Consider the following 72,089-nt stretch of genomic DNA (forward strand, 5'->3'; position numbering starts at 1 on the left):
TGTGTGTGTTTATGTGAGTGTTGTGTGGCAAGTACCAGTAAATCAATCGACAGTAAACCATTCGTACTACATTCTGAATTTCTACAGTTAATAAAAGATTATGTGTTACTTCAGCGTGTCACACAAACAAAGATTGTTTCCATCTCTGCATCACCATGCTCCAATCTAGATTCCTTATGCCCTTATGGAGACAGACCTACACTGCTGTCATCTTCAGATTATCCTTGTTTCTCAAAAACTACAAAGACTTTTGAGTTCACATTAATTTGATGTCACTCTGCAGCAACAACAGACAAGTGAGCTTCATGTGACGCCCAGAGAACACTGTAACATGGAGAGGACAGGAAAGGGTCCTGGCAGCTGGTGGAAAGTCCAGGTATGATGATAAAAGAAGAAAGGGGTTACATTTAGAAGTAGCAGTGCATGCAGGCCCTCTGAAGTCACTGGTTAAGAGTATAGCAATCTCAGAACTCATAGGCTACCATATGTCGACGACATCTGCCTCTGGGAATGATGACAAATCCTTCATTTTTCCAGAGAGCAGTTGGCAATACATGACTTCCTGCCACAATTTCCTTATACATGCACTACACTGTTGACAGTCCAAATAGCTATTTGAGCAGCAAACATTTGTTCATATTGAATACTAGGCAACACTGGCCCATGTAGAAATGTCTACAAAATGAATGCTTTAAAAGCTTGGTTCATCGCATCCCCTGGAATGGTGCCTGCTCATCTGTGTCTGGTGAGTCTCAGTTTCACTGTAAATAATAAGTTACAGAGAGGCTACACTCTGGCTTATCTTATTCTCTTTAAATGCAAATTTTAAATTTAGTTTTAATATATTTGTAATTTTCTTTTTCTTTTCTATGTTTCATTATATTTGTCATTTTAATTATTGTGCTCTTTTATGCTTGTCTGAATGTTTCCAATGCTTTTAATGTTGTAATGTAAAGCACCTTAAGTTGCCCTTGTGTAGGAAATGCACTATACAAATAAACTTGCCTTGCCTTAACATTATGCCCCCCCCCCCCAAAAAAAATAAAAAAATAAAAATGTTATGCTTTCCTTTAAATCACCAGGTCTTAAGTTTGCTGAAATAACAGCATCATGATGCCAATTTCTAAAAATCAAAAGTATCAAGCCCTGTCTGGTCTGTTCCCAACAGGAAAACAACTTGGATTTCTACATATTCCAGGAAGTCAGGAGATCTATACTGAATGTCTTTTCTGATACAGCGTTTAAATGTTCTAATCTAGAACAGTTTGCTTGCAGAACTTGCATACATAAATCTGTTCAGGGATAAATAAATCATTTTCAGATGACCACCCTGGAATCTGGGATGTCACTGCATCGGTGTGTGTTCTGCTTGCTTTTGCTCTCCAAATGGGCTGTTTTCCCACGTACACTAAAGCCTGCTGATACGTGATTGGTCAATACTCCTCAGATTACAAACAAATACTACAACAAACAAAAGCCAGAAACCTCCTCACGCTGAAAATCCAGACCCCTGAGGTACAGATCATTTTCATGTCGATAGAAATTATGCAAAAAGAGATTTAGGATACACAAACATTAAGACAGTTTTATGATAGAGAAACTCATCTGTGTTATTTCAATGCTAATGCCTCTACTGAAGGATTAAAATGGTGCTCTACAAAGTGAGTCAGTTGTCTTCCTGGTCTTGTGGGACCAATTGAAATCCTATTAGAAAAAGATAAACTCAAAAATGACACAGCAGAAAGACTGCTCTTTCTTTAACAAAGCCTCTGTACCTGACTGCAGCAGTATACAGAGAACATGACTAACTGGCAGAGCCATTGACTTTCCTGTTAGCCCCTCTTAACATATGGATTATGTGTGTGTCTATGGCCCATTTGTGTCAGTGGTCGGTATTAGACAGAGCGGAGCAGAGGAAAGCATCACTTCTGCTCAGTGTTCAGTGGCTCCATACTTAGCAGTTATCAGAAGCGCTGCCAAGGTCTGCAGTGCTGTGCTGCCGCTCACATTTCACTGTATGACATTCGCCTGCTGAGGGATGATGGGAAAGAAGCAGCCAGCGTGACGGTGAAGGATGAAGGACACACGCTGGTCCCAGAATATCCTCTCCATCAGTGTCACAAAGACAGCCAGAGGGTTCACCTGCTCTTTATTTAAAGGAAACACAAAGAAGTGGCATAGAAATAATCTTTATCATCACAGTATTCGTCCTCTACACACAGGAGTATCAATGTACCGAGGTGCATCTGTATCAAAATTTCCCACTTTATTCAAAACGTCTCAGTTCTCACTTGATACCAAACTGGATGTCACGCAAGAGTCTTACAGCCAGAGGTGTCAAGTAACGAAGTACAAATACTTTGTTACCTTACTTAAGTGTAAATTTTGGATATCTATACTTATACTTTCTATAATTATTTTTCAGACGACTTTTTACTTCTACTCCTTACATTTTAACGCAATTATCTGTATTTTCTACTCCTTACATTTTAAAAATAGCCTCATTACTTTTATTTCATTTCAGCTTGTTTTCATTCTGGCTTGTCATTTTTAAGAAAAACACATTTATGTACATTTACATTCCAATAAAGGCTATTGATAACATGCCTCTGAAGTCTGACTTTTTGCACCATTACAACACTTAAGGCTGATTTATACTTCTGCGTTGAATCAACGGCGTACCCTACGCCGGGGGTCCGCGTAGCTCCCGTACCTACGCCGAGGCCTACGCACGTAGCTGACGTGCACCTCCTCCAAAATGTAACTCCCCGTAGAGCCGACGCGGACCTCAAGCCCTGTGATTGGTCCGCTCGGCGGCTTTGTATTTCCCGCATTTACAACACTTCCGGGATCCCGGACATCGGCCGCACATCGGCTTTGTATTTCATCTCCTCCTCTCTATTCTTCATGTAATCCTGTCTGTATGATAAACAGCAATATGTATCAGCTGTAGATTAACATAACACGCTCTGAATCTCTGTGGAAAAGTAAACAGAGATCGTAGCGGGGCAGGAAGCAGGCGTCCGGCAAGAGACCGCACTGCACTCTAGTGTTTCGGCGGAGAATTGCTGCGCGACACAGACACACCGACGCACAAGTATGTGGGGCTCAAGTCCGCGTCAGCCCCTGCTGCGTAGGGGAGACGCAGAAGTATAAATCAGCTTTTATAGGCAACTAGTCATCATATTTTCCACTCTATGAAACATGTTAATGCTCAGTAGTACACATATATTGTTCTTTAATGCATTTGCATTGTATGAAAATGCCTTCATTTTCAGTGGGCATAAATGCGTCTGAAACAGGTGCCACCCAAATATTTCAACATTAACATATTCATATAACATTATAGTCATTATGGCCTTTAGAAACATGTTTTTTTGGGAGGTGGGGTAGTGCACTATAGGCCCCTGTGGTGCAGTCTAAGCTTTTGTCCCTAATGGCATGTTTTCCCTTTACATTACTTGTACTTTCATACTTTAAATAGTTTTGAAACCAGTACTTTTACACTTTTATTTGAGTGAAAAGCTTGAGTTGATACTTCAATTTCTACAGAAGTCTTTTTAAACCCTAGTATCTATACTTCTACTTGAGTAATGAATGTGAATACTTTTGACACCTCTGCTTACGGCTCATATATATCTCTTGATTTGACATTTTTCAGCAACAAGAAGAAGCTACAAAAAATGTTTATCCAGATTTCCAGATTGCACCAAAGTGTGGCTGTGCTCCAAAAGTCCCGAATATCATCCCCATGTCTTTTCCTAACCACATTTCCTCAAACTCAATGGAAAGTGGTCGTGTGGTCAGGTAAAGGTGCAAGAAAGACGATTATGGGAAAAGAAAACCGCAGCGTTTAGAGAATCTGACTGCACTTACATAAGGTGAATGTCACCGATGTCAAGTGGGCCAGCATCTATCACCCTGTGTGCTCTCACTGTGTTGTTTTAAGCAGCCACACAAATGTCGAAGACTTGGTGATTAATATGAACTCATTAAAGCTTATACAGGTTACGACCGTTCACCACCCCTCAGGATGAGGCAGCTTTTAACTGCTGAAGTGTCTGAGGATATGAGAACACCTGAGAGGTTTCATATCTCCAGACTTGACAATTAAAGCAACATGAACATCATTGAAACAGCAGAAATCACACTTCATGTTGAGAGTGTAACCGCACTAAACTGTATTACCAGAGACTTGTGACACAAAAACAGTTGACGGTATTGTTTGACTGATTGGAGGTTGGAATAAAATAGATAGTTCATATTTCCATACATTGAGTGGAATGATTGTCACTTTGAGAATATTGCTGCTCTCCCCCGTCTTTCATCTCATATTCAAACACATGAATTATAGGTTTGAATGAACGTTATGAATATTGCATTTGAATCCGCCACGGTCATATAGATCACTTGTTGTCATGCACATACAAGAGGTGTGTTACCTGTGGGCCTCTTTGCTTCATTGCTTTTGCAGAGGGTGCTCCAGTGTGTAAAGGAGATAATAAAGGAGACAATGGAGCTCCTTTTGTTTTGGTTTAGAGGATTCAAGCAGCTCTTATCATGTTGAAACGTAAACACTTTCTGGGCACTCCAATCACTCAGGAGCTGTCCTAACTAGAGAGGGGTATTCCACCATGGTCCATGTTTGTGTTACAAATAATTGACTGGCACCTATAATTTTCCTCTGTATTAAATAGCTGAAGAGAGAAAAGAAATGGGGGGAGTAGAGAGTAAGGGATGACATGCAGCAAAGGGTCATGATGGTAGTGATTGCTGCCATGAGGGCCGTAGCCTCAGTGCATGGGACGCGCTTTAACCGTCAGGCCATCTGGTACGGTGGCACTTGTGATTAGCTTGCTCCAACATTTAATGAAGTTAAGGTGTTAACTTAAATTCTGGAGCAGGACCACGCCTAAACCAAGCCCTCAATCACCTGACAAGCCTACTTAAACATAGCCAGCCTTTTCCAACCGTTTGTCTGTGATTCTTCAACCCACCCTCCCTCTCCTTTCTCTACTCCAATTAACCTTTTTCCTTATTCCTGTCAACTCAATTTGTGCTGGCTTCTTCTATGCCCTTGTCTACTTCCAGGTACAACCCGGGTCAAGATCAGCTCGGCAGGATAACTCTGAGACATAACCCCCCATCCTGAGTCTCCTTCTGCTGGGCCACACTACACAATTAAAACTAAACAATTCATTACATTTTCAAACTTATATCCTTGTGTGGCGTGGTCCTTGCTGGTGAAACCAAATAAGCAAATTAACATAATATCCATAAGAAAATATCCAGCATTTTGAAATTACAGTTGGATTAAACATTTTAAAACCAATCTTTATTTGTACCATATCAAAACAAACGTTATCCCAAGACGCTTTTACAAACATAGCAGGTCTAGACCGTCTAGACTCTATGTTAAATTATTAACAAAGACCCAACACAAAGACAGGATAAGACTAAGACTCAGTGAAGCGGCTAAGATTGAAGAGTGCCGCAGAGACTAAGTGGGATCGTGCTTGTGACGCGTCTTGCCTTAAATCCAAATCAAAGTCCAAGGAAAGTTTTCTATTTATTAACAAAACACTCAAAATACTTAAATACCAAAATAAATCTAAAAAAAACAATGATAATGACGATGATGGTGGCAGTCAACAAAAAATATTCAACCCCACTCACCCTCTTTCTATACCTCCCACCACCCAACTGAACAGGTACTTAAAAGGTAAACCACACCAATGAACCCAAAACCGGAAATGAAGTAAACCATAAAAAAGTAAATAATCAGGATTAGCAAATAAGACAGAAAATCAACATTATGACCCTTACACTCAGTCTTATCTCATCTTAATCCACCATGAGCATTGCACCTTGCAGAGTTTAGCTAGTTACAGCGACTAGGACAAACTTCCTTTAAAAGGCAGAACCTCCAGCAGAACCAGACCCATGTTAGACAGTCATCTGCTTCGACCGAGTTGGGGTTGGAAAGAGGGATAGAGGAGATGAAGAGTGGGAGCGATGATAGTGATGAGACGAGTAGTAGTAGTAGTAGTAGTAGTAGTAGTAGTAGTAGTAGTAGTAGTAGTAGTAGTAGTTTCCGCTGGAGTCCAGCACATCTGTATCAGCTGGAGTCTGGAACGTCCACAGCAGGGGGCCGAGTACTGCAGCTCAGAGGAACCTACGAGACAAAACATGTCAACAGCACTTTGATTTCATACCAGGATCAGATTTCTGATTGTGGTCCTCCAGTCGTATCCTGATTCCAACATTAATTATCTGTAATATTCTGCATTTTAAGAGGTTAGGTTAAAAGATGTTTAATATTGTTTCTGAATATGATGAATATAATATCTAAATTGCTGTTTGGGTTATTTGTTCGTTCACAGAAAGCAACTGTGACACACTGATAGGTAGTCATGTTTGCTGCTACTTAGCTCAATAAGGAGACACAAGTTAATGAAGTAAAGATAATATTTATTTTACAAAAATTTAGTGATATTGAAAATTATCAGAGTCTCTTTGGCACTTGAACTCTACAGGGAGATAAGTGGATAAAAGGGTGTCTGCCCTAAGCTGCAGCAAAACCTACTGTATCCCCCATAGAGTTCAGACACTGGCAGTGGAGGTGTTGCTGATCAAGATGTCTGAGGCTGATGACATGAAGGAGCTCATCAAAAGTGCAAAGACTAGGCTGTGATCTGGAGATGATTGATGAAGTCATCCAGGGCTGATGAAGCTGAAAGGCTGCAAAGACTGGGCAGTGATGGCAAGATTTCTGAAGATGTCATCTACAGCTGATGAAGCTGTGAAGCTGGGCGGTGAATGAAGAAATGAATGAATGAACTGAAGAAAGAGAGACATATTTAGAATGGACAGCAGCAAAATGATTGGCTAACAATGAGGGTGTGTTGCAGTGCTATTGGACAGGTCTGATCAGGTGATGAAGACAGTTGATGACTACAGGAAAAAGGAGTGGGCATGTGCGGAGGACTGAGCACAATGAATGAAAGTGAAAGTGAAATGAACAATAATATAGCATGCAGGGTAAACTCTTCCTGACTGAACTTAAGCTAGAGCTTCATTTAATGTCACTGAACATCAATGCCTCATAAATGGGAGGACCAACACAAATTATAATGAGTTCAAACCAAATAGTGCCGTCCAGTCAAGTCTATGGAAGTGCTGTAGAGGCTTAAAGACCCAGTATTAAAATGAAAGAACAAGTATGAGTGTTACCCATAAACAATATAACACTACAGAAGACTAAAACACACTAAATAAGACCAACAATAGTATCATGATAAAATATCAAGATGTAAAGTTCCACCAAAATTGAAAGCCAATGCAGAGAGATGAGTCCTCAGCAGGGACTGGGCAGTTCTTATAAGAACAGGTAGACTCTTCTACAGATCAGAAGCTGCAAAATGCTCTGTCAACTTTGGTTTTGACCCTGGATCTTTGAGCTTCTTAGAGCATCTGGTGAGTTAACCTCAGTGCTCTGACTAAATTGAAGTTTTGGGGGATGGTTGTTGAGAAATAAGTCAAACAATAAGGTATGGGTTAGGAAGGTTTGCACAGGTAATGGCATCAGGGACCCAAAAGGTGGAAGAGTTAGGCAGCACAGGGGCAGGAGCACGTCCAGATTATTCTGACAGGGGTGGCCCAGCTAGGACACTGACTCCTACAGGAGTGGTGTGAAGTATATCTGTACACACAAAATTAAAGATATCCAACAGAGAGGCAACATATGTGTAGGCTTAAGGGATTCAGGGACTCAAAAAAGAAGACATTTGTCCGAGGTTATAAACTGCAATCAAACTCCTGCACACTGTCTAGCTGTCAGAAAACATTTACTGGTATCATTTGGTTTAGAGATGATGTCAATAAGTGTATTTTTGACAGAGTGCGGGAGTTTGCTTGCAGTTTATGATGGACTGATTCTTCTCCTACGCACCTGTCATAAGAAATAGATGTGTGAAGCATTTTTCTGCAATGTAAAGTACTGAGAAAAATGTGTTACATTTAAATGCAAAAGAAACCTGTTAGATTTGATTTTAAACCATATCCACATATATCTGTCAAGCCAATTATAGTTTAGGATGTTGGGGGCATGCCACCGCTGGCTACCCTTCTGAAAACACCCCTGGGCACAGGTGACTTGAACCAGTGAGAGAGGTCAGGGTTGTTTTTTTTCCTAATCATTGTATAATGACTTCAATCTGCAGAATAAAAAAAGAAATGGAGCTGCCAAAATACTGAGCCCATGTTGAGGTCAGTGTGGTCAGGTTTTCATGGGTACTGCTGCCACTGGAGACATGAGCATCAATCCTTTATTCATGACTTTCAGATATATTCAAGCAATTTTAATCCATCACTTGTAGCTAAGATTTCAGATTTGAAAGGCTTTAGTGTCCATCACAGAATGAATGAAAAGATCTACAACACAGAATCATTCACCAGCGATAGACCCCCTTAAAGTTGTATTAAAACAGTCAATAAATAAACAAGAACAGGGGTGCAAGCCTGCTTCAAGAGGCAGTGATAGTCTGTTTGGCCTTGTTTAAAATAGTAGTGGTGGGTGGTGTTGGAGTAGTGGGAATGGAAGAATTCTTTTTTTTGCCGGGGGCGCTCTGTGGTGGCTGCTCAATGGGAACAGCTTAAAGGGGTGGTGAAGGGGGTGTGAGGGGTCATTAGTGAGGGAGCCTGCACCGCTGTAGAGGTCTGAGAGCTCGGTATGAGTGGTGTCCCTGATTTTGATTGCATGTTCAATGATTCTTGTGATTTTTTTTCTTGCCTTCTGCGGGAGACAGTTGTACACGTTTGCAATTCCAAATGTGAGGAAATCTTTGATGAGTGACCAGTACACTGCTGTTAAAATATCTTGTCTCTGACATTCAAAACTTTCAGCCGCCTCTCAAGAAAAACACTGGCTGTTGGACTTTTTTAAAGACCTCTCTCTGAGTCTTTACACAGATACTTCAAGATAAACTCCTGTGCTCAACCACGCAATCCAGTCCAAATGGGGCAAAGAGTTGATGAGTGGTGTTACCATCGACTTCATAAATAATAGGCGTAGCCACTGTCATCAATCAATCGATCAATATTTATTTGTATAGCGCCAAATCACAACAAACGTTATCTCAAGATCATTTTGCAAACAGAGCAGGTCTAGACCACTCTATGTCAAATTATGAACAGAGACCCAACTTCAAGACAGGGTAAGACTCAGTCTGACCCCACCTTAATCCACCATGAGCATTGCACATCGCAGTATTTAGCTAGTTACAGTGGCAAGGAAAAACTTCCTTTTAACAGGAAGAAACCTCAGAACCTGACTCATGTTAGACAGCCATCTGCTGAGACCCAGTTGGGTCTGGAAAGAGGGATAGAGGAGAATAAGAGACAGAGGGAGCAATGATAGTGATGAGATGAGTAGTAGAAGCAATTGCCGCTGGAGTCCAGCACATCTGTATCAGCTGTGCCATCACCCTTTTTTTTTTTTACAACTGCGTAAGCATAGCCTAAAGTTCCACATTTGGCTGTCATCATGTTGGTTTTCTGGAGCATGAAGTGATCATCTTGGGTGGAGAGGAGGAGCTGGAGAGAGGAGAGGGTTTGACTAAAAAGTAATCAAAGCCAGACAGTAAACATCCGTAGCTAATTTGATTAGTGCTAATGAGGGCTGCAACTAACAACTATTTTGGTAGCAGACTAGTCATCAATTGTCAAACAATTAATTGACGAATGGGGTGATGAATTGGACAATTCCCTAATGGCTCTTGAATAGCACTAAGCATTTAGATATATCACTTCCTTAAAGTCAAAACCAAGCAGCAAACTCTGGTGTTGAAATATGAATGGTTGGTAAATGGACTTTTACTTATATAGCGCTTTTCTAGTCTGTCTGTCTGCCTACTCAAAGTGCGTTTACACACTACTCATCACATGCACCCATTCACACCCATTCACTCACTGATGGTAGAGGCTGCTATTTAGTGAGGGACCATCAGTGTTGGCTAATCTCATTCGTACACATTCACACACCTCTGAACAACAGAGAGAGCAATTTGGTGTTCAGTGTCTTGCTCAAGGACACTTCGGCATGTGACTGCCGGAGCTGGGATCGAATCGCCAACCTTCCAATTGATACACAACCGACTCCACCCACTGAGCCACAGTCACCCTTGAAATATGAAGTCAGTGTGGAAGTGTAAAAAACTGCAGTTCCTTGGGGTCCACTTGAGGGTTATAAGTAATCTTACCTGGCTCTCTTACTGATCTTTCGGCTGTGTAAGATGCTTGATTCTGATTGGTCAAAATCCCTCGACAACCCCTTGACAATGGTTATTAACTTTCACTGATTCATAACGCAGACCACCGTCAATAGGCTTCAAAACAGCACTTCATTAACCAATGGGTTACATCACATATTACACAGTCTATGGTCAAAACATGGCATCAAAAATGTTGATGAAAGTTATACTGTATTTGTCTTGGATTTAAAGATAACCTGTGTTGATGTCAGGCTGACATGGTTTCTATAATAACATGGTAAGACCTTGCTCTACTGTTCAGTATTAGGAGAGGAGGAAGAAAAGGAGCTGACAAGAAGAAGAAAGGTGTTCTAGGGGAAAGGTTTTAAGACGAGGGACTGGAAATGGGAATGAGAGAGATCACACAGGGTGGTAAAATGTCACAGTCAGTTGATGTTTAAAAGAGAGACTTCTGACATGCCTTCCCTTCAAACATTCACACATCACTATTGTGTTCTGAAGATGAGCCAGGTCCAGTTAAGGTAGCCCTTTTCTTGCAGCATTGAGGGAAAAGCGCTCCCAGAATTTAGAAGTGTTAGAGCGCATTGATGTTGCATCAGCCGCCGTCGCTGTTTTGCTATGCTTTGTCTACCAGTCGCTTCCTGGTTGCTGGTTTCCATGTGCCACATTCAGCAAAGATAGTGAGGATGCAAGATGACTCACTTCTCAGTAATTAAATCCTGGAAAAAGGATGCTATGTCCACACAGAATGAAAACAAGCGTGATTCACAGACTAACTGTGGACAATTCATTTGTTGGTAAATCATTTTGTCATTGGTTTTTGTCCACAATGTCAACAAATAGCTGCATCCCTACTGCAAATGGACAAATTTCCATTGTGTTTCCCACAGAGTGAGATTCTGCTGATGCTGGTGGCTGACCAAATCTCTTTATTTGACTAGAGAAGCAAAGAGAGTTTGTGGAACAGAGCTTATGGAGCTCACTTGCCCAGACAGAGCCCGTTTCTTACAATAACTGGTCTTATTGTCACTTCCATCCACTAAAACTGCTCTTGCTTGGAGAGACGCCAACAACAATCCTCACATAATACATGTATGATGAATACTGAACAAGCTACCTGGGTATGGCAATATTGATACACTAATAAAAGAGCTGGAGAAGATGTCCTGGATGCCAGTTAGTGCCATAAACTATACAAAGAGCCCATTTTTAAATCCAATCTCCCAAATGTTGATGGAAAATCCTTCAACACACAAGACTTCTAGGATTGAATTAACTGAAACAGATGAACAATATAAAACTTAAGTCCCTGTTCGGCTCTCATAAATAGAAAAACAAGTCTCAGACCAGGTACCAGGCTGTAAACATGTCTTTTTGGGGGGACCTAGTAGGAGCATTTTGGCTTTGTATCCAGCCTCAAGTGAACACTTGATGAAGTGCGCTTTTTTCACCTCCTCATTGACCTTGATAGATGGCTGCTTGGATGTCACATCCCAGACAATCCCATCAACTTGGCTCTGTACTGATGTTTTGTTCCAGGTAGCTCTCTGTCTCCCTCACATTTCCTTTCCCTTTTTAAGCTTGGACTATCATGAAAGGCTGAAAAAATAACCTTTACAAATACTCGAGAGTCCTTCTCTACGGCAGCTGGGTTTGTTTGTGTACTCTGTGAAGAGGTCGAGTGAAGAGACGTGGGCCTATGGAAGCCAAGTGCTTTTACAAAGTGTTGCAACAACAAAACCATCTGTTTTCACGTGTTGGCTATTTTCAAAATTCCCTTACCCAAAGGACCAGAGGTGTGCTCACTTCTATTTCTTGAAGACAATGCAGAGGTAACAACACTGGAAGCACACAGATGTCATCTGGTTAACGCTTTTGGCTGAGTATTATGACAATAAGATCAATGTATTGAGCTATTTCAATATGTCTGTGAAGTCACATGGTCTCTGGTGTGAGTATGGTCTTACTTGTTTTGACAGGGAATTTAAAACAGCATAGTATGAAGGAGACAAATGGTGTCTTAGTCCACCACCTCTGTAAAGAGAAGGGTGTTCAAGCTTAACATAGATGGCTTCCTTGACCCCTCTTTCATACCAACGCTCTTCTCTGTCCAGGATCTGAACCTTGTTCATTGCTAGGAGGTACTGAATGACTGTCAGGAACTAGACTAACAATCGCACTTAGGACCCTTTGTGGCTCCTGGCCACACCCACGACTGTTAGTGGCTTATATATTCGAGCTCTTCCCCAGTCTGGTCAGAACTGGAGAAGCCTTTCGGAGGAGAGGGGAAACATCTTCAAGAATTTCTACTAGTCCAGATGCCTTACGGATCAAGCTTTGGATCAGCTATTTCAACAATTTACTACTTGCTTTTAGCTCAATGTTAATCTAGTTATCTATAGTTCAACCATTACCATAGTAAGTCTCAACGGTATGTAAGATTTAGGAAGAGACTGTCTTTCTGTGTGAAGACTAGCTGAGCTCAGTAGTAGTAACTATGATAGATGTGACGTACAAAGGAATCCTCTGCCCACAACCAATTTGCCTACAGTCTCACCATCTCCCTCCCCTGGTTTCTTGTTGTCTTGAATTGAGTTCAATCAAACCATAATTCAACAAGATCTACTGAACCACTGTTTTCTTTAAATGCAGGATTTTGACCTAATGAGGCAGAAAATCTATTAAACCGTGGCGCCGCTGGACTGGCAGGTCACCATCCAGCATGTTTTGTACAGTGAAGCAGCTGCTTGCTTCTTCGAGTGCCTTCTAGAGTACTGCAGCGCAATAAAAAACCTCCTCTGTCTTCTCTACAGGACACAGCTAACTGATGACAAAAAAGGTATTAGAGTGCGTCCAGATTGTATGGTCGTTTCATTGTTTGGCTATTTGGACGGTCAAATTTTCAGCTACAGTTTTTCATATCCAGAATATTTTTAGCATCTTCGATTGACTCAATATGAAACCCTTTTTTGGGTCACAGTGAATTTAATTTCTTTTTTTTCTCTCCCTATTTCTTGTTTTCTTTTTTTCTTTTCGAGCTTTTTTCCCCCCAGGCAACCGACAGAAAAGAAATGCCCCTCGCTGCCGTCGCACTGCAAGTCAGGAAATGATGTTAGATGAAAGGAGATGCTGAAAAACTCTTTTAACTAAAGCTGTGAAATGCAGAATTGCTTCTATTCATAATTCGAAGAGCCCTGATTTAAATGATAAGAATAATATGTAAACATGTTTTATGCTTTTTATTAGTCAGTTTTCACATTTATATAGAGGCACGGAAAACAGGAATAACAAACCGAACACCTTGTGGAGGCACTTTATGTTGAGAATAATCATGTCAAAACTCAATCATAGAGAAAGTCAAATGTAGGTAATGTCCTTCTCTGTGACAAAGTTAGTCAGTTGCTCCCATATGCTGAAGGTTGGTCCTTTAAGTCTAAGAGAAAAGTAATCTTTTCTACCACAAAGATTTTTTCTATTGCCTTTCATCCATGGAAGTTTGGAGCCTCACCGTTTCTTTTAATTGCTTTTTTTAAAAGTGTAAAGCAGTATGCTATGTTTTCAATCCACCCTCTCTTGTTAAATCAAGGACCTTCACACCATGAGGGGTTAAATGTTCACAAAATCAGTCTCAGAGTTGAACATACGTCATGCAGAATGCTCGACTCGTCAAACATGTCCAGAGTTGCAGGAGTTATTTGCGCCCATGTGTCTCCTTGTTGGTGTGACTTTTGATGTGTGTGTGTTTTAAATCACATTCTTCCAGCAGAATTGTCTTCACTCCTCGGGGCTTGAACATTGAATTTCAATCATCCTAAGATATTTCTCTGTCCAGCTCTTCTTGATTTTTTTTTTACATTACATTTGATGTATCTTGAGACTCAATTATCCTATGCCTTCCTGAGTTATTTCAAATTTTGAAGAAAGTGTTTTGCAGATTTATTTTTCCTTCTGCAGTTCTCTGAAACATTTGAATTCTTCTCTGGTAAATATGTAATGAGTGGCCTTGAAACATTCAGTGTTTTTGGGAACCATAAACAAACCAAATAGGCGGCAGTATTATGCCCATTTCCGCACTGCATTACGAAAATGGACTAATGGATGTTTTTGCACACACAATTTTTTCCACAGGTGACCAATTACTGAGCTGTACATGTCGTGCAGAGCTCAGCTCCATTAGAAGGGAAAGCACCATAGAAAAAAAAACTAAATTGCTTTTCAGATTTCAAGAAAGACACTCGTGATTCATAGACATGTTTTTCTCTCTACAGGTCTCTGCGACCCCATTGGCTCTCTGCTGAGGGAGAAAAGGTAGAGTTTTTTTATTAGAATTCTTATTTGTGTTGTGTTTTGACAGAAAATATAGTTTTGACCTGAGTGATTGTCTGATTTCCATCATGTGAGTGCTGTGTGAGAAATCACGAGTCATTCATTCACACCCTGAATATAAAATTACCATGCACACAATTCTTCGGAGTCAAACTGCTTCCCTCTTGCAGCTGTAATCAAACAGTACATTGAGTAACACATCATGAGAGTAGAACTTGAATCAACACACACTGGGGTTGATTGCTGTTCACTCTGCCTCTACTTTCCCTCATTTTCTCTGCAGGTGAACACAAGCAATGAATTCTGCTCCAAGACATGATTAAAACTGTTTCAATGAAGAGAACTTGACTGACCTCACATTGCCTCACATATTTTCAACATCATTCAACATGGCATAAAAGCTGCTTTAATCCAAATCTAATACAGAAAGATGACAAGTGAACGCAACATTAGTGACACTGAGCATTGGAAAGAAATTTGTAAAATCCCTTCTTCTGGGGAAAGCGGTTGTAGAGGCCATGCAGGAATGCATTAATAATTCAGTCCTAGAGATCTCATATTTGACCTCGTACAAAAATTCATTCCCCTGTGTTCAGCCGAGTTTGAAAAGGAGATGAGAAAAGGTGCTTGAAGAAGAAGGGTTGGGAAAAAATGTCAAAGGAAGGAGCATTAGTATGAGAAACAGGAGGTCTCGCTCTTCTCTGCATCCTTCGCCATCAGTCACCTGTTGATTGATGGTAACCTTCATTTTAGAGAAAGAAACAGGAATCTAAGGTCTCAGCAATTCAACATTGCTTTGCATGTAAGTTATGTGAATGACTATACTGTACTTACACTTTTTCCTATGAATCTTCAAAGTACATCTAATTATAATGCTTACATTTGTCCATGACTGTCCTGGAACTTTTCAACAGCCCAAATCAAGACTAGTCTCCCACACAACCACGAAACATATTCAGAGTTCAGAAAAAGCTCTACAATCTACTCCTAAGTACCTTTACTATTCTGCTCAATAGCCATTGACCTTTTTCTGTATCATCAGTGGTTGAATAATCCACTCAGATAGCCCGTATACAATAACCTATGTGGCTCTGCAAAGTGCTGCAGCATTTTGGAGGAGATAAAACACATCCTGCGCCCTCGGTGGGTTGCGTTCAGCAACAGCAGAGCATTAAAATGTTGATTTTCACATCACTGCAATCATTAGTATTAGTTTTGCATAATTTTCTGGCTGTTCAATCAATTATGAAGGTCTCTGATCAACAGCACACGCCTGCAGGTACACTGGTGGGGTTGTTTGAGAAATAATGCAGAGTGATTAGAGGAGGTGTTCTGTGTACCAAAATGAAACAACAGTTTAGTGCACTCAGCATGCAGCAGGGATAGAGGGCTGTGGAAAAATGACACTCACCCTAAAATGACAATCATGATGTGAGTCGTCCCCCCCCCCTCCTCCTGAAAAAAAAAAAAGAAAAAAAAAAGAAAAAAAAAAAAGAAAGAAAAACTGGACATTTTGAGCTTTTGCTGTTGTGCCCATGACAACCATTGTCATGTCAGACAGGTAATGACACATCCAGAGGATCGTATCACAGTGGACACAAAGGAAATCCATTTGCTACATTGGACAACTGCAGAAAAGAGTTTTTCTTATTTCATTGTGTGAGATAGGATGCGTAATCCATCGTCAGTAGTGATAAGAAGCTGTTATGATGGATTTCTGTCAGGTTCCTTTTTTTCTGTTTTTGTGGCTGATATTAGCTCAGCTGTCTGCGACAAGGCTGCTGTTGTTGAATCTGTACATACGGCGTCACCTGATATCACTGTTTAGTTTGTATTGAATAAGCAATTTATTCCACAAGCAGTGTATAGGATTATCTGTCCTTTCACTATTGTTGTACTGGGCTGCATATGTATGGGTTTTCTAAATGAGATGACACATGGACCAAGACAATTTTCTATTGTGTTACAGTCCACATTGATTGATTGATTTTATCAATGTCTATTGGTATTCAAAGCAATACTTCCAGGTTTTCAGACATGTGTCTCTTCTCTTCTTTGACACAATGTTCATGTCCATGCAGGAAGTGTTAAAGCCGGAACTGGTTTGTGATAAGCAAGCGGCAGCCGATACAGAAGTGAGAAATACTGCAGTTGAAACATTCATGATGAGAGAATCTTTGTGTTCATCTGCCTGCTGCTACTGTGTTACACAATTCAATGATCAGAACAGGTCACCGGACTTGGTATAATTTCTTGAAGACATTTCACCTCTCCTCTGAAAGGATTCTTCAGTTCTCTTAAACAAAGGGATAAACCCAAGTCTAAGTGTATATATATAATTATATTTTTGTTTTACTTGGGTTTATCAATTGTCTAAGAGAACTGAAGAAGCCTTTCAGAGGAGAGGTGGCATGTCTTCAAGAAACTCTACCAAGTCCAGCCGCCTTTTCTGATCGAGTAAGTACTACACACTTTGTGTCAAACAGAATTAAACTAGGTCTATCACCCAAGTGCTTCAAGTCTGAGCTAACACCCAGGAGCTAAGCATACAGGTGCGGCTAACCAGACTCATGTTAGCAGGCAACTGCATCACAGTAGCACTATTATGGAGCGTGCAAATCACCACAGACCTGTGAATGAGATTAAATAGAAGAAGTTAACCACAGTGCTTACGTTTATAATACACCCTAAAGTGTAAAACTGTCAGTGCAATGTTATATCATTTAAGAAATGTCTGTAGAACAGATAACCGTTCTGATGGACTGTAAACATTATCACTTGGACCTGCACAAGTATAACTTTGTGGAGGGTTTTTCCTGTTTTTTTCTAAGGCAAAGGCCTAAGATATTTTCTCCAAAGACACTCTCTTATATACCTAAACATTAGAATCTCCTTTTTAAGTGGAAATGTCAGTCACATTTATTCTTTCTCTGTGGAAGAAGAGGAATCTAACTGCTATTGTCACATGGATTTGAAACACACCTGAGGACTGCAGCCAGTGTTGTGCAAGTTCAATCTAAAAATAAGATCGCCCAAAGTTGAATTCACACAGATTGGAATGGATTAGTCCATGTTCATTCATAATGCTACATTTTGAACTAATTTCACAGTACAAAAGTACTAGCTCACCAGCTGCAACTAGCTTCTGTTTGTTAGCAGGGGCTCATATGCTTTAGTCACTATCATTGGCATTTACTAAACTAAACTAATCACTGTGCTACTATAGAATATATAACTATAACTTGTTGGCTAAATATTTATTTGCTAAGGGCTCTGGCTCTAAAACCATAAAACACTTGGTAAATCTGTTTCTAAAATGACAGTGTGGGTGAGAAGGTATTAAAATCCCCTAAATAAAAGGGCCAAAGGTAAATGAAAAACTGAATAAATGAACACACAAGTACAATGCATATATATGCATGTATATACGTATATATATTCATTTTGCATGTTGGAATTTGTATGGATTTGTCCATAAACTTGTTTCAGAGGCAAAGTTAACTGAATTTTCTGAATCGCGATCAGCTGTGCCGAGTACTGGCACTGTAAATTCAACTCTCTAACTCTCTGCATCTCTCTGTTCCTCTGTGTACCTGCCGGAATATGAGCTGTCATTCACTGTCTTTGGAGTGAATTAGGCTCATGGTTTCATTCATGAGTTGCAAACTGAGCCCTACAGTTCACTGTAATATGAGCACATTCTGTAAACATGCTCATATTAGCATGCTCATGCACAACGCTGACTCCTCTTCCATGAGCTTCTCTTATCAGGAACAGTCTGTATATGCCTTGAGTACCCTATAGAAACTGTGCATTTTTCTCTATAAACGTCACACTACATTAAAGTGTGGATTTCTTATAATTACAGACAATCACTTATAGCTAATTAGTGTTGCAAGCTGTACGCCAGGTGCCACCTCAGCTAATTCAGGTCAATTGAATGTTTCATGAGTGTTTGTGCTGTTGTTGTCTATTCCGACAACTTTTTTTTTCATGCAAATGTTGAACATATGGTTTGCTGTGCAGTTAATTGTACCAGCAGGACTTCAAAGAGGTCTGCGCACTATAGCTTATACGTTAGAATCTATGGTTAGAACAAACTAGCAAGTATAATTGTCTCCTTTCATCTTGCCTGAGTTGGCAGCTCATTCCACTGTTTCTCCTGTCGATCTAACCCTGTTTAGTGCTAGGGAGCCTCTTAACAGTAGATGGATACCTGCAGTGATGAAGAGAATGGTCTATTTAAGGAACCCTATTCGTTTCATTCATCCTGCTGTGCTAGCAAGAGTTAAATTCACTAATCCAGTATTCAGACAAAACCACTTTGGTCAGGTATGAACACAAGCTCCTTTTGCAGGAATCACTGATGTCAACAGCCTTGATAGCCAGCTCATTAATTTACCTTGAACATGACTTCAATGAATGACATTGTATTGTTTATATTAAAACTTAACTTTTCTTTGATTTCCCTTCTATAAACCTTTTACCAAATCAACGTACCTGATAAAATAAGGCTGATGCTCCCCTGCTGCTGTTATGAAGCCTGCCTCCATATTAACAGGATCAAGCAAATAAATCAAAATACATTTAAATGTATTTATCCTCAAACTTGATTTCTGTCACTAAAGTTTCTTGTTGCTGATTATGTCACATAATGTTAATTTTTCTCCCAAATGTAGTCATAATTAATCATTTAGCGCCCAAAAAAAAAAGGTGGTTTAATGCCATGATTGACAAATGCGGCCCCTGTGGCACCGTCCATCGGACACAAACATAGAAGTGACAGAACTTTCCATAACTCTGAGTATCTGCCTCAAGCATACAACAGAAGCTGTTGTGCTGTGTTGTGGACTGTGTCGACATGAGGAATCGTATTCATGCCATTTTTATCCGTAAGTTAAATACCGTGGCTCCATGGACGATCCCAACAGCTTAAACACACTCAGCAAAAATGTCACCAGGTCCATATGTCAGCACAGGTTGCAGGGTTTGTTTGGCATCACTTGTATGCAATGTGAGGAGGAGGAGGTGGGAATGCATTTTCCTACACATACGGCTGTATGTTTGTTCTGTGTCCCTCCTCCTCTGTCACCTTCTCTGCAGGAGCCTCCTGATTGAGGTAATGAGCTTCACCTGGCTGTGGGCCTTTAAAAGACCACAGCTGCATGTAGTCAAGGGGAGGCAGTTAAGTTGGGGACTGCTGTCCGGCTGCCTCTCCTTCAGGGGATTTGTGTGTGTGTTTGTTGTGTTGTGTCCTGTCCTGTTAGAATATAGTTTATCTTTGTTGAATTGTTTAACCCTTTTTGTGGTTTTATATTAAATCCAATTTTGTTATGTGTTAAAAGGTGTTTTTGTGGTTTCTATGGTTCATGTGTTGGATTATTGTTAGCCCCACAGGGCCGGGTGTAACACTACAGATACAGTGCACTGCATGCATAGAATAAAGACATTCTCCACTCTCCATGTCATTCCTCGCTGTCTCTCTCAGCTCCCTGCTCCATCTACTGTCCTATCCTCTTAATAAAAGCCCCAAAATAAACTATGAAAAAGCACAGATTTGAAGGCCTGTCTGCCATCAAGGTGGAACAGTGAAAACAATAAAAAAAATAGCGTACACATGAAATGTTTTTTTGTTGTTGTGTGCAGCACTTTGATTTAAGAGGCTGGAGCATGTTTCAGAGCACTTCTCTCTGTGTTTACAAACTGGGGCTGTGCTGACCATCCTTTACTGCACTTAGTACACTCATTATTGCTAAGTACTCCAGACAACCCCACTTTAATACAATCTGAAATATGCGGTTAAAGTGACATGTTGCCCTTGTAAGAAACCAACACAGAATCTTTTAAAATACATTTTATTATGAAGAAACCAAAGACAAAATGTACAACATTCACATTAGAAGTATTGTCACAGACTCGTATTAATAAAATTAATTCTGCCAGTGATTCAATTTCAGACAACAGAAACGTTAATCCCCTTTTTCTATTGTTGCAACAAATAAGTAGAAAAACATGAAATGTCAACATCAAGGAATCCAAGCAATGGTATAAATGTTTAAAAAAGACATGTAGCTGCATTTTAAAATCAATCTCTTTAATTAAGTCCGCCCACCCTCGCCCACTCGCACTCTCAAGTAATGGAAATGCAGTTTCAGTAAAAAGATTTGTTTGAGTCTAATTCTAATGGGATCTGCAACAGGGTCCACAAAACAACTGTACCTCACAGTGAAATTTAGCTTCATTATATTGCACAAAACACAGACAAAAACAGCCAAAACAAAACTGAAGGAAAGGAAACAGTACAAAATATGAGCCACTGATTAAATCCATGTTGTTAGTTGCCTCTATGAGCTGCACAGTCTCAGTCTAACCATGTGTCATGTTAGCCACTTGTAATTGTCTTTAAAGGGTTGACTTGGTTACAGAAAGGTATGGTTCTGCTGTTTTCTCCTCTTTGTTTCTGCTGTTCATCCCTCTAACTCACATGAATATAATCATCAGCAGTCCGGGAAGGATCTCTGAGAGGCTGACCGTAATCCAGGTTTCCCCAAGCAACCCCTGACTAATGCCCTCTTCTTTGTTGAAGACGATACAATTAAGTGATACTGCTAATCATTTCCCCAAGTTGATCTCCATGTATGTCTTTAAGTCCATGAATATATCTGTTCACGACTCCCCCTTAGCAGTGGATCTCATAGGCAACCTGCGATCCGAAGAGGAGGCTCTGACTGAGGAAGAGCTCCTCTGGGTCTGTTGTAAGGGGTCCTTCTCCACCATCTGCTGGGTTCCTGCGAAGCCCCATCCCTCCAGACCTGGTCAGTGTCTGCACCATTTCATGGTCCAGGAGGGCCTCCTTCATACCTTTCTGCTGGACAAACCCACTCATCATGGGGCACCTGGAGGACGCGGAACTCACCACAGGCTTGGTTCTGTTGAGTACGTACATCTCGTGGCCGTGGTCGTCGCGGTACTCCTCGAGCTGTGCAAAAGTAGTGGGTCCATCAGAGTAGTCGTTGACATAGAGGATGCTCTCTTCTTTGCTTGTGCAGAAGGAGCCGCCTTCTTCTTTGCGGATCTGCTGGTGACGAGTGTAGATCATGATCAAGAGGAGAACGGCGGTGAGAGCAAGCAAGGAGATACCAACAGCAATGGCCGTCTGTGTGGCAGGTCCAAGAGCACTGAAGTCCATGCTGTCCTGTTCATAGAGCGGCTCCTGGCTGACATCCAAAACCTCGGGCTGATAGAAGGAGTTTGATGAAGAGGAAACAAAGGAGTGTGTGTTTAAACGAGGCCAGAACTGGGATGAATAAGAAGAGGACATGTTGACAGCCAGGTGAAAGGTAACTTTGGCTATCCCTCCAGGGTTCCAGGCTTCACACTCGTAGCGCCCAGCGTGCGCCACAGTTACATTGCTGAGGAAGAGCATGCCGCTGCCCATATCTGGATCAAAGCTGTCCCTCTCGCCACCCTCCTCTGTCCCACGCACAGGACCCTGGATTCCTCCCACACCTCTGACCTTCATCCCTCCACCGCTGGGCAGGGCTGTCACCACTCCTCCAGGTCCAGGCCTGAAGAGCTCACCGTTTGGCCCCAGCTCTTGAACCAGTCCTCGAGGTGACACTTGGGGCTTGCCATGGGAGGCTTTCTTCCAGGTAACCTGGGGCTGAGGGTACCCCGAGGCCTGGCAGGAGACTCGAAGGCTCTCCCCTAGTCGTACCGTCAGGTGGCTGGGCTCCAGCTGCACCACAGGGGGGATGCAGACTAGGCTGTTTGGAGCAACCTCCACCAAACTTAGGTGGGACAGGCGAGGTGGCTCAGAGCACATCAGCCGGCGTTGTTCTGCAGAACTCAACAGACGCTGTCCGTCTTCTCTGATCCAAGTTCTCAGCCAGCCGAGAGCACAGTCACAGCGCCAAGGGTTCTCTGGAGGAGAGCGATGGAAGCAGACGAGGGGAACACAGGTTAATCAAGCTGAAAACAGCTTCCATGATCAGTAATTTTTATCTTAACTTTTATCAGACTGTCTAATCTCCAATTGCCAGTAAAGATCATGTGATTGGGCTGAAAGCTCCCAAAGAGCTCCTAAATAGCTGCTGAAGGGATATTGCATGGTAAACAAATTAACTGCGCTTAGTAAAATGTACACTTCATTTCAGCACATTCAGCACCCACTGCAGGACTTGCATCCTTTTCAGCATCTGTTTCTTTAATTTGTTCTTTTTAATTGTGTCTTTGAGGGATTTTCTTTCTCATAAAAGGTTTATGGTTGGCTGAAACCTTTTGAAATGCAAAATGTGTTCAAGGGTAGATATTTGTATTTGCACAAGTCTGTCTGATGTGGCTGTTGTGATGCATTCTTGGGCGATGTTAGCTCTCCAGAACTGTGGTGTGGGAGTCTTTTTCAAGGTACTATGACCAATATGTAATCTCTCAGTATTATGCCTGTTTTCAGATTACTGAGGCCAAGAACCTCAGCCTACCTGTGACACGAAGCACCTGCAGGCTCACGAGTGGTTTGAGGGATGATGCTCCCAGGGTGCGGAGGTGATTTCTGCTGAGGTCCAACAGAGCCAGGGATGATAAACCTGACAGCGCCTTGTCTGCCAGCAGCTCTATGCTGTTTTCCTGGAGGTGGAGTTCCTGCAGACGCTGCAAGCAGATAATAGACATGAAGCAGAGGAAGGAAAATATGAAACATGAAAGCTACAGGAGGAAGAAACTGATGTCAAATGTGAAGACAGGATGACTTAATTCCACCTGACTCAGCCTGAGCTGTATTACTGTATAGCAGGGATTAGTCAGACATGTTGCCATGAATTGGATTTACAGTTGCACACGTCATTCTGTATAATCCATGAAAGGCATCTGATATCAAATAGCTGTAGTTTAGCTGAGGGCTAAGCTTTTTACCCTTAACATAAAGGGGATTAGAGTTGGTTTTTAGAACACTTAAAACAAAATGAGAATGAATCATTGTTGCTCACCCACCCACCCATTTATCATCATCATCATCATCATCATCATCATCATCATCATCATCATCATCATCATCATCATCATCATCACCACCCATCTCTAGCCACCAACCTGCAGTCCCCTGAAGGTGAAATCCTGCACTCTGGTGATCTGGTTCCCAGCAAGATAAAGGATCCTAAGGTGCTCCAGACCTCGGAACATGTCTGCTGTGACCAGGTGGATGAGGTTGCCATTCAGTGCCAGCTCCAGCAGCTGCCCCTGGCTCAGGAACGCGCCCGGCTCCACAGCTGAGATGCTGTTATTCTGGAGGTAGAGGTAATGGAGGCTTCCCAGCCGAGTCAGGTCCTGAAGACGGATCTGCACTACAGCGTTGTCCTGGAGGAAGATGGTCTTTTGGGGAGATAATGCAAGTAAAATTAAGGGATCATAAATTGATCGCATCTGAGACACAGAGCAGGGGATTTAACAAGAATTTGAGCATGGCCTGGGGCTGTGCTGGGCTCAAATGTTGTAAGTACTAAGAGTTATCTGTCTCAAGGCCACTTTTTCAAGGTTTCTGCATAGTCACTCATTTTTACTTTGACTTGTCTTGTGTCTGAATAATGAGGATTGAATTTCATGGCCAGTCAAGACCATAACACCGGGGATATCACAAAATAATGTCTGCGTCGTCTGATTATCATCATCATTTTCCTCATTATGGTGAGAAATGTCCTGTGTCAAATGCAGCCATTAACTATATTTCTAAATTAAAGTTCCCCTCACTTTTTAATTATTTTCTTTTTTGGAATATTAATCTTCAAACTGAGGAGTGCCTACATTTATATTAATTTACAGGAGCTCTGCCCCTGGCAATTTCAAAAGTTGCTTGTTCACAAATGTCCTGAGCAGAGGGAAGCCTTTCTTCCCTGTTGGACGAGGGGTTGGGGTGGGGGCAGGGGGTTAGTCTTGCAAAGAAGAAAATGACATCAAAAGCACACTGAGACTGACGCTATGAGGACATATTTTGTATTTATATATCAATGCTACACAAACAGATGGAAGTGCAGACACAGTAGCTTGTGGAGCTCAATTATTTCAATCTCCAAAAATTGAAGGACATTTTCAGGAGGTACTGTACGTGTGGGCTGATGCAATATATCGATAATGACAATAATCATCTTTTTGAAAAATTTAAAAATATTGTAATTATGAGCAACTAATTGGTCCATAATAAGGTGTGGCAGCAGTTTCTACTCTGGTTGCCACCTGTCATAAAACAGAGGGAAGACAAAGAAGAAGCAGTCGCAGAAGAAGAAGAAGACTCGTAACCAGCTAGCTAGCCTTTACCACAATGTGTGTCTACTTCTGCAGAACAAATTATGCCAAGGGAGATGACAGATGAAAGTGAGGTAAAAGTTTAAATGCCAGTTTGGGAGCTTTTTGGATTTGGTATAAAAGTCGGGATGCTTGTGGACAATGTGTAACATACATAGACTGTATAAAATATGGACGTAGTATCCGTGACGTCACCCATCTGTTTCTGAAGCGCTGTTTTGAGGCCAATCGTCGGTGGCAGCCATATTGCTGCTGTTGAGCGAGTATGACGTAAAGAGGTGGGCTTTGAGCCTCCGAGCCAACAGCTACAGTGTTCCTGTATGCCAATCAAGTCAGCTGTGCCTCTCATTGGAAGACTCGTCTGGAAGAATCTAAATATCTTCAAGATTGCTGCGTTAGAAAAAAATTCACCCCCCTACAGTGTGAGCTGATCGAGAAATAAGCTATCCAGACTACACTCGTTTTTTGTACCAGGCTGTAAACATGTTTATTTCTGCTGTAAAGATCGTCATTTTTGAATTGGTGTGTATATGGTTTCTGGTACTTCTGGAGCCAGCCTCAAGCGGATCCTCAATGAATTGCAGTTTTTAGCACTTCCTCATTGGACTCATATTTTCAGACCGGAGGTTGCCGCTTGGTAACATAGAATCAAAACCAGAAGAAGACGATGAGTTACTGTTCAACAAGTTCTGACTGTTCCATCAGGGCTGGTAAGGCGGATAAAACATAACTTTGAACATCATTAGAAATAGATGATGACATGTCAGTAAGTCTGTTGTGTTTATAAGTAAAGTTAATGAAGTAACGAGTCGCTCCACCCTTGTCTTGCCTTTTCTTTATTTGACTGATAGTGCCTGGGTTTTTTCCCCCTAAGTTTTTAAAGATATAGCAAATAATGGTTGCCTTAATTTTGTTTGGCTATGATGATTGTGAGGTGAAAATCATGACAACCCTAGTTTTGTGTATATGTGAATACAGCTTAACTGGGTCATGCAGTGTTTGAAATGCACAGGTCTAGTCTTGATCTAAAGTCTTTCTAACTCTGCCTTGCTCTTGCACTTAATTCTGTCAAACTCCCTCAAAGTCACAGTCTTGCCTCAGTCTAAACACTCTGGGCTTGTGCTGGACTTGGTCTAGTTTAGGTGGTCTTGAGAACAACACTACATAGATGAGTTGGTGGCAAATCTTACCAACCACAGAGAGAGATTCATTAACAGCAGAGGAAACTTTAAACCTCTCTGCACCCTTGGGGTGTGAAGATCTTTGAATACACACTATGATAATGTATGAGTACAAACAATGTGGAATACGCCGGTTCAGGATAATTATAATTATGACTCTGACTATGTGGGTTGCTCTGCACTTTTTCCTTTGCATGGTTCAGTTCTTTTGCCCAATGCAGCAGAAATCACAGACCTTGTCAGCAAACATCTTCAAACAACAACTGTTTGAGTGATTGCAGCTACACAAAAGCAACTGTTTGATCCATAATGCATGGCTTTTTGCTTGATTGCTAATGTGCATTCACGAGCAATGTTTTCAAAGAGGAAAACACGGGCCATGAGGTGAAGTATGATCGACGAGATAGACCTGCTGATTGAGGTTAATGGAACAATTTATCCCGGACATGCTTTTCATTAATATTCATGAGCTGCAGTAATGTTGGGGGGCCTGAACCCGAGAGGAAAAGACGATGTAATGTTAAACATCTTCTCGACAGATGATCAGAGGCTGTGTGAGAGAGTCACTTTCTGAGCAAGAATGAATAATTACACAGCCAGCAGCGCAGCCCCTCCCTCAGGCTTACATCAAAGAGGGCCATGGTGAATTGATTAACCACAATCATTCCAGGGTAATAAGAATGGATCAGAGAGGGAGGGCAAATGGTACGAAAGCACTGATGCAGGATGGGCAGGTCAGCCGTAATGCACTGGCAGCTTGTGTCCTAACTCGTGGCCAATTGGCCAACTGACCTCTGTGGCTGATGGGACGCCCTGTGGGATTTCTTTGATCCCCAGAGAGCCACACTCCACTGTGAGGCTGTAGCAGCGACAGCCGGAGGGGCAGCCCAGAGACAGGTGAGGGCTGCAGGCCAGGATGATCAGGACAAGTCTGGAGAATCTCAAGAGGACCATGGTGGTTTTACAGCCGACTCTCAGGGATGGAAGCTGGAGGGGAAATGTGGAAAAAGAGGAGAGAAAGCATCTATCAACACATGTAGAAAACGAAGAGTACAATTGTGTAGAACTGAACCAAATGGAACTAATTTTAAATTGCAGACAAAATGAATGCACATTCCTCCAACTGACCTACAAAAGCAAACAAGCCCATTAGAAAGACGCTGGACTCTGTCTACATATTTCTTCAAAGTCTGTCATTGCTGCCTGCAGTGTCTGATGCAGGGTTTATAGTAATCCTTTGTTTACAGACTTTAAAGTGTGAAGAGGAAACTGATAGAGATAAACATTTGCTGCTTTGTATTTTAATTTGTGTTTAGAAGGAGTGCTCAAACATAAGAATACAAATGAAAGGTTCTTATGGCTTCTTATGAGTTTTCAGGTTTCTTTACTTAACATGCATGGTGACATATTTAGATAACTTTTTGTTTTAACCCATATAGTTCACATAAATCTTCACATTCTACCTTTAAGGTTTCAAACAGGCCGCTCGCTGTCACTGGGAAACGTGTGATGAGAATCACTGACTGTTTTTTTGATACATCATTGCACAAAACCTTCCAAACATCAAGCCTTTTCACCTACATGGAAGAGACGATAACAGAGAAAAGACTATTCCTCTGCGTATTCAACTGAGAATTTCACACACTATAGAGAAATAACATGATTCAAAGCTACTTCAAAAACACATATGAAGAGGTAGCATACTGCATTGATCAGCAAACGTTGAGGAAAAGGTAAAATACTTGATTCTGATTGGTCGAAACCCCTTAACCAGCCACATTAAGGCAATTACAAAGTCAGCCTACTATCACCTTAGGAATATATCAAGGATTAAAGGACTTATGTCTCAGCAGGATGCAGAAAAACTGGTCCATGCATTTATCTTTAGCAGACTAGACTACTGTAACTGGGTCTTTACAGGACTCCCTAAAAAGTCCATCAGACGGCTGCAGCTCATACAGAATGCTGCTGCTCGAGTCCTAACAAGGACCAAAAAAGTAGACCACATCACTCCAGTTCTTAGATCCCTACACTGGCTTCCTGTCGGTCAGATAATAGACTTTAAAATCCTGCTGATGGTTTATAAAGCACTGAATGGTTTAGGCCCAAAATACATTGCTGATCTGCTACTACTTTATGAACCACCTCGACCTCTGAGATCATCAGGTACTGGTCTGCTTTCAGTCCCAAGAATCAGAACGAAACATGGTGAAGCAGCGTTTAGTCATTATGCACCACATATCTGGAACACACTCCCTGAAAGCTGCAGGTCTGCTCCAACTCTCACCTCTTTTAAATCAAAGATTAAGACTTTCTTATTTGCCACTGCCTTCCTATCTTAGATTATTTTAACCCACTTTAAATTAAAATTTTAATGTAATTTTTAACATATTTCTAATTTTCCTTTTCTTTTCTGTTCTATCATATTTGTCATTTTACTTGTGTTCTTTTATGCTTGTCTGAATGTCTCCAATGCTTTTAATGTTTTAATGTAAAGCACATTGAGTTGCCCTCGTGTATGAAATGCCCTATACAAATAAAGCTGCCTTGCCTTGCCTTGCCTTAACCCTCCTGTTATGTTAGTTTCTTAGGGACAGCAATAATCTTCATGGGTCAACTTGACCTGGGGCACATTTAATGATTCAAAAGTGTCAGAACCCCAAAAAATCCCAGTTAACATTTTTTATATTTCATTATTAACTCCATTACTAACCATTTATATCAATATTTACCTAATTGGTGTTCTTTAATTCTCACAGATCATGGTTCAATGAGGGTAACTGACTCTTTTTTAAAGAAAATTCATGTTAAAACTTTTTTTTAATGTACATTGTAAAGTGATTGGGGTGAAATATGTCACACAGTTGCAAAGAAGCATTTAGTATTTAACACTTCTGACTCCTTTTAGCCTCCACTTGACCCGCAAACAGTATCTATGTAATATAAACATGCAGGGGGTTGCAAATATGTGAAATCAACCATTTTCATTTTGTATATTGTTCATGCTAATTAAGCCAACAGAAGAAGTTTCATAGCAAAAAATTATTTTAACTTTTTTTTTTTTAACCTTAAAGTGGGTCAATTTGACCCTGAACATAACAGGGGGGTTAACAATGATGCCAGGGACAACCTGATCCCACGGTGGCAGCATCATAAGTTTCTTTGCATTCTCAATCAGTGAATATTCTCATCTTGAGAGTCAGAGAAATGGTCGACTGCAAAGCTCAGAGAAGAAAAAAGAGCTGACTCAGAACAGAAATGTGAACATAAATATTCCTGCAGAAGTTCTATTCACCTCGCCTGACATTACCTTCTCTGGAAATGTTCAGTTTGATGTGAATTATAACAAAGAAGCAGACTAATGCAGCTTGACCGGAGATCTGAAAAGTTCAGTTGATTCATCTGTTGAACAAAATCGACACAGAGACTGATTGCAAGTCTAAGCTCACTAAGGTCACAATCCCATCATTATAGCCCCTCTGCTCACAGCGACCTTAAGCAGCAGGGATAACGTTAACACACAACAGAATGTCTTAAATCACATCCACTCAGCCCAGGCAGCATCTTGGATCTCTTTATTAGACACAAGGCACATTAAAACACACCATTAAGCAAAATCCTCAACTATTTCCACAAAGCAAGCCAATGAAAAACACATCAGAGAATAACATTCAGATATCAGAACCTGTCAAACAAATACAATCTTCAGCAGAGCCTTTCACAGGTTTACTCAGTATGAATGTTCTTAAACACATACCAGGCACACTTAAATTAAATCTTTAGCACAACCTTTAACTTTCTACCAGCTCTGAATATTCTTAAGCACATAAAAAGCACATTGAAAGGAAATATTCAGCAGAAGTTTCCACACGTTTAACTTCCCTGTTTTGTGGTTAAGGTGAAGAACCTTCAAACACTGAATTATTTCAATGACTGCAGTTTTGCTCTTAATTTTGTCAGCTTGGATATTTGTTTCCATCTGTTTCTTATTAATAATGTTTATCTTAGTTAAGTAACACTATTTAATAACTGATGTTTAAATGTATTACTCTTACTGTATCACACACACACACACACACACACACACACACACACTCACAGTCAGTCATACACACACACACATACTTACACACAGTCACACAAACCTTTTTTTCTCTGACCCTCTCAGCCACCAGATATGACTCTGTTTATTTAGTTTAGAAAGATCATATTAACAAAACACAGCAAAGCAACACCATTTTAAGCCTTTATATAAGTTTGACTTTAGAAATGGAATTATTATTACAGGGTTCCCACTCTTTTCCAGAGATCATTTTCCAGGACATTTTCATTGATGATCAAGCTGGTATGACAGTCTAAATTTAGTTCCTAATTTAGTTCCTAAATATTCTAATATGTTCCTCTCAGAAGAAGTCTACATTAAAATACATGCAGTCTATGGCTATCAATGAAATCATCTCTTACATGCTTAAAAATGATGGCAAATTGATAATAGAATAATGCAAACACAGATGTGCAGCACTTCACTGTATTAGTGCAACCAAGAAACAATGATGGGCAATTCTCATCTAACTTTCTCTTTTCTCAAAAAATATAAAATTAGCAAAGTAAAAAACAAAAGAGCCAGCAAAGGAATCTGGAAGCTGACTTACTGAAATAAATAAATACTACTAATAATAATAATCAGAGGATCAGTGCATTGATTGACCTAAATAGAACTGAATGACAAAAATGACCACAAATGTTTCTCAACTCAACTCAAACTCAAAATATACCTGCTTTATCATGGATATTCAAAGTGGTCAATATAAAATGTTTATTTGAGTTACCATAAACTCCAGAGAAATCGCACTGGTCCTCTGTACTTGAAGATCTCTCAGATATTTTAAAAAGTTTAAACTGCCCACTGGTCACTCTTTAACTTAAATATAAGACTCCATAGGGTTAATTTACCATAAACATAGACAATAGACCCCCGTTTTCTGTGAATTCATGATTATGACCAAGTGAGGGAGAAAAGCCGGACCAGTCTGTGTCGCTGTCTTTTCCAGCACAGCGTGCACTCAGTTTTCAATGGATGGGGATGTGTTTTTTAAATCGTGTCAGGTCACACGCAGTCATGTTGGAATAATTTTCCAGGACAATGGAAAAATGGTCAACTGTTTTCCAGGTTTTCCAGGACGTGTGGGAACCCTGTTATAAGTATTGTTTTTTGTTTGTTTCTTGATTTATTGATTGTGCTCAAAAACACAAAGACAGTTAATGTGCCAATTCCATTTATAAGGTACAAAAAAGTCTACAAATCTTCCCTCTCATAGAGACTGCTACCTTTACCTTTACACAGAAAGCACTCTGTGTTTTTCATTTCTCTTTGCTCTAGCCGCAGGTCGACCCTGCAAGCATTATATTTTATCATCTCCTTAACTTGTTGCAGTCTGACCTTACTCTCTCTCTTTTTCTCCAACAGGAGGAATATTATATTTCACTTCTTCTTCCATTATAGGCAGCCTTCCTAACTTCTTAGCCTAGGCTTAACGCTCTCTAACGTATTCGCTTCTCATAAGCTGAACTCCTCGCTGTATTGTCCTCCAATTATTGCATCAGGTTCCTGTACTACTATTTGATAAAACGCCCTGCTTCATACTCCCTCCTACAGCGAGGGGAGACTCAGACTCAAAACAAATCTCCAATTTGAGTTACTTTGTAAAAACTGGTTCTTTTAGTATATAGACGTTTATCAAGAAGATTCTGGGTTGTCTTGGAGAAAAACGGACGCACCTCAAGACCTCGGGCATTGCTGAGTCGGCACAAAAATCATTTTTCTAGGCGAGAAAAGATCTCACCTTTTATGTGTGCCGGCCAGAGTGTGTGTGCAGCCTCAGCCCGCAGGATGCAGAGACGGCGTGTTCTCTGTACCAAGTCGGCAGGCTTGTCAAATTATGTTGTAGCAAAGGTTTGAACAAATCGACAGAGACTGAATGTGAGTCTGAGACTTTCTTTGCTTTAGTCACAAGCCCATTATTATAGCCCATCTCAGTACAGATCACACACACAAACACACACACAGTTGTTGTGTCTTTCTGACCACTCGAAGCACTTGTACACTTCTCCCAAAGACACTTCGGCATGTGACTGCAGGAGCTGGGATTGAACTGCCAACCTTTCGATTGAGAGTTGCCCAACCCTACCACAGCCATCCCAGAAATGTCCCCAGGCCCTGATCAGCAGACTCTGGTCTCTCACTTAAAGTTACAGAATTATAAGACTGAGTCAGGCAGGATAACAAATCACATTAACGGTAAGTCAACTTACAATACATCCCAAAAGGAAGTTGATAAGAATCTGTTTCTCTTGAAGCTTTTTGCACCATAACATTGAAAGGACCATTTTTTAAGGCAGATTGATGAATAATTTTGAAATGAACTAAATTAAAATAATCCTTTAATCAATATTTTGTTTCAACTTGTTCATGTCTTTAGCTGGTAGCTGGGTAATAGGCAGGATAATGTCAGGCTTTTAAACTGCATAACCCCCCACTCACTCAACTCAACTCAAACTTTATTTATAAAGCACGTTTAAAACAACCAGAGTTGACCAAAACAGCACAAAAGACAAAAAAAAAACCAAACAGTGTAAAAGATACAATACTAAGATACATAAACAAAATGCAATTATATAATACAATAAAGGTAACACTTTATATTAACTACACACTTTTAAGCATTAGTTAAGCATTAATTAATACTTAACTCATCATCTGTAAAGCATTGTTCATACATTAATACTCATTTATATATCATTTACAAACACAGTTATAAACGTTTTATTATTCATGAATATGACTCTCTATAATGTGTTAACTAACTATTTATTATTATTTGGTGAATCCATCATTTATAAAGTATGAACAAAGAGTTAGTTAACACATTATAGAGAGTCATATTCATGAATAGTAAAACATTTATAACTGTGTTTGTACATGATATATAAATGAGTATTAATGTATGAACAATGCTTTACAGATGATGAGTTAAGTATTAATTAATGCTTAATTAATGCTTAAAAGTGTGTAGTTAATATAAAGTGTTACCAAAATAAATTGTTCCAGAGCCGAGGGGCAGCCGCCACAAAGGCTCGGTCACCTTTGGTTTTAAGCCTCGTTTTGGGGGTGACCAATAACAACTGGCCAGACGATCTCAGTGTTATAGCAGGGACATGATACTGGAGGAGCTCAGTCAGGTACTGGGGGGCTAGGCCATTAAGAGCTTTAAAAACAAACAATACAATTTTAAATCTTTTATAAAAGCAACTGGGAGACAGTGCAGCAAAGCTTGGACGGGGGATAAATAAAGTTTGAGTTTATTCACGATACAAGATTCCTAATGTAGATGGATGTAATTTCTATTTGTTTCACAGAGTCTCAAATTTGATCTTACCACGCAAAGAGTCAGTAGAAATGTTCCTCAGAGAGCCACTTTTCCTTTCCATCTCCTTTAGAGTACATTTCAGAGCATGCACTCGTTCTTTTTTTACCTCAGTTAGGAAGTTAAATCAATACTTTAACTTTACCTGAATCTTTTTGTCAAAGGTCAAAAGTGCCCGTGCTCCTGCTCGAGTGTAGGACAGGCAGCAGTTCTTTTTCCAGCTCTGTTTCTCACTTCACTCCGTAACAACAAACCCTTTCAGCTCACAGTAATTTCATCCTCAAAGCAAAGACTGCAGATATGTTGTATAACGCGGTGACTGTGAAATGACAAGGGAGGACTGATAAAAAAAAAAAAAGCACAGCACCATAAAACTATCTCCTCATCCACGCCTGTTTTCCATTCAGCTGCATCTATTCAGTGAAATTGCAACAGCTTCTATTATGGGCTTCAATTAATTAAAGATGTGATAGAAGATGTGCAGGTTGCCTCAAGGACCTCTCTCTTGTCTTTTTAATGTATGCGCAAGCACTCGCTCTCCCTCTCTTTCAGTTTCCTGCGCTGTCTTTGAAACACACACACAAACACACACACACATGTGCAGATATGCAGCAAAGAGAGAGGATGTGTTTCGACCCCTACATCATGAGAAACCATATTTACCTCCTCAATGCAAATCCCAAGTGGCAACAAGCTCCAATCATCTGATCAAAACATCAGTGCTGGCTGCTTGCTTGCACCTTTCAGAAATATCTCTCTTTGATATAAACCCATCACTGAGCAACTCACCCATGCCCTTTCTTATTTCTATACAGCCTGGAAGGGATTTATTGTTTCGCTCCACTGTTCACATCAAAACGGCCTTAGACCTGCTGTCCAATATCACGTCGCCCGGCAGTGTTCACAACAGTTCATCAGCAGCAGATCGCATGGAGATACTGCAGAGCCTGGAGGTATTATACATGTTGAAATGTCACACTGAGCTTGTCATTCTGCTCCACTGACAGCAGGTAGATTTATTGTGCTCCGCTGAGCCGCCCTGCTCGTTGTACAGAATCTTCATCCAGCAGAGAAGCAGACATGACATTGATCTGCTCCAAAGTCTCACATTGGTATAAAACATTCATGTGCAGCCTGGCCGTGGCTCCGTATCCCATTAAGCTTGTCTATCTTGTGAAAATTTCTAGTTTGCTTAAGATTGCAGAATCACCCAGAGAGATAATTGTGAGGATTAACATCTCACTCTCAGTGATTCTGAATCATCTTGTTATTAATTACTAGAATGCACAAAGATCTCATTAGAGCTAAGTGATGAAAGGGTCCTGTGCCTGAAATAAACTGTGACTGATAAATATTCAGCGAGCAGGCCGTTTGAACTGCTCAGTCAGATTGATATCAAGCGTTTCTCATTTGTACCGCTATAATCCCAAGCAGTAATTTAAAACTGAAATGCAAGAGCACTAGGATCGCTATTTCAGAGGCTGAGAAGTCACTCCTAGTTCAGACACGCCGCATTATGAAGCAAATGAGCAATGAACTGGGTTTTAATATGGCATGTTTGATTTAGGGCACATTACAGGGGATAGCCTGTTAGATTAATACAATGTGACCTACATAAGCTGCTCAGCATCTTCTCTCAGCAAAAACAGAGACGCTTATTAACAAAGCATGCCATTTCCTCTGTAGAGAGCACCAAACAAGCGTGGAGAGAAATTATGTGTTTCTATTGTCAGAGAGAGAAAGCACAAAAATTGAATTTTGAATAAGGCCTTGGTCTGTCATTGAGCTTTTGTTACTTCCCGCAGTGAGATGACTTTTAAATAGCTTTGACTTGCTTGGAAAGTGTCAGAGAGGAAGACGCTCGCTTGCCCTTTGCTAAGAATACACACAGAACAGGATGCGCACTCTCATATTTGTTGTTACAGACACATCTATGCAAATGACACCCTACCAGGTAGAGGAGAAAAAAAAAGCTGATGCATTGCGTTGCTCATTTCAGAGCTACCATGCATTTAAAAGCCTGAGCGGGGAATCGCAACACACTCTCTGTGTTAGAACAAGGCTGTTGAGATGTAGAGACAAAGATAACCCATGGAGTGTTCACGTTGTGCAAACAGAGAAAACAGGAATGACTGAAATAAAAAACAACATTCAGGGAGAGGTTTCTTTAAATAATAATGTTGTCTGAGAGTTTTTGTACAGTATGCTTTCTGCTGTTGCAGACTCAGTTTACCCCCACTCTCATCTTTTGTCATGCTGATGTGGGATTTCAAAAGTAAGAGGTCAATTTGTTCATTTCAGTCTCAGTAATCCTCTGTGGAACATGCGTAATCTGCACAATCAGATGCTCGTTAGCTAAGCCGCTCTCGGCGCTGTCGACGTTTTCATAGAGGAGGGCTGCTTTGTTCTGTATTGAAAAACGAGGTCAGCTTCCTATCTGTATGGACTGTGTATAAATGTGCAAATAGGCTGATTAGAGCTTAATATTGTGTGCATAGACAGAGAGTTAAAGGAGTGTGGCTGAAGAGAACGTTCAGGGCAGATGTCAGTCAACAAATCTAATAAAGTGCACATCGCACAAAGCCTGTTCAGCATTCAAGATCAGCGTCTACCTCCTCACATGCATCCACACGCTGCAAGCTGCGGTTCTGCAAACATTATTTTGCACTGGACTCCACAGATGCTGGGAGTTTGTTTATTTGGGAGTTTCTGAAATAACAATTGCCTCTTTATTCTTGACATAGCGCTTTGTTTTCACACCTCAAACAAATCATCCTCCTGCTGAACAATCACAGCTTGCTTAGCCAACAGTCGCAGCACAGGAAAAAAAAAATTCACAGCACACTGCTGTTGTGGTTCTCTCTTTCTTTTTTTCAAAACAGGGTAGGTGTTGATGTGTCGGAAGGTGCTGCACACAGCCAGAATGCTGGAGGCAGAAGCAAAGTTCACATCCCTGCGCTGCCACCGGTGCAGGTCGGCCTCATCTGTTGTTATGGTAACTCTTGCTATGAGGGAAGGTCTGCGCCCCAAGGCCAGGCACAGTTCATGTGAGCTGGTGTTAGGCAAACAACTCAACGGAAATAGAGGCTGTCAGTTTGCTAGGGAAATGGCTCATGGGAACATGAGCGACGTGACGACCCAGAGCTAAATCACGATTTCTTTTTGGTTCAACTCTGGCTTGAACTTTTCTTTCTCCGTTAGTCTGAAGCCTCAATCATTTCCCCTTTCCCTCCCAATCTCTGACCTCTTTATTTTCTCATCTTTCACCCTCTGCGCTGAGTGGCAGGTGCTAAATCATTTGTCTCCGAGCATCCTTTTGTCCACAAATAGACTGCGGCCAAGGCAAAAGGGAGAGGACTGTGGCTGTAATCCAAGAGTAGCACACTGACTTTGAGCGATAGTCTCAAGCATGCAGACAAAGACACACACACACACACACACACACACACGCACACGTGCACACACAGCTCATGAACATGCAGAGCACGCTTACAAAGTAGCACTTGTCCACAAACACTTGCCATCAACAGTCAGGGACATACACACTGTTACTGACAGACACACACACACACAGGGGAAGACACTCACATGCTCATGCACTCGCACATCCTTCCTACACCCAGCAGCAGCCATCATCATTCACAGACACAAGTCCAACAGGAACTGGCAGCCAAGAACGCGCTCTCTCACACACACTCTCACATATTTTTGTGTCAGCGCTAAAGGAAGCTCTGCTCAGTTAATAAGGCTGCATTGATTTCTTTATTTTTCCACCACTACTTTGTCCAGCTGAGCTCTGCAGCCATTGATTTCCACAATAAAGCAGATATGGGGAAGAAGCAGAGGGGGACATTTGTAAATGTCTGTGTTGAGGAGAAACAAAGTAAATGAGAGAGCATGTTATGTGTGACTGTTATGTGTATTAGAGTGTGTGTGTAGCATGCTGCCAGGCTACCTCAGGCAGAATCACCCTCTGTGCCGCAGCAGCACTCTGCTTCTTCTCCCAGCGGAGCATTTAGTCTAAAACCCTCACTCGGTCTCCCCGTGCTTAGACAAACTCGATAAATCTTTACTTTTTAAGAGTTCACATGAGAAACTGCCATGACAGGTTGGTCTAAGATGTGGAGGCTGCTTGAGGTAATGTAAGATGGCCAGTAGAGAAGCGCAAAGGCAGTTGATATGACTTGCACGCATGCTCAAAAGAAACCCACAACTCTGATTTTGTGTGCAGCACTGAGACACTTCACAGCCTTTCGCTCTGGTCAACAGATTCTCAATCCTAACTCGTCAAACACAGCAGGTCGGTTGGTTGCGTTAGTTTCCAAACATGATGAAGTAGGTACCACTCTGACATCAGCTTGGTATGGAGCTCCACACTCAAGTCAGAAATAATTAATTTGTGCAGTAGGACTCTATAAATAAAATAGTTAGAGTGGAGGAAAGTAACAAGTATCTGGGGTCAGATTTTCAAACAAATCAAGACGTGTGTGTCTCATCCTGTGACGTCTTGACTTGCACAAATCTTTAATGTAAGGTTCAAACCCAACCTGGGGTGCGTCACCACACCAATCCCCACTCTCTCTTCCAAATGTCCTTACTCTCTCCTCTATCTTACCAAAAAAGGCTTTAAAAAGCTCCCCAAAACAAACAAACAATGATACAAAAACTGCTGCAAACGTTGTCATTCAGGGACTTAAAGCTGCTGTGAGGAAATTTTGATTTATATCAATTTTGGCGCCCCATTGTGGACAAAGTGATACCTCTTATCTCTTGTTCTGTACATGCAAAAGTAGTGTTTTTAACAAAAACCTCACCCTGCTGTCTTTTAACAGCCAGATGTATCACTCAATGTGATTATTTGCCATGAAAACAGATGAAAAAGGATGTTTCTAAAGCAAAATGTCAATCATGTGGTCTGACACCTACCCCCTCTGAGTGGTTTAAGGCATTCAAAATGACAACAGAGAAGGTATCAGTGTTGTTGTTTGTGGTTTTGTTTGCTTTTGAAGGTCATAAAGAGGCATCAGTGTTGGTTTCAGTCTGTTTCTCAGCTGGTTAAAAACTCCTCATAGTGCCTTTAAATGACTTGGTTAGTTTTGGGGAGAACATTGTGGATTGAATTAAACTGAGTAGTTATCTTTGTACACTGGTGCTGTGATATATACAGTGTAATGAGTAGCAAATAAGCTGAGCTGTATATCCTACCTCTCTCCAATGAAGTAACTAACATGCATGTTGTGTAGCCAGTATCTTTTGAAAGCCTTAAAAAAAAAAAAGTCAGATTTTTTTTTCACAGAGGAATTGCTGTCATTTAAAAATGGCAAAGGTAGAAAAAACACATTATATAAAAGCAAGTCTTAACCGAGAAGCATGTTTTGGTGCACATATGTAAAATATGACATTTTAAAGGATAGTTCCCAGTCACCTCGGCTTAAATGGGCTTTCTGGCAGTAACATAAAGCATGGAAATTTTCTGAATAGAGCGTACACTTACTCTGACATTAGTGTTAGATGACTCTATGGTAAAGTTGCCCCCCTCTGTAGAAGTTGAAAGCCTTCCGTGTCAGTTCTCCAGACAGTTTCTGAACAAAGGGGCCGAGCTGACTGGATCCCCTGAGGTTCATACACTTACTATTGACAAGTACATCATACTGCTCCACTTCAAAACAACCAAACTATCCCTTTTAGAAAAAGCACATGTTCCTTTCAGACTTGCTAGTCCCACCTTTGCTGTACCCATTTATTCCCTCATCCTAAAGCGGATTGTCGCACCTGCCCTCAAAGCCACATCCAAACAATAAGCCAGATAGAGGGGGCAGAAATCACACATGGGGCCTGCCTTCAGCTTCATATTTGTGAGTGTATGGCCACTGACCAAGCTCCTGACTTTGAATGGAGAGCTGCCTGCTGTGGTCCCAGAAACACTTTTATCCTTCATGCACAGTGAACAGCAGAACATTTCCTCCAGCCACAAATGGGATGACACAGAAAAATAAACAAACATTGTCTATTGTTTCAACAAGTATTGTGTAGGCATTCAGGGTCCGTTGATTTGCAGTGGAGAAGTCAAAGCACAATGGCACAACTATAGGACTGTATAATCAATATCCATTTTCCACACAAAGTTTACTTTAATACTGTTGATATCCCAGAAGAGTGATTGTTACGTCACATCGTTAGAGCTTGAGGCTTAAAAGAAGATTTCCAACAGTTTCAGCCTTATGACTCTCTGCTTTTTCACTCTGTGCTTTCTTTTGTCTTAAATCCAGAACTTAATCTGCATGACTAAGCAGAGGCAAGATTGCCAAAGCTGTGTAAAAAATGCATGACTTCAAAACAACTGAACTATAATGCAATGATATATTGATTTTAGAGAGGGAGACATTATACAGATGAAACTTAATATAGAACAAAACAGGTTTCCTGCTTTCTAATGGGAGGCCCTTCATGAAAGATGACACAGTTTATGAAACTGCTGCTAGCCTGTTACATTATCCCAACGCAATAAGTGACAAACAACACCAGCACATAGTCAAAGTCTCATTTACTCTAACTGCTTCCCTGACAGTCTGCAGATTTTTCACTTTAAAGCATCATTATTCAACAGTTTTCCCTCAAAGTAACGGCTTCATATTAATTTTGTTGGTACACTGACTTGTAATAAGGAGAGTGGTGCTTCATTCATCTTCACACCCCAGCTGGGGCCTGTTCTTGCACCTTGTAACTTGGGGTGAGTGGGTGCAATCTCCCGGGAGAAGTAAAGGCACAGCTTTCTGGCAGGAAGCCCTGAAGGCAAACACCTCCCATTATAGGTCTTATCTTGGTATTTTCACTCGTGGCATCATGGCACAGGGGAAGAGACCGCGGAGGACATTGAAGGAGAAAAGAAAAAAGGGTGATAGAGCGGACATGAGTAAATCTCGGACAGGTTTTCACTCATTGGTGAGAGAGTAAATTGGGCTCTTAAACTGTGGTATTATATAAAACACCATGTCCTGCATAATGCTGCTTTTATACAGCTGTTAAAGGGTTGTCTCTATTTGGGTGTAATTTGTACACCTTGCAAAAGAGACAGCCTTATTAAAAGTTAACATACAGTAACTAATGGATTTATCAATGCTTAATGTGCTATTAAATAAATTATTGACTTGAGACTTCTTAGATCAGACAAAATGAAGAGTATTAGGGGTTTTTAGGTTTCTTTTCACTGCATCACATTCAACGCTTGGAGAAGGTTTGCAGACTGCCTTGACCAAAATCCTTCTGTTACTTTATTAAAGCTGCTGTTGGTAGGAATGGTGTAAAAAACTGTACTTTTTTTCTGGGTTTTCTGGGAATGGGTTTTGAGAAAAGGTCATAATACCAATCGGTATTCATCTGTAAGTGAAGTAATTTGAGATTATGGCAAAATCTCTGTTTTCCAATGCCTCTGTATCAAGCAGTGGTATTATCCCCCTCTTGTTATTCCAGTTATCACGGACCAATCAGAGCTACTCCCCAACCCTCTGTCCTGATTGGTCGAGTGTCGACCCCACTACGTCGCCCTGATTGGCTGGGAAGCCACTACTTCCTCATAGAAGGCGCACACATCTTTCTCAGAACTGATGTTTATATCACACCTACCAACAGCAGCTTTAAGCCTGTATAAAATCTTAAAATGAACACAACATTTTTTTGCAAACTAGCAATGTAGATGTGTTTCCCCTTGCTGATGTAAATAGTATGATGGCAATACTATTTGCACCTTGTAATTCATTTAAAAATACACCTGATAATGAATGTTAATAGACACATTAGTGGAAGCGTTGGCCAAAAACAGTGGGTGGTGTATCCTAACCAGCTCAGTATGACATTCAATATCCGTACTCTAACTGGATGTAATTATTTGTTGTGAAACTGCAGATTCATGGTTCTACAACAGCAGTATTCCATAATCCTTTCTGCAGGCCCACTGAAGGCCAAATATACAGTCTTTAGTGTTAAAGATCCACAGTAACTCAAACTATTAGAGGAATCATTCAACATTTAAGAAGATGCTCTTTTTTTGACCAGAGCGTTATAATTAATACTTCTTTCATGTCTAATCTTCAAATATGAAGCTACAACCAGCTGACAGTTTGCTTAGCTTTGACTTTGCACAATACCAGGAACAGGGAATGGCTTGCTAACATACTGTATGACTCTTTTTCTTCAGTAGCCCCAATCCATATTAAAATGTAGCTCTAGTGAAAGTTCAGACAGGAAGACTATAAAAGCAATCACAGCAGTTGTTTAACTCTCCTCTCCCTCGTTCAATAGCTCACCCTCTTCCAGCTGCATGTTCCGGAGCTGTGATTGGTTAATCAGCATCGGCTGTCATCCAATAGCTCAGTGGCACGCCCTTATCGTCAGCCTATCAACTTTCTGCTGTCTTTTTAAATGTGTCTCTCTCCCCAGATAGTTCCTTCTTGCATTGATGGCGCGCACCCCTCCACCTCCCCATCTCCACCTGGTCTCTGCAAAGTATTCAATTCCTGGACTTCATCAACCACCACCACCACCACCGGTGTCTGGACTTTAGGGGATTTCTTCTGCAGCCAAATTCACACATCCTACGCTCACACAATTATCCCCATAGAGTCCTTACGCCAAATATTTCTGTCAAGTTTCATTATTCATTAAGTTGTAATAAGTAACAGTTAATCTTCAAACTGTGTCTCTTCTGATTGAAATACCAAAAGACTGTAACTCAAGTTCTAAAAGGAGTTTAGCATACAAGCACATGGCCATGCAACATAAACATTGCACAATTCAGTGGTGTTATGCCAACCCAGTAACCCGTCGGATATCATCGCTAAACAATAAGTCCTCTGGGTGTGATGGGCCAACTTTCTGGGGCCTCCAGTGTTATTGCCTCAGCCATACAGAACGTCCCGCAAAGAGTGCATTTTCAGTGCATTGCCATTGTGTAAAGTCTAACCAGCAACATGAGGAGTGAGAATAAAACTGGAGTTGCTACTTTGAATACCACTCTGACTTTGGATAAAAATCTGGAAGTCCAGTCCTGGGCCTACAGATTCTGAGTTTTTATGCAGAATCTGTTAATTGAGATTAGTCTGACATCAACGGGGTTAATTTTTGTATTATTATTTTTATTGATTCAACCTTTATTTAACCACATGAGAACCCATTGAGATCAAGACCTCTTTTACAAGGGTGACCTGGCCAAGAGGTCAGCAGCACATTTGCAATTTGTGAACACAAAACAGCATTTTTTTTTTTTAAAACACAGGCACTGTGGTCTGTCTGTCTTTTAAGATGGAGCCAAAAGCTTCAAGTGAAATAAAATCAGACAATTTCAAATCCTTCTGGAGTTTATTCCAAGCAGTAGGAGCAGCAAAACTAAATGCTCTCTTACCGAACTCTGTCCGAACACACATATGTAAGATGTCGGAGGAGCGCAAGGCATAGTTGCTTTTAGATCTTTGTAGATGTACACACAAATACATTGGAACCAAGCCAATGTATGGGTGTTACATTGTACAGCAGATTAGAACAAGCTTCTTCCACTTTTAATAACCTTCCACAATTTACATTATCCTGCTTATTACACAGCTATTACTCAATTTGGCATCAAATTGTGATTTGGCAATGATTTTAAGAAATGTAAAAATGATTACAGCTCTTCCCTTTGAAACAGTTTGTTACAATCACAGTTTGAGTAATGTCTGTAGTAAAGGTTAACTCTGCAGCCTTCTGAAAACAAGCAAACGTAACTGTTATTATCATGTCCAATTAAACTGAACACTTCCTCTGATGCTGAAGTGAAACAAGGTGGACAGCACAGCATGAATCAATATCTCAGTTAGCTATTCTGCCTTAGCACTGTCATTTATTAGTCTGTAAACACCACCCTAACGCATTCTGCGTTCTGTTTAGTGTCTGTTTCATGCAGCATCTTCAGTTTTGTAGATGTCTCTGTTGTAGCCGAAAGTTCCTGTGTCTCTAAGATCTCCTTACTTTTCCCTGCTGCTCAGTGGCGGTTCTGGGGAGGGGCCAAAAGGGGCCAGTGCCCCTGTAAAACTGAACCTGGACCCCCCTGTGCCCCCCCTCCACACCAAAAAAATATTATACAATAAAAAAAGCTTTGGTATCGCGCCAATGTTACAGGCGGAACACGTGTGTGACACTTGGTTCCAGTCCCTTAGAGCGCTAAGGGACTCATGTTGAGTGTTAACAGCCAAACAGCTGCTGTCAGTCTGCATTTTGATATAGTACACAGTAGTATATATGTCTAGTATATAGAGATGCACTGATGTTTTGCCAGTTAGTTCTCAGCTGGTCCTCGCCCTTCTCAGTCTCTTTTGTCAGGGTTGAATGTATCCCTCTGACAACACCCTTGGCCCCAGCCTGGCCCCCCCAGTAAAATTGGTCTAGTACCGCCACTGCCACTGCTCTCATCTCTTTGTTTTCCAAGACAAAACCGGCGTCATATAAACTGGACTTCTTTTTGCGCATTGTTACAATTACAGTTACCCCTCCTGAGTCTGTGATATGAGCTGAATCCCTACGGTCCCATCATTCACAGCAAAGCTATCACAAATTAACAGACAATGGCTGTGAAGTGCTGCTATGTAAAAACAATCAGAATCAAGTACTTCACACAGCCGTGGCTTTAAGTGTATCATATCATCTGAAACTTTTATCCTAGCTTGATGCACAATATCTGAATCATCATTTGGTCACATAATTATAACTAGAGACACTGTTGTGGTTGCTACAGGTTAGAGCAGATGCTGTTTCCGACACACAGGAGGAGACATGATCCAGACTGCTAACTGTGCGCAGCAGTGTGTCTGAGGAGATTCATACTATTCACACAACAGAGAGTAAAACTCCAGCAAACAGAATGAGTTTGTAGAGCATTATGAGGGATTTCAGAGGTGCTAAGTGTAAAGTTAACGTTTTTATAGGAAGTTAAAATTCAGACTCTGAGACTTTCCGGAGTCTTGTTGTGTACGTGTGGTTACCAAGCAACCTGCAGAGACACTGTGGAGAGGAGTTTTGGTGGATTTTATTTCCTTTAAACAGAGCCTTGCTATCTGGGCTCCCTTTCCAGTCTTTATCCAGCTGCTGATCAGATAGTGGGCTCGAAGGGAAGGAAACAAAAAGTGTATCCCCTGAAATGTAAAAAGCGTGCCTCCATTCTTCCAATGAGATAAAGCAAAGCAGGAATCCACCACAGAGTAGTTTGTCTCTCTTGTGTTCAGGCAGGTACAGTTGTAAACACACAGGCAGCGGTTTCATTAACTGTCTCACCTTTTGAAAATAACTATTAGTGTTTCCTGCTCTTCACATTTCAAAAGAATCCCTTTGTCAACAGCACCTCTCCGAACCGTACTCTTGTGTGTTTTCTGGTGTCGCCCTCTTTCAAATACCAATTTTCTCTAGTCTCTCCCTGTCCGTCTGTCTTGCACATGCACGCACACACACACACGCACACTCACACACATTCAGTGTCCACTCTAATTGTCAAGGTTGGTTGATGCAATCGATCAGAGCAATTTCAGTCACAGTAGCTTCATTTGACAGGCTTCAGGATTTATGAGTCAGTGGATTATATCAGGGACGAACGAGGGGTTTGATCTTTTGACTTCGTTTGCTTCATTTTCATCAGTCTGGTTGCACCCCATTTCAGTTCATCACTTCTTATGTGTAACTAACTGCAGGAGTGGGAGTGTGTAGTAATAAGGGGGAGCAAAATGAGATGCGCAGCCATCATATCTGACAGTTGCTCAGGAGTTTTGTTTCGTGCCGTGATGGATGGATGAGATCAGACGGGTTGGAAGATGGATGAGGCCGAGTCACGTCCTCCTCCATTGAGAAGCAGAACAATGACTTCCATTTTAATATTTTCCCCTCTTTCTGACAAAAGTATCCACATGACTGAGTTTGTATGTGATTCTATTTTCTTCTAAGCTGTTACATTATTGTGTTTCCCCTGATGTTCCAGACGGGTGAATCTGAATTGTAAATATTACTCCTTTTTATGGCAGCTCAGTTGAAATTGCAAGTATTGCTCAAGCAGCAGCAAAAGTGTGAGAGAAAGTGTGCGTTTGTGTGTCCAAAAATGAATTGAATGCTTTGCAATCGTTGGAAAATGATTGCTTATCATTCCGGCTATATTGCATTTCAGTAATATTGGGTGTGTAGTAGTGTCTGCAGAAGGAGCCATTGAATCCTCATAAATTATGTTACTTTGTTGCCATGGAGGTGACAGCATCTGCTGACTGCAAGTGATGGATGCCAGATGTGTGTCAAATAATACCATGGCATGCCGCCTGTGTTATGCTTATCTGTGAAGTCGGGCATATGGACAGGAAATAATGAAACTCTAAAAGTAATCTGTTTTTTTCTTCCATGCATTTTTTATTCTGGCTGATTTTTTTACCGTCTGCCTGGATCGGTCTCCATGAGGGCCAGAATTGGGGGCTATGCTATCACAAAAACAGAGATTCAGTCTTCATTGTCTAGCAGACAGAACCCAATAAAAAATTTAATATCTCTGCAGGCATAAGCAGTCAACTTGTCTGTACGAATCTGTCCATGCAGACCGACATCCCGACCTCAGAGTTTAACAAACGAGGTCCTATCCAGGGGCCCGATGTTTGGACTCTCACTGCCTCCTGTGCAGAATAGCAATTAACCAAACAAACGGGCATTAGAACTCTGACATTAGGAAAGAAACCAAGGAGCTTAGAAACAAGACTGGGGGAACATGAGAGTCTCCAGAGACATATAGTATATGATAGTAAGCTTGTAGTGATCTAATCACATTGTATTCCTCCTGGCGTCTCCCTTAGTGTCACTGTAACGTTGCTGCCAGGTTCCTACAGGGTGTGTGCTGTGCTCAGCACTCATCTTATTATACTCCATTTTTTTATCACAACAGTAGCACTTGAAAATTCCCATGTGATTAGAATACACAGAGGCTCTGCAGGGGAAATTGGTATAGTTTGTCACTAAACTATAAGATCAGGACAGTGGGGTTTCAGCCGTAGTACTGCCGCATGATGGGAAAACATTGGCATGATGCTGCTGGCCGCTTCTCAGACACGAAAGATATTTCTTGACTTAAATGACTTTTTGAATTGTGTGTTAATGAGACAGAAAAACCAACAAGAGAATATAAAAACAACATAAAAGCATGATTAGACCACAGAATTTAAAGCAGAGTTAGACTCCAGTGTGCTTTTTAAACACCTTGCCAAAATGAATGCAGGAAAAACAGCAGCCCTGCTATGAATTAAAAACAATAAAGATGTTTATGTTGTTTGATTCTGTTGTTTTATGAAGACTTGTATTCATCTTATTGCTGTAATTTGTGGCGCTGTATTTTATACTTACTCCCCATCTCCCTCTAAATATAGGTATAGTGTGATGCAATCCAATACAACACCTTAACCATAAACTGTCCTTCTTTTGATGCCCATGTTTATATTCCTTTGACTCTGTCAGAGGAATATAAACATACTTTGTTCAAACCAAATGGGTTTCTGATTCCTATCATCCTATGTATGTGAGAACTAAATGAGGGTACTAAATTAGACGCACATCAGGTATAATATAGGTTCATACAACACCACCTTTAACTGTGACATCAGTTTGGAAATTGGATTTGCACGTCTCTGATAAAATCACCAAGAATGAAATATTCTGCATTCCAAGATAGACTGCATGAGTGTAAGACTCACACAGAGAGAGAGAGAGAGAGAGAGAGAGAGAGAGAGAGAGAGAGAGAGAGAGAGAGAGATTTTTATATATATTTTATATTTCTATAAAATATTAAATATCAGCATGGAACAATAACATGAGGAGGATGTGCTACAGGGCACATTTGCGGTCTCTGCTGTGGTTGTATTTTATGTCATTATAATGAGAGGTGTTTCTAATATGTATCCACTCATTTCATATTAATAAGGGCAGACTTCTTTGTAACCTTTCACTTATAGTGTCTATGTATGCTGTCTATGTACTGTTAACTCCTTCATTATTAACACATATTGTCGAATAATGAGGGACAGTGAGTCTAGATGCCTTCGGGGTTACATGGGTCACAGAAGTATGGGATGTCATATCACTTTAACTTCTTTCAATATGATTTAATCCATGTTATAAACACGTCTGGACTCTTCTGCTCCCATCTCATATTAAAATCTACCCAAGTGACCCGCAGACAGTTCTTTACTCCAACAGGAATACAAAATATAGCCTCTTAGTCTTAACCATGTCGACTTTTTGTTTAATTGAAATGAAATATAAGCGCATAACCAATATGAGAACATTTTAGAACCCCCGTGTCACTATCCCGCGTGCACACTGTCCCCTTTCTTCAACCTAAACACACACAACAGCGTCCTACCGTTTCCCCGTGTGCGTGGACTTGATCCTGGCAGCAGTCCCCTCACTCACACGGGCGACTTAGAAGACAAAACAATAAAGAAAAAAAGAAGAATCCCACTTCAAATCAGTGCAGATGGATGAGCTGGAGCATTGTTTCCCCCTCTCTCTCTCTCTCTCTCTCTCTTTCTCTCTGTCCTCTTTTTTCCCACTCGCTCCTGGCTGGGCAGCGCTTCAGAGTCCACGCAGCCGGAGCTCGTCCATTGTAATTGGATGCTGAGAGCCGGAGGAAACTGCTCGCATCTGCCAACACTGGACGTCAGCGCTGATGGTGGTCGATTCAGACTCTTATCTCTCTCCTGTCATATTGTTGTTGCTTTGATTCCTTTCCCCTCTTTCTTTCTTTCTTTTTATCTTCCCTTAACGCGGATGTTATCTTTCCAACAGTGACCCACTCCTCTAATTATCCCCGCTTGAACTGACTCCCTCCCCCTTTCTTTCTCTCTATTTCTCTGTCCGTGAGCGAGTGAGAGAGAGAGAGAGAGAGAGAGAGAGAGAGAGAGAGAGAGAGAGGAGGAGGAGGAGAGAGAAAGAGGGCTGTCTTTATTTTCCTTCTCTCACTTTCAAAACATAAATTAGGTGGTCTCGCAGCTGCCTGAAAGCGAGTGTCACATTTAACTTCAAGAGTAATTTCCGCTGCTAAATGAGCCCGAGAACACAGTGTCACTTTGTTGTAAAACTGCACATTTGTATGGGAGTCATTTCAGCACCACGGACAGCGGCCTTGTCTTTTATTATGAAAGGTTACGCGCGTTATTTTGATCCTCCACGCGCCTCCACTGACACACCAGCACCAGACGTTTTATTTCCTGCGGCGGTAAAGTCTGAAATAAGTGTGGAAAAGCGCGAAGGACTGAGTTAAAAGAAAGTGCCATTTCTGTCTAGCCAAGGGCAAGAGAATTCAAGCTGAACCACAGCCCTTCAATATCCTGAAAAACCCGTATTTCTCAGTTGTAGCAGGCAGGACACAGTTCATTACTGGTTGTGTTGGAGAGGATGGATTTGAACAAAAGTTGCTTTCATTCTGTGTTTTGCAGCACTTTCAGGGCCACTGTGGATGATTGTTCAGCAGTTGTACCATTGCAATGGTTTGTTGAATAAAACAGTTTGGGGCTTAAAGCTGTGGCCCTGGTCCTTTTAAGACTTACAGCCTTGTCAGAAGAACTCAAGAAACACAGTAAAAGTGTGTCCTTGTATAGCAGGAATGCTTCCACACAACTGTTGGAACACTGCCCTTTATTTCAAGATGTAATATCTGGCTATTAGGGTATTCATCCACTACATCAATTTATATTTCTACTATCCAACTACATCAATCTGTGCTTGGCAAGTTGGTCTTCCAGACAACATATATCGATGTAAGATCATTTAAAAAGTAGTTAATCAATTGTATCGATACTAGGAAATGACCATAGACTGTATTATGGTATTATGGTAATATGGACGTAGTATCTGTGATGTCACCCACCTGTTCCTGAGAGCTGTTTTGAAGCCAATCGACGGCGGCAGCCATATTGGAAATGCGGAACTCAACCAGGCAGTGTGTGACATAGTGTAAGCCTCCTAGCCAACAGCTATGTGTTCCCGACCGAGAGTCACGTCAGCCATTTCCTTATTTGGGCAAAAAATTATAATCTTAATATCTTCTGAACTGTTGCGTTAGAACCCCCCCCCCCCCCCCCCCCCCCCCCCCCCCATACAGTGTGTGCCATTAGAGAGATTAGCTTCATAGGGCAAAGCCGTTTTTTGAACCAGGCTGTAAACATGTTTATTAATGCTGCAAAGATCGTCTTTGTCCCATTCATGTGTATGTGACTTCCGGTACTTCCGGAGCCAGCCTCAAGTGGATTCTCGATGATCTGCAGCTTTTAACACTTCTGCATTGGACTCATATTTTGAGACCGGAGGTTGGCGCTTGGATTTCACACAACGCCGACCGTCCAGGCACCTCTTGCAAGGTAACATCAGCTCTGCAGAAGCCACAGGCCTTGTTTGTTTATATCCATAATTAATTTATACCTGATTCCCTTACAAGAAACAACAGGAATCTAGGACTGTCCAGTATCAAGGTATTTATCTCAAAGTCAGACTGGTTGAATTTTTGGCTGAAAAGTTACTGAATTGATTTAAGTCACTGAATCGTTTCGGATTGTATCGTTCTAGGCAAGGCAAGGCATCTTTATTTGTATAGGGCATTTCATACACAAGGGCAGCTCGATGTGCTTTACATTAAAACATTAAAAGCATTGGAAACATTCAGACAAGCATAAAAGAACATAATTAAAATGACAAATATAATAAAACACAAAAGAAAAGGAAAATTAGAATATATTAAAAATTACATTAAAATTTTAATTTAAAGTGAGTTAAAATAAGTTAAGATAGGAAGGCAGTGGCAAATTAAAAAAAACTCTTAGTCTTTGATTTAAAAGAGGTGAGAGTTGGAGCGGACCTACAGCTTTCAGGGAGTGTGTTCCAGATATGTGGTGCATAATGACTAAACGCTGCTTCAGCATGTTTCCTTCTGACTCTTGGGGCTGAAAGCAGACCAGGACCTGATGACCTCAGAGGTCGAGATGGTTCATACAGTAGCAGCAGATCAGCAATGTATTTTGGACCTAAACCATTCAGTGCTTTATAAACCATCAGCAGGATTTTAAAGTCTATTCTCTGACAGACAGGAAGCCAGTGTAGGGATCTAAGAACTGGAGTGATGTGGTCTACTTTTTTGTAGTACCTGTTAGGACTCCAGCAGAAAGCATTCTGTATGAACTGCAGTCGTCTGATGGACTTTTTAGGGAGTCCTGTAAAGGCCCCGTTACAGTAGTCTAGTCTGCTAAAGATAAATGCATGGACAAGTTTTTCAGCATCCTGCTGAGACATAAGTCCTTTAATCCTTGATATATTCTTTAGGTGATAGTAGGCTGACTTTGTAATTGTCTTAAGGTGGCTGCTGAAATTAAGGTCTGAGTCTATGATTACACCAAGGTTTCTGGCTTGGTTTGAACATTTCATAAATGAACCAATATCGTCCTTTAATTTTATCAGCAACCATGAATCGTGAATCGAATTGAATTGTCGTTAAAAAGAATCGTTACACCCCTACTAGCTAGCAATAATGATATGACAATGATCTAAAAATTAAAGTTACAACAGACTGCTGTCAAATAGCAATTAGGGTAACTTTCGTGTTACTTCTTCTTGCTCACATCCTCTTATAAATGTACCTCGCCTCTTGTTTCACCTGTGTTTTGCTAATTACTTCTCTGATAGTAGCAGACTTACCCACTGATGTGTGAAGCATGTCTTTAACAGCACAGCCTCCCCTGTAATCAGTCTGCTCAGTCCTTCATGGCTTACAGAGAGTGAAGCTGGTGGTTATTTAAAATCAAGCCTTTGCTCAAGAGAGGTATGTTGCTTGTTGCGTAGGCTACTTCTTGAGATTATAATTAATTAGTCTTAATTCATTGATTAATTAGTCTTGCCGGTGGACAAGGTGTCCCTTCCTTCCTGTGACTACAACTCACCATTAAATCTTCATGTCCTTCACCATGAGGAGGGAAAATAATAACTGAATGATCAGCTATTGTGTATGTTTGCCTCATGACTCCTATACTGTGCTGACATAGGTGTAGCTGAGTCAAATCATGTAGTTGTTTGCTATATGACATAAAATAAAAAATCCATTTAAATTTCTAATTTTAATGGCGTTGCTGTATTTGAAAAGTAACTCTACTCTACTGGTTACCATAAAAACAGTAGTAGTTTGTTACCAAAGTGCTACTTAAACACTGTTCAAGACTTTTAGCTATCACTTCATAGTTAAGGAAGCTGTTAGCTAGCTAATTGGCTTATATCCATCCAACCATTCATCCATTATCTTGACCAATTATCCCTTTAGGGGTCACAGGGGGCTGGAGCCTATCCCAGCTGGCTTCGGGCGGAAGGCAGAGTACACCATGGACAGGTTGCCAACCTATCACAGGGCTAACACAGAGAGACAGACAACCATTCACCCACACACTCACACCTACGGGCAGTTTAGAGTGATCAATCAACCTGGAGAGCATGTTTTTGGACTTTGGGAGGAAGCCGGAGTACCTGGAGAGAACCCACGCATGCGCGGGGAGAACATGCAAACTCCACACAGAAAGGCACCTGCCCGGCCAGGGATCCGAACCAGGAACCTTCTAGCTGTGAGGCAACAGTGCTACCCACTGCACCACCATGCAGCCTAATTGGCTTATATCATGGGAAAAGAGTGTTTAACTCTGACTACTTTCAACTCCAATCAAAACCTATCCATTACTATTATTCATTTATGTCGACAATGTATTCAGTACTTATTTCAGCTAACCTAAGCTTTTTATTAACAATTTTCTTGCAACTTAGATACAGACAGTTATGTAAGCAGTGTTTGCTAGTTTAGACTTCTATGCTAGACAATCTAACAATAGTGTAGCTGGAATTGTATTGACAGGTTGTCTGTGCCTTCTTCCTTCAATGTCTCCATCTCTCCCTCAGTCTGTTAGTATGCATAAGCCTACATAACTTCACACCTTTGTCTAAAGAGGAATATACAAGTATGAACCAACCAGAATTTGGTGCTCGATGGTCTGTGATGCCTCAAAAAAGCTTTTAACAATTACTCAAGAGATGTTATGATTATTAGGAATAGAACTGTAACAATAAACCTGTATTGATAGCTATATTAAAAAAGAAGAGAAAAAATGACCCACTTGTTATGCCCAGCTCGTTGAAGAGCATAACAAAGAAGGGAGGACCACACAGTGACAGCTTTTAAATAAGGAAATCATTTATTGAAAGTACTCAACAAAGGAAAACTAATGATGAATTAAGCTATCAGTAGTGTGGTGAGGGTGTTGGGTGCTGTGAGAATGTGTGTGCTAACCAAAGCTATGTGTAAAAGGAAACCAAGGCTGAACTCAACGTAATCACCAAACAAAACCAAAGTGGGTGCCTGGCAGGCACCAGCCTTCTTCCAGGAGGGAGAGAGATCCTTTTTTTCTAAATAAAGCATGTACAGTTATACCTTATAAATGGTTTAAAGGAAGGGGTAGTATTCTCCATGGTCCCCACATTTCAAGAAGACACAGTATCCAGCTAGCTAGCTAGTCTGTACAGCAGCATGTGGCTTCTATGGCAAATCATGTTGGGGGGGATAACAGATGAAAGCGAGGCACTCTACCTGCACCAAGAAAAAAAGGTTTGTGAAGATGCAGAAGGAGATGATGAGTTTCAAAAAACTTGGAGTTTTCAAAGTTTCTGTCACAGGGCTGGTGACATGAATCAAACATAACTTTGAACATCATTGGAAATGGGTGATCAGTAAGTCAATCAATTAATAACTAGTACTATACAGCGCCAATTCATAACACATTTATCTCAAGACACTTCACAATAATAGCATGCAAGTAAATCAGTTGCATTAATAAAGTTTATGAAGTGTCGGTCGCCACATCCTTGTCTTGCCCAAGCTGCAACCACCAGTCTCAAACTATGTAAGTGTTATAAACTGCAATGCATTGAGGATCCGCTTGAGGCTGGCTGCAGAAACACCAGAAACCACATAGACCCCAATTCAAAAAAGACAATTTTTGGAGCATTAATAAACATGTTTACAGCCTGGTTCAAAAACAGCTAGGCTGCAGCTAATTTCTCTAACAGCACACACTGTCCGGGGGGTGAATTTCGGTTCAGAAGATATTAAGATTACAAATGCCCAAATAAGGACATGACTGACTTGACTCCCGGTCGGGAACACATAGCTGTTGGCTAGGAGGTTCAAACCCCACCCCTTTATGTCACACTCTGCCTGGTTGAGTTCAGCATTTCCAATATGGCTGCCGCCATCGATTGGCTTCAAAACAGCGCTCAGGAACAGATGGGTGACGTCATGGATACCACGTCTATATTTTATACAGTCTATGGTCTTGCCTCTCCTTTGTTTGTCTGATTGCTTTGATTCTTTTTCTATGCGTTCTTTAAATATTGTGATAATAAAGTTGTCATCCTGTTCCCACAATGTCTTGAAAAAACTCTTCTCCAGTCGTTATTTTGTCCCATTCTTGTAACCACGAACCTCTGGAGGAAGTGTCTTAAAATCATAATGAACGTTAATTTTGACTAAGAGTTACTAGGTCACTTGTTGGTGGAGGCATACAATAGCGATTATGTTATCCAAATTAGTGAACCTCTTTCAAATGTTATCAAGTAGCTATCTACCCCATGGGAGCTCCTGAAGTCACCCCCTTTGGCACAAGAAGCCTGATTGGAGTCACAGAAGTTATATTCATGTTTCTCAGTGTTGTGTGCCATCTCTTATGATGACTCTATCACTCACTAATGACATAACACAGTGGCTGGAATCGCGCTGACCCACATTTAGCATCAGATTAGCGCCTGTGTGCATGTGCATGTCTGCTGATGCGTAGCTACGCGTGAAAGGGTTCCCATGCCCGGGCAGGTACCCTACATCAGTTTGAGTCTAATTGCGTGTCTTTGTGAAGCTGAGCGCACCGCGGTGTGTTTGAGCTCAGATTTTAATGATCTCCTCCCACCCCCTCAGGGCCAGCATGAGCCTATTTCGACCCACATCAGGATAATTAACATCACACTCAAATGTCTGTAAGAGCAAAGGGCTCCTTCCACCATCTTCCCTCTCATCCTGCTGTTCCTTCTTTCCTTTTCAGCCTCAGAGAAAAAGCAACAAATGTTAAATTACAACTCACAGGCCATTTGTATGCACACACTGTCTCATCCACGTTTTATTTGCACATAAATTGGGCCATAAACTTTGCTAACAAGTTGTGTTTTCCAGCCATAAAAACAAAAGCACCCAATTTAACAGCCTCAGAGTTAGATAGTTAGGCTTATAATGCCGTGGTTGCCAGTTTGAATCCACAGACCTGCTGGGAAATCAGTCCTGTACACCTACTCACCACACTGTCCAACTGTCTAAGTGCACTTGAACTCGTCACAGTTCCATTAGCGCTGCTCTCAGGCCAACCTGAGGAGTTTGGGATTCTCTGGGCTCTTTCCAGGTGTTCGTGTGTGTGTGTGTGTTGGGGGGAGTGTGTGTTTGAGTAAAAACCCTTCATGCCTCTGCAGCTACTCCTAGAGGGATTTGCAGTAATTAGCAACTTTTCTTGTAAATGAAAACAGCACTGTATCAAAGAGGGAACACATTTGTTTCAGCCCCACTATGAAGGGTTTTCTCCTCCTCTGATATGGAAATGATGTGTCATCCTTTATTGTCCAGGTGCTTTTAAGAAGAAAAGCAAGAACTCATTTTTCTTGAATCACAGCGTGTGAAAGAAGCCTGGATTAAGAGGCACAGAGTGACACAGACGTCTTGTCATTGTGAGAAATATAATTGTGACTGAATCATCCATCTCTTTGTTGCTGAAATTGACTGGTTTCTGCTGTTCTCAAAAAAGGCAAGAAAAGGTAAACTGTGATGGCTTGATTCATACTCTGACAGGCAGATGGAGATGGAGGGATATAGACTTAGCCAAATTACCAACAGGGCAGTATAACTTCCATTTACATATTTTAAGGAGCAATAAAAATGAACACAATTTCCATATAAATGTGAAAATAAATACCCAGGTGAGGAAATTGCCTTTTTTGTCTGGGATGTGGTCGAAATGGCTTAGAATCAATTACATGCAAAGACAGATGCAGGGGCGATAACAGCAATTTTAGAGCAAAAATACACACACACAGTCACACACACACACCATGTAATGTGATGATCACCCCATAAAAAGCACGCAGGGCATGAAAGCTGTACAAATGGCCGCCAAAACAACAGCTGTAATGCGACAGGCAGACATTTGTTCCACTAATCACTGAGGGGATTGTCGAATACAGCCGAATGGAGGCTAAGAGAGTCTTATGGTATTAGGCTGTGCTACCGTGACTCCAACAACACATGCAAACACGCACACACTCACTGTGGATGAGCCTCTCGTGCATCATCACCATGCCTTGGCCCTCACACCTTGACAGCTGTCAGTGATTTTGACATGAGAGATCACAGAATAAAGGGATTACGCTGATCTGTGCAGAAAAGGCGTGTTCCCTGCAGATACTCAGGGGGTGCTCACATCAAGTAAACAACTGCGGGTTATACAAGAGCACTCAGATTAAAGGGTTAGGTTCATTCCAATACAGAAAATACCCCAGACTTTTTTTTCATTTGTCTGGTATCTTACGACACAGATAGTTTTGCTTGTGTGTGCCAATACAGATCTCTTAAATCCCTACTTCAAACACAGTACAAATGGAATGAATAAAATCTTACCTGTGGTGACACTGCATCACAAACTCATATTCATAAATATTTATAACAGACACATTGTCCCAAAAACATTTTCTCTTTTACTCTTGAAGAAGAAGGTTATCAATATTTTTGTCTCATCTATAATTGATGGGTGCGATTACTGTGATTTGAAAAGGTTGTTCAGTGTGATGAGCCGTACAACTGCACAGTGCGTTTGATAAAAAACACAACAACAAATTAATCACCTGACACGTGTCAATACTGAATCAAGGTAAGGACTCAGAAGTAAGACTCAGAGACAAGAAGCAAAACTAAAGTTTGTTTAATTACAGGCAGGATCATTACACAGGACATCAGTCTGACAGGCTGAGGTTTCCAATACAACGGGCAAAAAGGCAAAGTTAAAAAGGTCAGATCAAAAAGGTTAAACCCTCATGAGGGAATGCTGGAACACTGTCATGAGGGAACAAGACAAACTGGCACAGCGAGCGAGGGACACAGAGGCCGTGTCTGAAATCATCCGCTGCTCTCTATACAGTCCACTGAAAAGGGGACTCGCCATTTAATGCTGTCTGAATCATAAGTAGAAATTACCATATACAGTGGGTTTGTTGTAATCCTCAACACTCAGTGAAAAGTAGTTTACAACCAACGGTCCCTAACAAAGCAATATATATATATATACATCATGGTACAGAGGACAGGAAACAGACAAGTATTTGGTCTTGTTCTAAAGCAATGTAGAAGTTTTTACTCTCATTTAAGTGACTAACTATAGACCTTTCTGGAGTCCCAGAGCTCCCTTGTCTCGTATAGGTTCCTCTGAGTCGCTGCCGTAGACGGCCTGCTGCTGTGGACGTGCCACACTCCAGTGGCTACAACTACTACTATCTGTCTCGCCACTATCATCTCTCTCTCTTCATCTCCTCTATCCCTCTTTCCAACTCGGTCTCAGCAGATGTGTGTCTAACATGAGTCTGGTCCTGCTGGAGGTTTCTACCTGTTAAAGGAAGTTTTATCCTTGCTAAATGCTGCAAAGTGCTCTGCTCATGGTGGATTAAGATGAGATCAGACTGAGTCCTGCTCCTAGACCTGCTCTGTTTTTAAAGAGTCTTCAGATAACGTTTGTTGTGATTTGGTGCTATATAAATAAAGATTGACAGGGCGCTGGTGGCCTAGCAGTCTAAGCACCCCACGCACAGAGGCTGCAGTCCTCATTGCAGGGGTCGCTGGTTCGATTCCTGGCCAGTCGACCATTTCCTGCATGTCTTCCCCCACTCTGATCTCCCCACATTTCCTGTCTCTCTTCAGCTGTCCTATAAAATAAAGGCAAAAAGGCAAAAAATGTATAACTTAAAATAAAGTTTGACTGATTCATTGATTGATTAAGTAAAGAGTGAAGAATTTCCAACACAGTAACATTTGTTGGTTCATTTTCCCAAATGGTGATGACAGACACCAACATAGTCTGTATGCATGAGACAAATAAATGAACTGTGACATGAAAATATGTTTTCATTATCTTATGAAAAATCCATATTCTTTATTTACATTCATTATCATTTAAGTTATTATTGCAATTCATGCAGTTAGTTATAACTGATCCAGCCAACCTGCACTTTTAAGAACATCATTTTCAGCATCTTCAAAAAGACAAGTGGTGTCAAATCTTTTTTTATTGTGCTAATGAGCTCACAATTCATTCCTCTACAGAGAAGTACCTTGGTGGTTAGTACGGAGTACAGAGTTGTTAATAAGTGTGTGATTTTGAACAAACTCTAAGAAAGAGGAAACAATGTGACACAGGTGAACCACACAGGGAAGGACAGGTTATCACAAAGGAGGGCAGGAAATGGAGGATCTGAAAGGAGATAAAAGAGCGGTGTACCAGTTCAAGGGCCTGCAACCTTTAAAGGATATCTGAAGACCGAATGCGTCACAGTGGTGCATTGAAGGTTGTCACATTTTAAAGGCTCCTTCAAATGCAGCAGATATGGAAAGGATGCACCATGATGCATCTTTTGCAGCTTTAAGTAACCCTTGATTCTTTGACATCAATTCAAATTAGATGGCAGACTCTCAAGCAACAAAGAAATACACTGTGAAGTAAGGAATAATGTGAAGTTAGCCGGTAGATATGTAAAATGATTGAGACAAGACCCTGATGCTTTGATGGTGATGATGATGGAGGTAATGTTACATGCTGCTTGTGATGCCTGATGTGAGGGGATAGGGGCAGTGCTTTGGGATTAAGATATAAGAGTGGGAACAGCTGGTGATGCAAACAGTAAATTCTATGTTGGCCAAACTGTCTCATTTCAGTTTAGTCCACGTGAGCTATGAAGGCTGGATCCTTGAAAAGATCCTACCGCTGAATAACACAGCTAAGGTGAGTTTTAAGATAAAACAAGGAAACACAAGAAATGATATGTATGGGTGATAAAAGAGAACTTGAATAGCCTGGAGACACAATAACAAAGTCAATACTGAACAGTTCAGCAAATCCCCCCATTATATTACATGCTTGCATTTCTTTCAGTTGCAATAACTATTTTCATAAAAGTATACAATGTTTCCCCTTGACAATGATGGCACAGTTAAACCTGCAATAAAGGATTTTCCTTTAAGCTTTGAACACAAAAATTACATTACTTCACCTAGAGTTTTTAAAGCAAACAATTTCCTACATAGACACACAGCAACATCACAATACTGTTTCTCACCATGAGACAGATGTAGGTCCAATTAAAACTCTCTTCTTGCTCTGATTTTGGTCTCTACCAGTGATAGAGCAAAATATTTGACTCTTTAGCCAATGCTCTGCTCTGTTCTCTTGCCTTTGGCTGACTGTATATCTACAGCCAGCAATGAGAGAGAGAACCAAATCAATAAATTTGCGAGCTGGACAGCTTAATAATGAGCTCAAACTCAGCATTCAGCTCCATAAAACTGAGGGGAGCTGCAGATTCAGGTCATAATTCTCTGCAGGTTCAACATTAAGAATGAGACATTCACATTGTCATATGTTGCAGAATTTGCACATGTTGTCAACACTCACACAGCGGCTGATGAAAAATCAAAGCTTTTCCTAGTGGTTAATATTCAGAGCTAAGACCAAAAAATACTTTTTTAAGGTTTTATAATGAGGGCTTAGAAAAAGTAAGCTTCAAGGTGGGTCCTTAAAACACTTGGTCAAAGGTAAAGATGATAGTTTGTTAACATAACTGGTCACAATGACCTTTTCATCCTGCTTCTTTGTTTACTTGTTCTGTTGTTAACTCCATGAATAGGAAGCAGGTGAGTTATTCACTTATCTGTGCCCTCTGCTCAGCCTTACAGTGTTTTAGCATTGTTCAGCTAATTGCTTTGCTTTTATAACCTGCAACTCTGCTTCCATTGCCCAGGGAAAATTGTGAGTATCTGCTAAAATGGTAAACCATTTCGCATCCACAGTTTAAAAGAGACTGTACTGCACAGGTGGCACTCAAACTTAACGCTCATGTTGCTCTATGTCTGCTTAATGTGTAAGTTGGCAATGCTTTCACACACAGATGATCATATGTCTGATGTTTTGGTTTGTGTACTTTGTTGGCATCGATATCACTCTACTTTTTCATGCTTGTGGGCTCCATAAACAGTGTTAGTGAGAAAATCGTTTTTTAGTGAAGTGAACTGACCGTTTAATGTTATGTTTGTACTTCTCTATCTGGACACAGATATGGCCCAAAAGTGCAGGCACACACTCATCCACACAGATAACAAGGTGCTAACAATCGGGGCAGAGGTGTCACTTTCCTCCTGGATATCCCTTGATGCCTTTTCATCTGTGATTTCTCTGGAAGTCCATTGCTATTGCAGACGGGTATCGTGCTTCTGCACTACAATCAATACTCCTCCATTAAGGTGATGAACGGTCCGTTTCCCCAACCTTCTGCAGTCAAGACAAATTCTCAGGAACCACTGATCCAAATCAGTCAATGTGAGCTTGACAGCACAACACCCAGGCAGTGTGAAGGGTAAAGAGAGTTGACCAGGAAAAGTCTGAACAATTCTTCACCACTCTCCGCTGGACATCTCCTGTGTAATGCATGCTGTCTTTTACCTGAACAGACGTCAGCCCAGACACCAACATGCATTTATCAAACAGAAAGTGAGGGATGTAGACCATTCTTATATCTGTCTGAGGATAAAATCCATCTCAACCGAAATCTTCAATAAGTAGTCTGGCATATGACGTTTTTAGTCCAATACTGGGTGTTTTCATTATAATGAATGTTAGAAACAAACTCTGAATTGAAGTTAACCTGTGGGGAACAAAAGTGTTGTCTTTTTTAATTGTATCTATTTCAAAAGACCAGAAATGTCTAGGCTTGTTATTTTTCACTAGTTTCTGGTGTCAGGGTTGCTGGCAGTGAACATATCTCAGTAAATATTGTTATTCTTGTATACAAGCTGACAACAACACCCAATGTTCCATCTATTTAATTCGTACAATAAATGCAAAGTCACCCTTCAGGAAAAAATAAATTAACTTACAAATTTTTCAAAGGATGGACATGTTGTGAAAACCAAACAAAGGCAGCTCCTTTTAATGCTATGAAGTCAGTCTTTTTAGATCATTCAAAACAACATTTTCATACAGTTTTACAGCTGACATGTTGCACTGTCCTTTGTGATCAGAAAATAAATGCAGAGAAGCAAAACAATCAGAGGCTGGCTGAAATGCTCAAAGCTGAAGGATTAGCGCAGCCAAAATGCTTTATGATGTTCATGCAAAGTTCAGATTTTGTGACAGCTTAAACACATAGACACAGTCAAACAGGAAACATGTCTGCTCAGAGCACCCTGTCAGAGTCATTGACTGCACACCTCCATCGCCTACTATTTTGTGAGATATGAAGCCACAATGCCACCTCACTGGGCGCTGTCATATGCTGACAGAATGTGGCTTGAGGGGGGCGGGGGATTCTAGTCCTCAGTTGGTGAGTACCAAATTGGAAAAGAAAGTCTGCTGCAGAGACATGTCATTACAGAACTTTTTTCAATGTAAGCACTGTAGGACATTGTATAATCTAGGGTTTTTGTGGCTTTGGGAGTTAATCGAGGCTTTGACAAAAGTTCATTCTCATGACTAATTGATCATTAGTCTAACAAATGTCAAAAACACGACCAGAATTAAAAAGGACAGAGAGTCCAAGTCTTGCTGATTGGTTCAGGGAGGATATACTTTCAGCCAGGGACGCTCACATTATAGATTTAACAGTTTATTGCCAAATGGAAATAGAGTCGTGCTTGCTCCTGATGGCTCTGCTCTCAAGATGTGTCCTGGGTTAGCAGCATGTTGTAGCTTTCAGTGGGCACAATGCAAACACCCCCTCATTGGATAAACAGGGCAGGCCAAAGGATCCAGAATAGAAAGGAGGAGGCAGGGGTGTTGGAAGCAAAGCTTTGCCAGCAGCAGCAGCAGCAGCAGCAGCAAAGTGGAGTATTGGCGTAGCATGAATGACTGAGAAGGAGGTCACATTAAAATGGACTGCCTTGTTGTGCTGTGATTGGTGTGTTACCGATTCACTCAGCACTGATGATTCACTCAGCAGACTGTCAGCTGATTACACACATGCCATAAGATATCCATGTCCTGCATGGACTTCTGCAAAGCTTCTTTGAGCCAGGCCTTCATGTTTTTATGTTAATAAATACAGTTAAAATACTGATGAGTTGAGGTCTTCACAAAAAAAAAATACAATACAATCAATAAAACCAGTAATACTGGGATCTTGCATGGGCGTGTTTGCACTGCACAAGAGTAGCAGTATACAAAGTAACATGTTAATTAATAAAACCAATAACTACTGCAAGATTATCCCATGCATGCTTTATGTAGAGTCTACTGTTTCTATGTTAACTGTAATGACACAAACCACATTAAAAAACAATAGGATTCCAGTCTACAGATGGTAGACACTCTTACTTTGAGTTATGGATTTGTGATGCATCATTCGTTATCTTCTCTGCCTCCCTGAGCACAGATATGTCATCGAAACTCAAGAGAGACACTCATGTGCATACATTCTGCCTAAATACATTAGCATGCTAACATTTGGTAATTAGCAAACCTAAAGGACATTCTGGGCTTATGGGAATCGGTGTCAATACTGGTTTGTTCATTAGGATTCACCCCTTGGGTACTGTGAAGGTCACGAGAAAAGATCCAGGGCAATCCATGCAGTCCAGTGTTTTTTTGTGATATTTCATGCAGGACCAAAACCAACAGGATGAGATATTGCGATCCCGAGGGCCGTGGGGCTTGAGTGGTTCAATATGTTCATTGCCGGTTCCCAGAGCTCAGGGTCACGACTATAAATTACTTGTTCAGTCAGAACAATACAAAAGATTAAAATATTTACAGGGGGTATAGCAGGGTGGACTCTTGGTGTGCATGTTTTCTGTGTGTCTGCCCCAAGGATGTCTAGACTTTTTTGACTGGGGTGGTCCTACTGGGGCAATGACTTATGCAAGAAAAATTTGCACTCATGCAAATGGCTAACATGTATTTACCATTTCTATATCTAATTATCACATCTACTTTAACTGCAGACATTATGATGTTTTAGTATATATATGTTTTACTTTGTAACACAAGAAAGCATCAACATTTGAAATTTATGAGCTTCACTTTCAAAGGACTCAAAAATATTTTTTGTCCCAAGTAATAGGCAAAAGCACAACCAACAGGAAATGTGCTACAAAAGCCAGTCAAGATTAAGGATTTTGGAGTGGCCTATATCAGATTACAAGAGGAGCAAGGTTGTGGGAGATGTCATCCTCAGCCCCCCTAGCCTATGATCTTTTCTGTTCTATCAGTAAGTCAAATCTGTGTTTTAGGTACTTGTAAAAGCAGGATGCCTTTACTGCATCCCTATAAGCTGATTCCTTCTGTGCAAACTCACATGATTCTACATGATGCAGGGTGTATTTTAGCTGTACTTTTATTCAATATAAGAGGTTGGAGATGAGTCATACATCCTTTTTTTCATTCAATAGAGGATGCTGAACTAGACAGCATGTTGAGACAAGCCCTACACTCACTACCAACCTCCAGGTTCCTGATGGCTCCAGCTAACTTGACCCTTTTTGACCCCCTCTAACCCCATCCTACCTCAACCCTCAAGCATATTCCAGATGAACTACACCTCATGCTGATCAGCAATGCATTGTTGTTATAGAAAGCTTTAGGTCATTTAGAGACTTTATTGTCCAAGGGTGTGAGCGTGAATAGTTTCCTGTCTTCATGTCTGGTCCGTGTGATTGACTGTCAAGCTGGTACCCTGTCTCCCCCAATGTCAGCGGGGATTGGTTTGGACCCCCTCGTGACCTTCAGTGGTAGGCAGGTGTAGCCGATGATGGATGGATTTATGACATAGAACAGAAAAAGAATTGCAGCAGCTGGAACCGAACGGTGCTAGCCGCTTTAGTTTGATGAATGACTTAAACAATTAATCTGTGTTGCAGATTAATTAATCTGTCAATCACATTTTTGTTTTGGCCCCAGAGAATTACTTTAAAGTATTCCTGTCTCTTTTACTTGCAGAGCTTTATTGAATTGCAGTACAGAAATGTTGGAGTGCTCCCCGAGCTCCCCCGGAGTAACACTTGAGCTTAAACCTAAAATATTGAACTGCTCTAAAACAGTGTGTTAAAACCACAGCTTGCCTTGTAGTGCTTTGCATTTTGCATGACCATATGGAGCGAACAGATTGATCAATGGCAGGCTGACGTCAGGATGAAGGATTGATTAGTTTAATCTCCAGCTTGTGTCAGATGATCTGAATAACAATAACAGCCGCTCCCCTTCTCTCAGCAACCTTATTAATGAAGGTATAACACAGTGTTTTCACACTGCGGATATGTTGTATATTAAAGCTGACAGAAGTGGTGGGCTGACATCTTGCAGGCTGTGACCCTGAGCGGAGGTTGTATTTCAGATTGGGTACGAGCTCCCAGAACTGGAATCACCTTTCAAACAGAAAGCAACAACGCTGCCACAAGCAGGAAAATTGCTTCCTGTCAAAAAAGGCAACTCCAGTTTAGGAAATGCCCTTCAGGCTCTCCTGACACATGCTGCACCACTCCTCCACATTACTGCTTTAGGGACAATACGGACTGTTTACAAGTATATCCATCGATGGTTACAGCCACACAACTGTCCTCTGTCTGCCACTGTTTAGACCAGCATGATAATTCAGAGGCTCATCGACTCGAGGGGCTGATTTTCTGTGTCTTGTTATTCCCTATCGCCCCAAAACAGGGCAGTCCTGCCTGATGTGATCCTTAAACTGATAGCAGACTTGTATAAATGGAAAAACTTCAACTTGACACTGAGAAAACAAGTGTTGTATATGTGTTTTTAACAAGCCATAGACATAGCTGTGTGTCCTTGTGGCACCCATGATGGATTATGTGGCCGAGGGGACAATATGACTCAGCAACAGCAGGGAGGGCGAAAAAGGCATGAGCAGTCAAAGTGATGTTTCTGTGTACCCCCTGTTGAAGTATTCTGAGCATTTTGTCACTCTTGGTTGATCGCTGTTGTAACTTTCTGTGAATCCTGGTGAGCCACAGCCTAAAGCAAACACTAAATATTAAAACGCAATGAACAGCATGCTGCGTTGAAGAAAATGTGAAACTTTCTTTAGAGAACATAGACTCATTAGAAAAACTTACAGGGGTAATAAATCAACTGAGATATAGAAAAATGGAGCTGATGTGGAAGGGCAAAAAACTGCAGTGTCTTGAGTGTCCACTTGAGGCCGGCTCCAAAAGCAAAGGGTAACCCTTACTATGTCAATGGAAAACTTTACAGCAGAAATAAACATGTTTGCAACCTGGTTCAAAAATGGTCATGGTCTCATTTCATTACAGGGGGTATATTTACCCCGTTTTTAGTGCTTCCATTAAGATCGTATGAAGACTACACTCAAAGAAATCATTTGTTGTGTGAACGTAATTTTGTTGAACCAACTAATTGTAAATATGTTGAGTGAACATAAAGTATTGACGTTACCATTACTTATTTGCAATGTTTGGGTCCAACTTGATTTTGAATGGTACAATAACACTGATTAATCATGCTGACTGACAAAAATTAAAAAAAAAATTAAAGTTCAATCCATCCATTATCTTGACCGCTTATCTGTTCGGGTTGCAGGGAGCTGACTTCTGGCGGAAGGCAGACAACTATTCACACACACACACCTACGGGCAATTTAGAGAGACCAATTAACCTGGTGTAACCATATTTTTGGACTGTGCGAGGAAGCTGGAGTACCCACGCATGCACAAGGAGAACATGCAAACTCCACACAGAAAGGCACCTGACTCAAACCCAGAACCTTCTAACTTTGAGGCAACAGCGCTACCCACTGCGTCACTGCGCAGCCCGTATATTCAATCATCAGAAATGATTTGAACTGTGAGACAAACCTTTCTATCATATGAAAATAAACTCTAAAATAGTAATTATTGAGATTGAGACATTTTTGACATATCAAGAATGTTTATATTTAGCAGTTTAAACGTGCCGACTTAGTTTACCCCAGCTGGTGTCAAGTTTGGAAAAAGACCACAAAACAGGCAAAGAATAACAAACAAAAAATATGGATCTTGACTTGGTAGCCTTTAAAATAAGTGCGTACTGATTAAGACATTTCTCCACCATATATGTCGCACTTTACTGCCACCTACTGCTCTGGAGAGGTATTGCAGATGGGATTCCTACCTAAACCCTTTAGGTTGTGTGGACATAAAGCAATCTTGTAGTTTTAAGGATTTTGCATGTTGTGTTAAAACTACATGAATTAAAAAATTTTAACCACTAAACATGAATGATTATAATAGAAGCTACATGTTATACTTATGTTGATCAAACAGACAACCATGTTGCTTTTTTTGAGTGTATGAGTTATACATGCATTTGATAACTAGGGGGCGTGGCTGAGTTGACTGACAGGTGGTCGATTTGTAGGTGTTTGATTCATCTCCACTTCTTTGCCTGTGTCCAAGTTGACCCAAAGTTAAGCTGACTCAGCATTTCCAATCTCCATCCATGCTTCATCCAGTTCTAAAGTCTATGTGATGGATGGAGTAGCTGAACCTGTAAGAAAGAGGGGAGGTGTGGTCCTGGTTTAGCTCAAAAAAGTTAAAGTCTGTTCCCCATGTACAGAGGCCTTAGTCCGTGTCACAGGGGTTGTGTGTTTGAGTCTGACCTCTGCCCTTGCTATACGTTATTCCTCACTCTCTCTTAACAATCCTTGTCTCTCATCAGGCAAAATATACCCTCATGCTGACCCATCCTTTCCTGCAATCTTCAGAAATCACTCAATTGTAAATCAGGAACTGCACTGTCTATTTTTCCTCGAAATGCATCATGAATATTCATGATTATTGGCAGGCTGACATTTCTCCTTGACCGTCACTTTGGTTTGTGACAAGGTGTCTGAAACACCGGTACATCTTACACCAGAGTTCAATTAAATCTTGTATGGTTCCTGGAGAATAAATGCTCCAGTCTTTGGTGAGATCCAGATGTAATAAAGAGCAATGTCCAAAACTTACCATGAATAGGCTCATACATGTCATTCTCACAAGGTTTTTTTTTACTTTGACAGCTTAATCACAGACGCAGCACCTTTGAGTGGCATTTTTTCCATTTTGCAGAAAAACGGTCCTTTAGATGTATCAGACACCCAAAGCTCCAAGAATAACCGCAGTACACGTCCTCCCACACTGTTATACTCTGTGTGGAAATCAAGATTCATCTTCAAGAAACAACAACCAGAGCTTTAGACTCATAAAGTTTTCTTTCAACTTTGAAATAACCTCAGCTCTGTTCAATGATTGATGAGGTTGATGAGATGTGATTGCACATTGTTGCATCTTATTTACATTAAATAATTCTGTAAGTTGGACTTCTCATGCTTATTACAACATCATTATCTTTGCAGGACCTTTGAAAGACCTCATTCTAGTATCTCATTCTCCTCAGTATCACTTGCATATTTCATTTGCCATGCACGTAGTGTACAATTCTTTGTTTTATGTGCTGTATATGTGTTTGGTGTGGCTGTTTATTTTCCCTGAATGATATACAAAATATTAGCTCCACCTCTCTCTACTTATTCCCTGTTTTATTTTGTATGTCTGTGCATGTGTTTGTTTTTGTGTGTGTGTCTGTGTTTCCCTCTTAGTGCTTGTGTGTCCCTCTTAGTGCTTGTGTGTGTGTGTGTGTGTGTGTGTGTGTGTGTGTGTGTGTGTGTGTGTGTGTGTGTGTGTGTGTGTGTGTGTGTGTGTGTGCTACAGCTACATTTCATTGTGCAATCCTGTATTACAATAAAGCTGAGCCATGAACCTTGAACCTTGAAAACAATTACAATATTGTCCTTCACACACCGAGAGAAGCTCATAAATCTAACAATTGGACATCCATTGTGATTTAGGATTCATCCGCTTCATTGTAGCCATGTTGGAACTTTAGAATATTCCTCACGGAAGCATTGCCTTGATTCTGTGCCATAACATAACGCTAAAGCCGTTTTAAAATCTGCAGCCATGCTGCCCTCTTCTGCCTCCACTCAGTAATGAGATTAGTCCACTGGTGCTTTCTGATGTCAGTCAGTTACCAGAGACAGAACATTGCTTTATGTTGGACCTTTGTTCATGTCTTCAAATACCCCAGGTGTTTGAAGACAAAAACAAATCATGTATCTCTTTCTTTTTCAAATTTGTTTGACTTTATGAACTTCACTGCTTAAGTTGAGGGAGAATTATCATACATAAATATTATACACATAACAAAAATTATACTGCAGCCTGTTCTCTTTAGCCTTCAGTCCAATCTTACTAACTACTCTTTAGTATTCAGTATGCATCACTTTTTACTGAGCTCAGCGTTTTTAGATACAAGTAGTGGGGGTGGGGGGACTGCAAGGTTTGAAACCATTGGCCTAAATACATTTTTACAGACATGTAAACACTTCTCCACTGACAGACATACTAAGTGCCTACATTTGCTTTGTATAAACATGCTTTTAACAACACATAAAGCTATTGATTATTGGAGGGTAGAACTGGTTATCAGCTATTTTTTCTTCAAATTGTTACCGTATATTTGTGTCAGTGTGTTCTTTGAAAACAGGTCCTGGTGTAGTGCTGCTGAGACTCTGCAGCCCCATCTGGTGGAAATTCATAAGATGACACTGAGACTGCTTGAGTAGTCCACTGTCTAAATCAAACACTAGAAGATAAATATAAAATATAGCTCACAAGACTAGAAATTGTTGTTACTGGAATTCCCTCCGATAAGCAGCAGAACAAACCATACAGTATGTAATGTATGGAAAATCATATATCACTCATTCCTCTGTCAGTTTATATCCACTTGACTTCTCGTCCTGTGATATACTGAATAAGTTGACTGCTGAGTCCAGATGTCAAAAGCAGATTCTGCTTCATAAATCCATCACTTTTACTTTTCTTTAAAAAGTCAAACTTTACAGAGTCTGTGATTCATCTCAACATCTCCTCCGTACCACTCTTCTGAAATAATTTTGAATATCATTTTGTTGTTTTGTTTTTTGTAGTAGTTGCTGCAATTGATTTTATATGAATTTGAACATGTCTAGACAGTCTGCTTTGGCTCTGTCCTACAATGCCTCCTATTACCATACCCTTTTAACATTACTCAGTAATGACAAAAACAGCCTTGGATATTGACTTCACTTCAATGCCAGACTGTCAGAGCAGTAGGTGCTGAGAGTAGATGAGGAAATTACTTTTCAGTGACGCAGATTTCATTTGTTTCCTGGGATTCTCTTGAGGTTAGGGTTTGGATCAAGGTTATGGTTATGATTAGGGTTAGGATTAGGGTTAGAGTTAGGATAGGGGTAGGGTTATGATAAGGGTTAGGGTAAGGTATAGGGTTAGGGTAAGGGTTTTGATTAGGTTAAGGTTTAGGGTTAGGGCTTTGACGAGGCCTAGGGTTATGATTAGGGTTAGGGTTAGGGTTAGGGCTAGGGTTAGGGTTAGGGTTAGGGTTAGGGTTAGAATTAGGGTTAGGGTTAGGGTTAGGGTTAGGATTAGGGTTAGGGTTAGGGTTATGATTAGGGTTAGGGTTAGGGTTAGGGTTAGGGTTAGGGTTAGAATTAGGGTTAGGGTTAGGGTTAGGGTTATGATTAGGGTTAGGGTTAGGGTTATGATTAGGGTTAGGGTTAGGGTTATGATTAGGGTTAGGGTTAGGGTTAGGGTTAGGATTAGGGTTAGGGTTAGGGCTAGGGTTAGGGTTATGATTAGGGTTAGGGTTAGGGTTAGGGTTATGATTAGGGTTAGGGTTATGATTAGGGTTAGGGTTAGGGTTAGGGTTAGGGTTAGGGTTAGAATTAGGGTTAGGGTTAGGGTTAGGATTAGGGTTAGGGTTAGGGTTAGGGTTAGGGTTAGGGTTAGGATTAGGGCTAGGGTTAGGGTTAGGGTTAGGGTTAGAATTAGGGTTAGGGTAAGGGTTAGGATTAGGGTTAGGGTTAGGGTTAGGATTAGGGTTAGGGTTAGGGTTAGAATTAGGGTTAGGGTTAGGATTAGGGTTAGGGTTAAGGTTAGGGTTAGGGTTATGATTAGGGTTAGGGTTAGGGTTAGAATTAGGGTTAGGGTTAGGATTAGGGTTAGGGTTATGATTAGGGTTAGGGTTATGATTAGGGTTAGGGTTAGGGTAAGGGTTATGATTAGGGTTAGGGTTATGGTTAGGGTTATGATTAGGGTTATGGTTAGGGTTAGGGTTATGATTAGGGTTAGGGTTATGGTTGGGGTTAGGGTTAGGGTTAGGGTTATGATTTGGGTTATGGTTAGGGTTATGGTTAGGGTTAGGGTTAGGGTTATGATTAGGGTTAGGGTTATGATTAGGGTTATGGTTAGGGTTATGATTAGGGTTAGGGTTACGATTAGGGTTAGGGTTATGATTAGAGTTAGGGTTATGATTAGGGTTAGGGTTAGGGTTATGATTAGGGTTAGGGTTACGTTTAGGGTTAGGGTTAGGGTTAGGATTAGGGTTAGGGTTATGATTAGGGTTAGGGTTATGATTAGGGTTAGGGTTATGATTAGGGTTAGGGTTATGATTAGGGTTAGGGTTATGGTTAGGGTTATGATTAGGGTTATGGTTAGGGTTAGGGTTATGATTAGGGTTAGGGTTACGATTAGGGTTAGGGTTATGATTAGAGTTAGGGTTATGATTAGGGTTAGGGTTAGGGTTATGATTAGGGTTAGGGTTACGTTTAGGGTTAGGGTTAGGGTTAGGATTAGGGTTAGGGTTAGGATTAGGGTTAGGGTTATGATTAGGGTTAGGGTTATGATTAGGGTTATGGTTAGGGTTAGGGTTAGGGTTATGATTAGGGTAAGGGTTATGGTTAGGGTTAGGGTTAGGGCTATGATTTGGGTTATGGTTAGGGTTATGGTTAGGGTTAGGGTTATGATTAGGGTTAGGGTTATGGTTAGGGTTAGGGTTATGATTAGGGTTAGGGTTATGGTTAGGGTTATGATTAGGGTTATGGTTAGGGTTATGATTAGGGTTAGGGTTACAATTAGGGTTAGGGTTAGGGTTATGATTAGAGTTAGGGTTATGATTAGGGTTAGGGTTAGGGTTATGATTAGGGTTAGGGTTACGATTAGGGTTAGGGTTAGGATTAGGGTTAGGGTTATGATTAGGGTTAGGGTTATGATTAGGGTTAGGGTTATGATTAGGGTTAGGGTTAGGGTTAGGGTAAGGGTTATGATTAGGGTTAGGGTTATGGTTAGGGTTATGATTAGTGTTATGGTTAGGGTTAGGGTTATGATTAGGGTTATGGTTAGGGTTAGGGTTATGATTAGGGTTAGGGTTATGGTTAGGGTTAGGGTTAGGATTAGGGTTAGGGTTATGATTAGGGTTAGGGTTAGGGTTAGGGCTAGGGTTAGGGTTATGATTAGGGTTAGGGTTAGAATTAGGGTTAGGGTTAGGGTTATGATTAGGGTTAGGGTTAGGGTTAGGATTAGGGTTAGGGTTATGATTAGGGTTAGGGTTATGATTAGGGTTAGGGTTAGGGTTAGGATTAGGGTTAGGGTTATGATTAGGGTTAGGGTTAGAATTAGGGTTAGGGTTATGATTAGGGTTAGGGTTATGGTTAGGGTTAGGGTTAGGGTTATGATTAGGGTTAGGGTTAGGGTTAGGGCTAGGGTTAGGGTTATGATTAGGGTTAGGGTTAGAATTAGGGTTAGGGTTAGGGTTATGATTAGGGTTAGGGTTAGGGTTAGGATTAGGGTTAGGGTTATGATTAGGGTTAGGGTTATGATTAGGGTTAGGGTTAGGGTTAGGATTAGGGTTAGGGTTAGGGTTAGGGTGGGGGTTAAGATTAGGGTTATGATTAGGGTTAGGGTTTGGATTAGGATTAGGGTTAATTGTGTGTTCAATTTGTGAAATAAACCAAATTGTGAGTTCAGTTAGGATGACTCTCACCAAAGAGAATTATTATTTGCCTGCGATAGGTTACCTTTGACAGCATGGCACTGTTCTGAGTGCTTCCTTTCCTGAAAAGCCAAGGCAAAGACGGAAAGGAGCAGGCAGCAGTGACGAAACGTATGACACTGGTACAATCAGACCACATAGAAAGGAGGACCTGGTGTGGAGGTGGGTTGAAAAGCTGTTTGCAAAGGAAGCAGGAAGTGTAGGCAGGCTATAGCAGTTTAAATAGACAACCATTCGGATTTTTAGCAACTGGATGCGTTGGTGGTAATTGGTTGAGCTGTCAGCTCTTTTGGGCCGGCGTTAAGATCA

At 41.0% G+C, this 72,089-nt stretch overlaps 1 protein-coding gene across 1 annotated transcript; it reads right to left on the reverse strand.

Annotated features, from left to right (window-relative positions):
• Nucleotides 1–20,490: 20,490 nt before the first annotated feature.
• lrrc24 (leucine rich repeat containing 24) lies at nucleotides 20,491–37,510 on the reverse strand. The gene is made up of 5 exons (XM_034702941.1): nucleotides 37,451–37,510; nucleotides 26,864–27,058; nucleotides 23,685–23,963; nucleotides 23,078–23,246; nucleotides 20,491–22,520 (listed from the first exon to the last, which is right to left on the reverse strand). Exons 1-5 carry the CDS (start codon nucleotides 37,508–37,510, stop codon nucleotides 21,277–21,279), a joined length of 1,947 nt encoding a protein of 648 aa, XP_034558832.1. The 3' UTR covers nucleotides 20,491–21,276.
• Between the last annotated feature and the right edge of the window lie 34,579 nt (nucleotides 37,511–72,089).

The sequence above is a fragment of the Notolabrus celidotus genome, chromosome 15, assembly GCF_009762535.1.
Source record: "Notolabrus celidotus isolate fNotCel1 chromosome 15, fNotCel1.pri, whole genome shotgun sequence".
In the NCBI taxonomy this organism is placed as follows: Eukaryota; Metazoa; Chordata; class Actinopteri; order Labriformes; family Labridae; genus Notolabrus; species Notolabrus celidotus.

Coding starts and splice junctions, on each gene's coding strand:
- lrrc24 (XM_034702941.1), bottom strand. CDS start 37,510: ATGCTCCGCTGGGAGAAGAAGCAGAGTGCTGCTGCGGCACAGAGGGTG. Junction 27,059..37,450: donor AGAGGGTGATTCTGCCTGAG/GTAGCCTGGCAG, acceptor TTTCCCCTCCAG/CTTCCATCCCTGAGAGTCGG. Junction 23,964..26,863: donor GCGTCCCATCAGCCACAGAG/GTCAGTTGGCCA, acceptor TCTCCCCAAAAG/ACCATCTTCCTCCAGGACAA.